The sequence below is a fragment of the Tubulanus polymorphus genome, chromosome 6, assembly GCF_964204645.1.
Source record: "Tubulanus polymorphus chromosome 6, tnTubPoly1.2, whole genome shotgun sequence".
Taxonomy (NCBI): domain Eukaryota; kingdom Metazoa; phylum Nemertea; class Palaeonemertea; order Tubulaniformes; family Tubulanidae; genus Tubulanus; species Tubulanus polymorphus.
This window is the reverse complement of record NC_134030.1, coordinates 3562415-3618521: the sequence shown is the minus strand read 5'-3', so window position 1 is coordinate 3618521 and position 56107 is coordinate 3562415. Positions and strand designations below refer to the sequence as shown.

General features: G+C 37.4%; 6 protein-coding genes across 12 annotated transcripts; 4 read left to right on the top strand and 2 right to left on the bottom strand.

Annotated features, from left to right (window-relative positions):
• Window positions 1–4960: 4960 nt before the first annotated feature.
• Window positions 4961–9065, bottom strand: LOC141906999 (metaxin-2-like). Of its 3 annotated transcripts, none has more exons than XM_074796524.1 (9): window positions 8927–9065; window positions 8742–8789; window positions 7945–8064; window positions 7722–7798; window positions 7182–7274; window positions 6717–6881; window positions 6465–6541; window positions 5811–5945; window positions 4961–5679 (listed from the first exon to the last, which is right to left on the bottom strand). In XM_074796524.1, the coding sequence occupies exons 1-9, from the start codon at window positions 8973–8975 to the stop codon at window positions 5613–5615; spliced, it is 831 nt and encodes a 276-aa protein (XP_074652625.1). In that variant the 5' UTR covers window positions 8976–9065; the 3' UTR covers window positions 4961–5612. The 3 variants fall into 3 exon arrangements, with proteins under 3 accessions (XP_074652625.1, XP_074652626.1, XP_074652627.1); XM_074796525.1 differs by having other exon boundaries at window positions 8931–9025; XM_074796526.1 differs by lacking the exons at window positions 8742–8789; window positions 8927–9065 and adding an exon at window positions 8176–8308.
• Window positions 9066–10526: 1461 nt separating this feature from the next.
• Window positions 10527–32767, bottom strand: LOC141906706 (cilia- and flagella-associated protein 44-like). Of its 4 annotated transcripts, XM_074796009.1 has the most exons (32): window positions 32709–32765; window positions 31713–31769; window positions 27328–27453; window positions 27148–27255; window positions 26700–27058; window positions 26495–26619; window positions 26138–26300; window positions 25752–25891; window positions 24374–24553; window positions 23766–24045; window positions 23438–23599; window positions 22706–22948; window positions 21937–22140; window positions 21205–21327; window positions 20743–20895; window positions 20259–20379; window positions 19681–19808; window positions 19478–19590; window positions 18720–18999; window positions 18258–18473; window positions 17864–17994; window positions 17143–17491; window positions 16674–16862; window positions 16262–16446; window positions 15584–15853; window positions 14586–14829; window positions 14194–14380; window positions 13418–13719; window positions 12929–13125; window positions 12397–12622; window positions 12137–12271; window positions 10528–11833 (listed from the first exon to the last, which is right to left on the bottom strand). In XM_074796009.1, exons 1-32 carry the CDS (start codon window positions 32740–32742, stop codon window positions 11636–11638), a joined length of 5928 nt encoding a protein of 1975 aa, XP_074652110.1. In that variant the 5' UTR covers window positions 32743–32765; the 3' UTR covers window positions 10528–11635. The 4 variants fall into 4 exon arrangements, with proteins under 4 accessions (XP_074652109.1, XP_074652110.1, XP_074652111.1 ...); XM_074796008.1 differs by lacking the exons at window positions 31713–31769; window positions 32709–32765 and adding an exon at window positions 28488–29360 and having other exon boundaries at window positions 10527–11833; XM_074796010.1 differs by lacking the exon at window positions 31713–31769 and having other exon boundaries at window positions 32709–32767.
• A 1028-nt stretch (window positions 32768–33795) lies between these two features.
• LOC141907194 (putative methyltransferase-like protein 24) lies at window positions 33796–38951 on the top strand. The gene is made up of 6 exons (XM_074796771.1): window positions 33796–34047; window positions 36407–36462; window positions 36671–36802; window positions 37056–37130; window positions 38110–38248; window positions 38619–38951. The coding sequence occupies exons 1-6, from the start codon at window positions 33928–33930 to the stop codon at window positions 38949–38951; spliced, it is 855 nt and encodes a 284-aa protein (XP_074652872.1). The 5' UTR covers window positions 33796–33927.
• Window positions 38952–39597: 646 nt separating this feature from the next.
• LOC141907037 (putative methyltransferase-like protein 24) lies at window positions 39598–45298 on the top strand. Its single transcript, XM_074796583.1, has 7 exons — window positions 39598–39731; window positions 41430–41596; window positions 41967–42046; window positions 42436–42567; window positions 42939–43013; window positions 43142–43280; window positions 43352–45298. Exons 1-7 carry the CDS (start codon window positions 39623–39625, stop codon window positions 43685–43687), a joined length of 1038 nt encoding a protein of 345 aa, XP_074652684.1. The 5' UTR covers window positions 39598–39622; the 3' UTR covers window positions 43688–45298.
• Window positions 45299–45388: 90 nt separating this feature from the next.
• LOC141907038 (putative methyltransferase-like protein 24) lies at window positions 45389–49569 on the top strand. Of its 2 annotated transcripts, none has more exons than XM_074796585.1 (7): window positions 45389–45504; window positions 47695–47769; window positions 47895–47950; window positions 48064–48195; window positions 48519–48593; window positions 48690–48828; window positions 48905–49569. In XM_074796585.1, exons 2-7 carry the CDS (start codon window positions 47695–47697, stop codon window positions 49235–49237), a joined length of 810 nt encoding a protein of 269 aa, XP_074652686.1. In that variant the 5' UTR covers window positions 45389–45504; the 3' UTR covers window positions 49238–49569. The 2 variants fall into 2 exon arrangements, with proteins under 2 accessions (XP_074652686.1, XP_074652685.1); XM_074796584.1 differs by lacking the exon at window positions 45389–45504 and adding an exon at window positions 46655–46872.
• Window positions 49570–52116: 2547 nt separating this feature from the next.
• On the top strand, window positions 52117–55876 carry LOC141907192 (putative methyltransferase-like protein 24). The gene is made up of 7 exons (XM_074796769.1): window positions 52117–52164; window positions 53985–54167; window positions 54257–54312; window positions 54428–54559; window positions 54774–54848; window positions 54946–55084; window positions 55164–55876. Exons 1-7 carry the CDS (start codon window positions 52117–52119, stop codon window positions 55494–55496), a joined length of 966 nt encoding a protein of 321 aa, XP_074652870.1. The 3' UTR covers window positions 55497–55876.
• The last annotated feature ends 231 nt before the right edge of the window (window positions 55877–56107 follow it).

Sequence of the window (56107 nt, the reverse complement as noted above, 5' to 3'; positions counted from 1 at the left end):
TTCACCATTATCAACGCTCAATATGTATTGTCTAATATTATATCGTGATAATTTTGTTGGTTCGATTCATTGACAATGAAATCCAGTCGTGATTATGTCATAAATACCCAGAACCGGCCCAAGGTCTTAATTGATGTATTCAATACATAAATGCGTATCATATAAAAAGGACCTCATCCTAAACCCTCATACATATTAACTCTCTTGCGGTGAATATTAAGTCAAATTCAATTCCAAGTGTCCCGGAACTAACCGACACTCGAGCCTACAACAGCTTACTATTATCATCAGGAACGCCTGTTAAACACGATTTCCACCGATAACGATATAAAATATGACGCAAGAAAAAACTACTCAAACAAATGAATGTTAGTTTTAAGTGTCGCGTGTCAGGTGTTTCATATATTCTTTTTAATACCCCTGTAAAGCAACGAACACGCATTAATCAGGTTTTAGCGGGCGTCTACTCGCGCGTCATTTTTTCCATTGCTTATTCCTCCTAAACTTCTCTTGAAGTTTACGTTAGCACCCCGCTTTAAGATTGTCGAGAAATCTATCTCGCTGAACTGCGTAGTATCCCGGCTAGACCAGAAACAACCGGATAGACAGTAACCATGGAAACAGAATTTACTTCACCTAGACACCGTTTAGAAAGTACTAATAATAATCACGGCATTGTTTTATCCCGTCAAAGAATATATGGAAAGAATTCAAACAATGCATCAAAACCAATGTCTTTCCACGACCCTCTTTTCGTAAGTTTGCATGCCATGTCCTGACACTAAACTACAAAATTATGCGACTTTGCAGATTACTAGTGAATTTCAACTCGCGCAAAATGATTGTCAGCGCTGATAAAAATGTATTAGGCCTATATGAGATTATTGGAAGGAGGTCGTTTCATAATTTGGCTCTACTGAATTTGGGATGGAGCGTCTCCATATGTCTCGGCTTTCAAATCCAGATTGAGATGAATTTCTTTTTATAAACGACTACGTTGATTTATTTCAAATTGTAGTTTTAGAATGAAAAAAAAAAAACACAATGGTTTAGTTTTTATAACCGCGCTACGAAAATTTATTCGTCAAAACGATAAAACATGACTCGAGCGCTAAAGACCTGAAAATTCCCTGACTTTCAAAGACCTGGAAAAGTAAACTAGTTTTTTGATTTCCATGACTTTCCAGAATTTTCACTGACCACGGGCAGTATGACGGTGAAGCTGCTAGGCCTACATTTAAACATCTAACTAAAAATCATTCAAACAATTGACTTCTACCTCTGAAGTTCAACGAATTGAGCGAACTTTCAATTGTATTTTTTGTACCGAGTTTCACCAGAATGTATCATCATCCATTGAAGCGAAATCACATAGCGAATCAATAAAATGTCAATCAACTTTCAGTTAGAAGGCGTTTCGATTCAGAGCGGTTCGAAATGGTACGTGCAAAAATTGTTCCACTGTCATTATGATTCCCAGTCGTTCTGTTGCGAAGAGCCACACGTGGCATCGTAAATATAAGGTTTACATCGACTAATATGATTTATAAATTTCTAAAAAAAATTCAACAAAACTGCATAAATTCACGTTTCCAGGCCAGTATACAATCCTTGATGGGAAAATTATTGATAATTTAAGAGAAAATAGCACAATTTCTACTTAAATCCATAGAAGCAAAAACCAGTAATAAATAAATTCATTGATGCAGATGGTTTTCGGGAGATACACTTAATTTATCGACTCAGTTCCACCACCAGTTTTAGGTTAGAAATTGACTTAGGTTTTGAGTTAAATTATCATATTAAAAATTCAAATAAAAATGGAAGTCAGAACCGTTGAACCAGGTCACAGTTTAATGTATAATAACAAGAGCTGTATGAAATACTGAACGACTGAGATTTTTACAACATCGAAAAAACCCAAGCATCAACCCATGAAATAAATCATCTAGACGCCAATAGATGGAAAACATAATAATAATATTGCAGTGGAAAATAAAAATATGTTATCTCTGCATTCAATCAAATCATGAATGATCCGTAACAATAATTCTAAACGGGAGAGACCTCCGAGCAGCTGGCGATATTCGTTACATATTTACAGCCAGTGTCAGTGTGAAATCAATTGGCTAAGTCGTCTAGCCTTCGTCTAGTGGCAGCCATTTTGTTGATAAACGGGGCTCGTACTAAACTCTCGATATCAAGTCTGAACAAACTGCTTAATATACGATGTCCCTGTTTGAGTGGGTGTGTACAAGCGGACTGGGTGACTTGTAGCCCAGGATCTCGACCCTCCCTGTTTGAGCAACGCTATTCAATCAATTTTGAGTCGTTGCAATTGCGAGCTGAAGAACAAATGCAATATTGTGTATTGATTTTTTAAAAACTCCCAAACGAAACCAATAATCAATAATAGGTACAGGAAAGTAAGTCCTATCAAACGATTACAAACAAATGAATATGATATCTATAGCTCTCTCTCTCCATCTCTCATTAATCAAATCAAGTATTAATCTAGTCAGAATGTGCATAGTTCATACAGAAGCCTACCAGTCTAAAATAGGCCTAACCTCTTCAATTTTGACATTATAGAGAACTTTGCTACCTAGAGGGATACGTTATCAAATAGGGGTTTTACATTGGCCTAAAAGTTCAATAGTCAAAATATCTAAGTGATACAAGGTCTGATAAGATTTGATACAAAACTATTGTCCTGAATGTTGTCCACAAAGCTGGAATTTAAGATATATATCCAAGTGTCCAACATCGTGGCCACTGAGTGCAAAGTGTAAACTAACACTAATGCAAAAAAAGAATTCAACAATTTGTTCAAGCGAATCTAATGTATTCATATAAGCTAGAAATTTTGCAATTAACATTTTGATGCTGAACTAAAAGATTTTCATCCAAACTGTTCGGGGTCGTGACCAGAACGTATTTAACTGTGCTCATCCGAACGGAACTATTGACGCACTAACCGCAATCACAGACAGCAAACAAATTATAATTCCAGGAAAAATATCTTAACTGGGCTAAGTAGCCTCAAAAAGAGTCATCAGAACATTGAGTTCATTTTGAAGCAAAAAGGTATAAAATTTGAATCGAATAGGGCCTAGTTAAGTCAGCTCTGACCTATAGACTATAATGGAAGGATAATGAGTAGGTTAAGGATCTAGCCGAATCAGTGAAGTTAGGTTGAAAACCCTCATTGAAAATTCTAATTTTACAAAAAGAGTGAATATTTAAGGGTAAGGACACAGAATGACTGGAAATGCCTAAAAAATTCAAATTCGCTTTAAATTATAGGTGCCTCTAGTGTACAGAGCCATGTGCAGCACTGGAGTTTATAAACACAAATCAGCTGCTTTCAAAGCATACCACGCTTCCCGATTCTACCACCACTGCACCAGCTCATAACAAGAATTTACAACACCAACTAAATACTGATTAAATGAACACGTAAATTGATTGATATTAGTGGGGGTAAATTCGAGGACCACCAAACTCAGAACCCTCACATGACGACAATCCAATACAATAGATCGATTCTTCACAACGCGCATATCACTCACACGATAAACAAAACCTTTTGAATATTGATCTTTCGAAAACTCTTACCGTCAATTTCTCGTTCTCGTGCGATGAAGCGAATGGTGGCGTTAATACTGCGTAAATCCGTTCAGCATAATTTTACGAGGAAGGAAGGTAATCCTAATCCGCGTTAATCAATGTTGTTGTGATGGTGTAGAGTAGAAACCAAAATGGCGCGAGAACACGATTCAGTTTGAAAATCTCGACGGTTTTAGTTTGTCGACGCTTTGCGACCGATCTGTGAATGTAAACAGACTGATGCGGGATAATCCGTTAATCCGGTGATATTTCGGCTATGTTCAGTTGTCGTGTCACTGACCGACGATGCGTTAAAATCGTTAATTTCCTCCGAAAGTATTAGTGAAGTTGTATATGCGGTGGAGAGGGGAATCCACGACCTCAAAATGGCGGAAAGTCGTTTCCTCTGTGTGTGATCGCGGTGGCGCGGGGGGCGTGAGAGGGAGATTGGGGCGCGTGGGGCGGTAAACTATGTTTCCATGGAAATGTCAATCATTCCGCGTGGTCACGTGATCGATGACGTAGCGTTCGGCGGCCATGTTGAATCTGCATGAGTTACATGTGCTTTTGTTTACTAACAAAGAGATTTCGGTTATGACGCGCGACACCGCTGCATTAATGTAGTAATATAACGGTTTATATTTAAATTACAAAGTAATAAAGCATTATTTATAATTAATTCATGTTTTAACTTCATTTCAATTTTAAATGTCGTACGTGTCGTATCGACTTTGATTTTGTCCACGTCCAGTAAGTATCTAGAAATTTGTAGGGAGGGATCCATGTGAAACCCTAATTTTAATACGAAAATGGAGCGCACAACTTCTTAAGATATTTAGGTTTGTGGTGGTGGTCGTTGATGGATCTCATCGATTCCTCACGGGGATTCGAACCCTGTACCAATGGAAGCCTCGATGTTCGATGTCATCAGGTTCGATTTTCATTTAATTCATATTGGCCAATATTACCATGTACCATACTATCGTCAACTTCTCATCAAAGCGCTGATTTAAACTCCAGTGTCACAACGAAAAGGGGTGATGATTTATATATTAATCCCAATAACCTACTCATGAATAATTTATAGACACCACCTGACTGACAAAATGTACTTTATCCATACAATTCCGAGTCCATATTTCAATATATATGCAGACTAAGACCAGAATTGATGTCACTCCCTTATGCTGTTTAAACGTTTTATATTTCCAAGAATGATTCACTGGCTAAAAAAGTAATCCTTTTTAATCCATGATACGCCCACCCACAAAACGTTAGTCCTCGATGACAAATATTAAAAGGAAACTATATTTTCATAAAATCTAAAATACTGAACGTATTTATTAGCAACTTCACACGTATGTACAACAGAATATCTCTCCTTTTTCATTTCTTAATTCTCTTTATTTACTTGCACAGTTTCTATACAACAACTTTGGCACAAAAACTAAATATCTAAAAAAAAAAAAACAATACACACATGCACACACTAGGCTAAATCCGCCGAATGGAAGACTATGTGTATCCTAACTACTGCATAAATGCACTTAGAATTTCGTTTTTGGAAACATCATTGATTTCGTTTTAACTGCTGGCCACATAAAAGCCTTTATATTTGACTAAGCGAAGACCATTCGATTCCTTGACCGATCAAACAACTTAATTTGAAAGCTTTAAGACTGTTGTGTAGACTTAAAAGAGCTTATTTCTCAGTTGGCTTTGGTGTAAGTTAGATTTTGAGTACAAATAAGTTAATTTTGTGTGATTGATTTATCATTCCATAACTCTGCTCTCAAGTTTGATTCAATGCAGATACATGTATCTAAATTCAATATGTCTGTAACATTTACAGTATTTAATACTATTATGTTAGTAACAGTTAAAGTACATCCCCTGATTAATGACAAACATGACTTCATTTTAAATACGCCGTTTACAGTCAACGAAATATAAACTCCTCCACAATAATGTCATTTGAATAATAGATCAGCTGGAACTTTGAGCTACGCAAAATGGCTTTGTTTCATCGGCAAGAGATCTGACAACACGCCTGGATTGGCTGCAAAATACCTGAAATTACGACCAAAAAGATTGATTTCATTTACGCAGAAAAACTCACACAAGATATTTCAAATTTGTTTGGTTTAAATGTCCAGAAATAGGAATTTGAATATCTATGAAGAATTCATCAGGCTGCAGACCTTTCTTCCACTCTTTGACAGAATGCATTCAGCGTTACGAACTGTGATATGATTTCAGCCATTCTCGGCGAAGGTAATTCGGCGGTCAGCAGAGTGAAAATGTGTCCAAACATCACAGCATCCAGTTCGGTGGGGCTGAAATAAAAGAACTACATACATGTATTACACTTACAGGGAGATGCTGGTAGAATTTAGTATATTAGTTATAGTCGTAGCTGGAAGATGGCAGCACCAATCATACAAATGGCCCAGACCTTGAAAAACATTCACAGTTCACAATCAGGTCAACATGTCTGGACTGCCGATTATCTCATTTGAATAATCTTCTACTAGGCAACAACTGCGCAATAAACAAATTGTATTCAAGCAAAACCGGAACAATCAAATCCACTAAAACCGAAGAAATCTAAACGTCATTGAAATACGCATGCCCTTTCCCAAGAGCAAATAGAACAGTGACAACTGAATAGTCATGAATATATACCACATTTTTAAAAAGAGTAAATTCATCCATATTCATTGCCACCACTGGCTTGGATTTATATGATTAAATTAGAGTATGAATTTTTGCTTCCAGCTGGTGTAAAACAAGAAAAGAATTCACTTTCTAATTCAGTATAGTGCTCTTGCACTGAACATCCATGACACACGTACTTGTTTCCAAAGAAAAAATCTTGTTCTCCTAATTTTTCGGCTAAAGCACTACAACAAGTTTTCACTTCATTGCAAACCTGACAAAAAAGTGAAAGAAGAACAAATTGAAAAGAATCATCATAAGGTATATTTTGCTGGTCCCAAACTTAGTATTTGTATCGCATTGTGACTATAATGAAAAAAATATTAGGTGACAAACATATCATCAAAACATATCTTGTTTTAATATCTCCAACACTGAATGTAACGAACCTGTTCATATGATTTTTCTAGCCATCCTAAAGCCTTTAATCGTTGTTTTTCTGCGAGTTGTTTTCTCCAGGGTAAAATCATATTCAGCGGCCACGGGAAAACTGAACCATACCTCGGTTTAGACACATCATTAGCATTAGACGCTTCAGCCCAGGATAAAAATTGCTGCAATACACAGAAAACTACATTAACTTTTGAATTACCTTTACTATGAAGTTGATATTTTACCAATATCGCATTAACACAAGTTAACAGTAAACGCTATTTTGCTGACATAGGTATATAACTAAAAAGATTGAATCTTGACACATGGTTAGATATAGGGTCTCAGTCAGTTTTTAGGGTTAAGAAAGATTTAAGACTATCCCCAATTTTTGGCAAAATAGTGTCTACGAGAATAATGCCATGTTGGCAAAATATCCACTTGCTAATTTACAAACAATTAAAGGTAAGGGACTTACTTACCTCAGCATTGCCGAGTACATTTTCTATCAGAGCGATGTAAGCCTTCATTTCTGCACGCTGGACATCATTTAAATCAGAGCTCAGATTGTGACCCTAGAACAAAATCAGCGATACCAATACGGTACATAACCCATCCAGCAGATTGGCCGGTTTCATAAAATCCAGCATTATTTTACTAAGATCACCATATGATCGTCATATCTGGGGCGCTGGCATGGCAATGGTACTGTAGCACATAAAATTCCACTATTATCCCCCAGCTCCAATAGGCCACTGTAATGCTTGATTTCATCAATTAAAATGTAATTCTATGTATGACATAGGAAACTCGCACCGCATATGAATAATAATCAGAGCTTATCTAGATTTGTCCAATTTCGTATTGAAGTACTGCAAATTGTGAACAAAGTTGATTGAAAATGAATTCATTTCATTCAAGAACGTCTGATATCTGAGTAGCACTCCGTTATAATCATTCAAAGTCGATCAATGATTAAAATTACTCGGGTGTTGCAAAAAAGCAAGCTAAATGATACGTACTTTAGTATTGACGAAAGTTACAATAGGATCAAATTCTGATACGCTGAACGGTCCAACTTGAACAAACGGTACAATTCCTACAGCATAAAATGACTCCAACTAGTAAAAACAGTCAACGCATTCAACCTATGATCGAATAGCTACAGCCACATGAAATTAAATCTAATCCAGAATTTCTAATGAACTAGATTTAACGGTCTCAAAATAAATCAGCGCGTTTTACCTGAGGGTGACATATGTTCAGCATTCGATCGGTATTCAGTTGTGAAGTTCAAACTGCACATACGAAGAAATGTCTTCACGCTGAGACATCTGGCGTAATCGGGCAACAAAATTTGATTATCTTAAATTGAATAAATGGCATTTCATTTATCACTTGAAGAGCCAAGAGTGCAACTAGTCTCTGTCAAAGGGACCTGATGCAAAAGGTTTTTGAACCCGGTATCATAGGTACCATGTAAAAAAAGGAGAGCTGACTCCTCGTCAGATCGTCGATAGGTATAATGTCACTTCAACAGTTCGTAACTTGATTAGTAGCAGTTTCATCTGCTTCAAGTTGGATAATTCTTAACGATATTGAATTTCTGCACTAGACCAAATGGTTTACACGAGGTTTGAGTCCCTTAAAGGTCGTATAATTGTGTGATCATCCAGACAATTGGCAAAATCCATCTGTACTGCACCAACCTTGAAGTAAAAATAACCGAGCTTTTTGAAAACTAATGGTGCTCGGGCTTTTTGGAAATATTAGACTCTTATCTTGCCATTGCATATCGCTATTTCCATTTCAATTAATTGATAATCCTGTCCAGACTGTTGAAGTGACATAGGCCTAGTGACCTGTTGGACTAAGAGTTGGCTCACTTGTTTTTCGAATAATATATTAGTAACTAGGATACTGGGGCCAAAAACTTTTTGCGTCAGGCCCCTGTGTTGCCTGTTGAGTCCTATTTGCCAATACTATTTCAATTTATCCATCCCTAGGATGCACTAGGAATGTATGTTTAAGTTAGTACTGACCTGCAAATGGTTGATACAATACTACATCATCTGGCCATGGTTGTTGACCTGAAATGAAAGAAACAGATAAATTGATATTTTTCCCTAATCAATAATGCGTCATCTCGGTAATTAATAAGGATGACCGTAATAAATGAATGATCCCAAGGGCCATGTGACACGGTGAGAGTAGGGAACAGGCCTACCTGCCATTTCTACTTGCACAGCATCAGCCAATAACGATGATACAGCCATTTATTCCTAGGTTTGATTAGGAAATTAGGCGAGCTAATGTTTAAAATATTAAACAGGATTTTCGAGCGAAGCATCACCTAGCGCCAACCAGGCCACCAAAACTCACGTGCCGACTCAATTCAAATACAAAACCCGTATTATACGGGGAGCGCCGCGAACCGCTACTTCAGCATGGGGTGAATTATTAGTCTGAATACCACTCGTTGTTACGGTTGTTTGGGGAACAACGGCTAGGTTTTAGACTAAAATTTTGGTGAATTATACGTTTGACAAATTCGTCCAGATCCCAATCCGACAGATCAGATTGGATTTTGGGAATGTCGATGTGTCAACTCCGTATGCCCGGAGTTCGGGCCCAGTCACCACAGTTTCAGTTTGACTTTTTGGGTGAAATTCGGTTTATTCCATGATTAATTCGTCGACTACCCCCTCGAGGTATTTTACACTTAGCCGCGTTTCACATTTCCACGCGTAAACTGGACTCAATATATAACCAATTTTGCATCCATTCCATGATGGGTTGATCCTAGTTAGTTACCTAATCGTTGGTGGTAAGCTTTTTATAATCGGATGGGCTTATACCAACGGCAACTGTGGTTTGTGAAAATATCCGATCGTGAAACTAAACCACAGTCAGGTTACTGACTAGGTTGATCCAGTAGTTCTTCAGTTCTGGGCTGCTTTTCAGATCTAAAGCAATGTCAAAATTGACGGATTTGGCACGGGTCATCCTCTTGAAGTGCGCTCCCTCTGCACTAGTGGATACATTGTTGCGCCATTTCATAAGTGTATTTTGATGTCAATACTAAAATGACTTGGCATATATGTAATTTCTATGGAATTACGTAAGAGATTTATTAATGATAACGAAGAAACGGTTAATAATGAGTAAATGGTTTATTTTTTTTCATTTCTATTGTTTATTTTCTGCACAGTTTTATGCAACTCTAACTGTTACTAACTTAACTCTAACTAATTTATATTCATTAAAAAAAATTCATGCAAATGAAGATTTTTTTTTTAGTGCCGAGAGCCCACTACCATACCTTATGTCGTCACCCTGATATACATTAAATCATTAAGTGTCATACATTTAATATTGAAATATTCATAATACTTTATATATTTTACTAGATGTGATGGTAATAATATAGTTTAAATATGTGCTTTAATGTCGTAATCAACATGTCAGACTATTCAATATCTATTCGTAGCAACTAGCTACAGTCAGTGCTCATCAATAATCAATTTCTCTCCCGCATGTCACTGCTAGGTGTTAGTTTGCAAGTCGTCATGCGTATAACCTGTCTGACACTAGCTAGTTCTCACTTTATACTCATGATTCTGTATATAGATATAATGTAAAACTAAGATAATCATTCTCATAATGGGATACAATAAAGATTGTACATATAAGGTTTAACTGGCTTGTTGTTCCCGATGGATGGAATCCTGTTACGCTGGCGTAGATGCTAGTTCCCCAGCCAGCCTATCATCGTAAGAACACCCAGCCCAATAGAGCCATTTGTCCTGATAGAATAGAAAGGAATACAATGTATCTTATGCTGTATAGATTTCCTTTTTTATTTTGCTCCTTTCATACATAATACACAGTGTATATAGATTTATAATATATATATATAAATGGATAGACGTTGAAAAATCGGTTTAACAAAAACTTACATCAATCGACTGGCAAAAAAATTAACATTAATATATCATTGGACGGAATGATTTTTGCTTACCGCGCATAGAAAATAGTGATTTTTCTACGAAGGAAATTTCTGGACGGAAAAAAGTAATGAAACAAAGATACAATGATTATCACAGTGTATTACACTTTTTTACAGCAGTTCATTTTTCGTATAACAGCATTCATTGCGATACATTCAGACATACACCCACTAGTTTCATAGGTGAATGGAAAAATTGGCCACAGAAAAAAATGCCAAGGAAGATTAAATAGGAAACTATCATTTCATTAACTAACACACAAATCAAATGCATTGATGTTTTGACTTGTCACTTTTTGAGATTATTACACCGACTTCTGAATTAGTTTAGGTAAATTACCTTTGATGATCTAAGACAGTCGGTACCCTAATAGCTTACTTTGATGTTTTGAAATATTAATTTAGTTGATTAGAAATGTAAGTTCATCATATTTCTGAATGCATTATACCGATTTTAATTGTTTTAAGCCCCATAAAAAAATAAATGGTGTCATTAAATTGAAAGCTTGATGTTTTATTAACATTGTCAGTATTTCTGATGAATTTTCCTTGGCCTTTTTTTCCGTGGCCCTTTTTTCCTTGGCCATTTTTTCCTACAATCAGTTTCATAGACAGGTATTGTACTTTATATGGTATTGTACTTTCTATTGAAAGCGGGTATGATGACACAATCATAATATCTTATATTATCAGCAAACATAGATAAACTCAACAGTGAGATTATGAATATAATTGAAATATCATTCTGTATCTCTGGTACGATTTAATTTGAATTAATATCTCGGTAGCTCAAAAGTAGGTTGAAATGAAGCAGTGGATAGCTCGCGTAGTTACAACTATTGAAAATCCATCGTTACTGCGTTATTTATTCAACGGTTATCTTCTAATAAATTTCGAGCAACCTGACCCCGCCCCGGTAAATTATGTTCAGGTATTAATGTTACTGATAGTACGGGATTGCGGCATCGGTGGTTGAGCAGGTGGTAGAATATGTCCGCCTTTACGCGACAATAACGTAATTTCATCTTTCAACGCTTCGATCTCTTGAGCTTGTAATTGTACAAGTTGTATGAGACGCTGGCGTTCGTGGATATCGGCTTTACGACTACCACTGTATTCTCCTCCCTGAAACACATAGAAAAATACGAATGAAGCAAACAAGATTTTAGTCAGTAGTCAATCGCCTCTATTTCACAGGTAGATTGACAGGTAAACAGGATCCCCCTCAAATTTGAAGTCTCGACACATCCACAGCTACATCTGGAGGTGGTAAGTTTTCCACATTTTCTGGAGGAGTCTCTGTCATGCTGTGATACTGGAGTGAGTAGGACTCAGAAACCGATGCTGGATCTGCCTCTGTCCAACCAAATAATTTCCAGAATATGTACAAAAATACAAAGCTTATTTTTAATGAAACGCATAATTTACCAGATTCTTTTGCCGAGAGTCCAATTCCCCTTCATAATCTTTCTTCTCGCCCAGTAACATGTTTAACTGTTCTAATCGGTTCGTATTTTCACGTATCAAATCCGTTATGCGGTCTTTCTTTACACCTATTTTGTCCTGAAATTCAAAAAATTTCGATTTATTTGTCCAATTTCATTTTATTTTAGCTTTAGAGCCTTTTTATGTATATCTATAACAAAAATAACAGAAATCATACTCAAAATCAACCTGCACAAACATACCTCCCACTTGGCTATTTCATTAGCGCAATCGGCCTCCTTCTGTCGCAGCCTCTCTTTCAGTTCCTCGAGGTTGCGATTTACGGTGACCTGTTCGAGCTTTTCAAGGTCAACAATTCGACCGAACTTCTGCTGCATCATGTGATTACACTGCTCGTCCATCTCGGAAATACGTTGTTCAAAAAGTCGACGATCTTTAATCAATTCTACGTGTTTTCGTTTCGCCTCCCTAGAATGAAATTCAGAAAATTCAATCATGACTTGATCTGCTAAGAATCAAAACAGTCACACGGAAACTGTTTGATTTACCCGCGATCTAACAATCTTAATATTTCCCTGACTTTTTCCAAATTCCCTGACTATTCCTTAACTTTTTTTAAGAAAAGAAAATTCCCTGACTTTGCCCTAATTTCCTGGTAAGTGGCCATCCTGCAATATGCTTTTTCCGATCTTTAAATTGTTATTGTACCACTCTGAAAAGGCTTGTAGACAAAAAGAGACTGCTTTCTTTCAGTCATTTTTTCCTTCCCCTTACTTCATTTGTTTTTTCTGCAATTGTTTTTCGTGCTCTAATTCTTTGATTCGATGTTGCAGGCGAACGAGTCCCGTTGATTCGAAGACGAGACAATTCGTCAGATCCTGTGGCATCGCGTTGTTGACTATGTGCTGAATTTGATGCAGTTTCAACGTAACGACCATGTCGAGTTCATTCAGTTTCTGTTGTTTCTCCAGCTAAGAATGGAACAAAACAAGTTCGATGAATAATCAGTTAATATCAGTTTAGTATCCAGTATTCCTAACGATGATTATTAGGATATAGTTGAATAAACTCAGTTAATACATTTGAAAAACCGAATTATGACTTTTCAAGACACAATTGGTTTCCCATTTTTGGTTTCAATTTCGTAAGACTTTCCCTGACAAGACTGTCATAGGAATCTGGCATTCAGACTAATTTCAAACCCTTACATGAACTGAACATCCCGTCAGCTTTTAAACCACAAACTCAGTTCATATTCATTACCTGGAATGCTTCCAGATCACCCTCAGCAGTCTTCAGCGCACCGTCAATAACCTTTGCTTTACGTTGCAAGCTCTCAAGATCTCGTTTGAACTGTTCATTCAGTTTTTTCTCTTCAGTCAACGCTTCTTCGATATCCAGACGTTTTTCACGCAGTTGACACGTGCTGTCGTAAATACTCTGATCACAACCAGGCGGGCAGACGTCGAGATCGAGTCCTCCGCCGGCCTCTTCATCCGATTCTTCATCTTCATCCGACCAATCGGATTCATCGTCACTTTCCTCATCGCTTTCCTCTTCTGAATCTAGAAACGAAAATCAAAGAGGTGAAAATATTTTTCGTGAATTGACAAATCTCTCAATATAAACATTAATTTGACTACTATTGAACAAGTGTAGCTCAGGGGGATAAGGCGCGATAAAATTCACTATCAGTGCTGAGTGACAAGTGGGTTCTGCTGGTTGCTTACAGTGTGTGGGCAACAAACACTTCAAAGGCCATCCAATTGTGAGGTTAAATGAATGATCCAATAATGATCCAAGAGTTTATCTTGGGAAAGCAAAAAATACTGTTAGTCTCTGAAAACCAAGATCTGGACGGTACGAAGCAAGCATGAAATTAACACAATTTTGGAAGAGGAGTTTCTATCTTTTTTCCAATCATTTACTATAAGAAATGAGATTAAGAAACACTGAAGATGATAACCATAGGCTCTATATAACCAGTCTATCATAGATCCTTTATAACTGATGAAACCAAACGAAACGTTGACACTTGCCTTCTCCTTCTGTCGCCTTCTTTTTCGTGCGTTTGATTTTCTTTTTGAAAACTTTCGTCAAGTATTCGGCGAATTTATTATTGTCGCCGAGTGACGCCAAGAACATCGCGTGCAAAGCTCGTTCCTTTTCCTGATAACGTTCGATGTCTTTACGTTTGTTGTCGAGTTTCTGTTGACACTCGAGGACCTAAATGAGAAGTTACCAAGTTCGTATTTTGTTAGTCTGATTGGATCACGAAAGAACATTAAAGTGCAGCAAGAACTTTCCATTCTGCTCAACAGCATCAACTCGAGGAACCCTCAAATTAGAATACTTTTGGACTAAGCTGGGTGGGTGGCAGATTATCAGATGGCGGATAATTGAGTGAATTATTAAACGACAATGAACAAACCTTGGCTTGCATGTCTAACTTTTCTTGTTGTTTCGCTTCCATTTTATCGGCGAGTACGTTTTCACTTTTCTCGAATTCTTTCAACAATACGAGCTCCTCGAACAAAGTCACCTGCCGCAGGTCAGCGTTCTTCATGTTGATTTCCGATTTGAATTTCTTATGGCGTAAAACGCGTAACTCGGCGTCGAACGTTTTCAACAAATTGTCGATTCTCGTGAGCAGACGATCGCGTTCATACATTAATCTGTTAGAAAATTTGAATTATTCATTTACATCTATAGAAACAAGGTACGGTACTAACTTCATCACAAGAATTTCTCACATGGGTATATTTTATATCATTATCATTATACAGGGTTCGATCTAAGGAATGAAAGTCACTTGCCCGGGGGGCAAGTATATCTGAAATTTTGCTTGCCCCCTCCAAAAGCTACTTGCCCTACACAGGCAGTCCGATTAGTGGCACTATCATCCGTTGTATCGAGTTGGAAGAAAGTTTTGTGACATAAGATTGCACTAGCTCGGGGGACAAGTGATAATGATAACCTACTTGCCCTGATGAGAATATACTTGACCCAGGCAATCGGACAAGTGCTTAGATCGGACCCTGATTATATGTTGTCACCAAAATTCAGCCAGCATGAAAAATTGTGTACTCATGTTTTTCATTCTTCAACTCACTGAACTCCACTCAAGTAATTATTAACAGGTTCGAGGTATGATTAGAAATACAAGCTTTTGCTACTAGAAGCTTCACCAGTGACTCATTCACCTGATGAAGCTACTACTAAGCTAGTATCGTAAGCTTGTATTTCTAATCAAAATCAAGTGAATCTACACAGTACTACCAGTCTTCACATGTACCAATTTGACACCAGTTCAACTCGGCTCCTTTACAACTTTGATTTAAAACATTGAAGCCGGAGAAGTACCTTCGATCGAGGAACTCCAACAGTATTCGATGAACCTAGGATTCGTGCCACTCCATACAAACTTACTTAATTTCCTCAACTTTCTGCAACTGAATCTCGAGCGAAGAAGGACCGATGTCGGCATCCTCGTCATCGTCATCATCATTCTCTTCAGCAGGAGCTGATGCACTCGTCTGTTGTCTGAATAATGGAAGTGGAGAAGCAGGCGTTGTTGCTTCTCTCTTCGGCGCCGCGAACTGATTCGCGCCGAAGCCGCCAGTTTTCAATTCTTGTAACGCTTTCTCTTCCATTTCTTTCTTGAATTTCAGCAGCATATCTTTAGTATATTCAAGTTTCCTACAAATAGGAACGGTGATATTTACAAAACATTAACGGGGTGGCCACTTATATTTGACTTGCTTTTTCCCCAATTTTTCCCTGACAGGTACGTTATTTTCTCTGACTGATCTGCTAAGAATCCAATCAATTATCACAGTCAAAAATGGAAACTGTTTGATTTTATGCACAATCTAACAATCTCAACGACTTTTCCCTGATTTCTAGGGTTTTAAAGAAAAGAAAATTCCCAATTTTCCCAGTTTTCTTGAATTCCCTGAGTTCCAGGTACCGGTAAGTGGCAACCCTGATTAAGTCTGGAAAACCGAAACAACTGATTGCTGGGGTGGGTTGACCTAAATGTCTCTGAATGGAATACTAGAAAGCTAGATTACCAGGGTGAGTCGATGAAGAGTAGAATTGACTTACTTCTCAGGCAGTTCATCAGGATGCATTTTCGGTATACTAGGAACAGGTCTACGTTCAGTTTCTGGTAATTTTGATTGTACAACTTGTAGTTTATCGACGAGTTGTTTTATTTCATCGATTATCCGTATTTTCTTATCTCTTAACGACAACAGTTGCTGGTTGAATTCGTATTTATGATGGTGGATCTACAAAGCAATGGATTTTAACGTAACGATATTATCAAATTTTAGTAGACTGCGCTTGCCTCATATCTTACGAGACCAACATATTCTATCTGAGGTATGTGAATTCTTGGGCAGTCGGAGCAGGGATGAATTTGGAGTGAGAAAATATGTGATACATTGTCTGGGGCACGTGATTATCCGAGGCAATCGACTGCTGGATAAAACACAGTCTCCTCTATCAAACTTACAAGATCTTTCAGAATAAGCAGTCGATTTCGCGCTTTTTCTGCGTTCATGCGTAAATGATCAGGAACGACGTAATCAGGAGCAGTTTTCAATTTATAATCTCCCATATTCTCCTGAGCTTCTTTGATAGCCGCGACATCTGCAGGATCTTCATAATCATCATCAGGTTTTCCTTCGTACAAATCATTCCACTGTAACAGAAAAAACCGGAGAAATTAATGACATTTTATCAGCACGCTTTTTAAAAACTGGTCGTCCACACTTCATTTCATAGGTGTTCAGGGTTTCACCTGAGACATTTTCGATTGGAAATTAACGACTAACACCAGACATAAGACATTTTACTTACAAAAAGTGATTGTCTAGACTCGACAATATGAAGGGTATTGTGTGATCGGGGGTGGTTCAGGGTTACAGATTGATACATGCATTCGGTTTAACTCACATGAAATGAATTTATGTGTTATTTACCTGTGAACGTCGAAGCGCTCTTTTTCTTTTCTTTTCTTCCACTTTAGCGAGCGCCTTATTAATACGTTCGCCCATACTGCCTTTAAGGGTAGTTTTAATCTGACCGTCGCTCTGAGTTCCCGATCGTTCCCGTTCGGCGCCATCCGTCACGTCCCTACGACCTTTCAACATCGAAGTCGGATCTCTGCTCATGTCGTCTCTCGTAGTCATCGTCGTCTTACGTCGCTCCATTTCAGCTTTTAACTGGTAGAAATCATCGGATAGTTTCGCCGCGCGGTAGCTACATATCTCATGCGGAGTCAGGAACGCTTTCAACACAATACGATCGCATTCAACTATATCTTTAAACCTGTAAACCATTGATAATGTACATGAACATTAAGGTTATTGTCACCTCACTTGAGAGGTATAAGCAGGGATTAATAATGTGTACTGAAACTGTCCTGTGAATATATTGTAATATTTATGTACTGGTGTATTTGCATGCTTGAATTGTATCATATTTGTATGGTTTAATCGTGTGGACACAGTTGCCAGTGTGGCAAGGTTTTTAGATTACCTAATCTACTTTTTGTTTGTGGTTCTTTTCAGTACTGTTTGTGGTGTGGTCAGGTTGTTATAGTCGACAAGTTAAGACTTCAGACTTGGATCTTAGGGAGAAAAAAATTGTGGGCTAGATACGTGCATCATGGAGCAGAGATGAGTCAACATAATTACTTACTTCTGTTTGAGTTTTTCCAGCGCGATGCGATGTTTTTCCGCCTCCCAGGCCAGTTCTTTTCTAACAATATCAATTTTTTCGGACGTTTGACGTTCGAGATCTTTCTTGATTTCAGGATCCATTTCGAATTCCTGAAAAATTTAAATTCATCAAATATCTAGACATTAATTACCAGCAATCTGATTTAAAAAAAACAGTGATAATTAATGATTAAAACTGATAAGCATTAACGATGCTTATATGCTTATCAATGGACAGGGCCAGTTGCTCAAAAGTTGATGAGTTAACCAGTGGATAGTTGACTGGTTCTTTTAAAAGATTCCAAGCTTCGCTTCTAGTGTAATGAAACTTCATCATTTGCCCAGTGTTCACACTATTGGCTGATTCCAATTACCTGTCTAGTCAGTTGTAGATGAGCTGGTAAATCGTCATTCATATGAAGCAGTTTTTTGAATTTATGACGCAATTGAGCGATTGTTTGACGAACATCTTGTTTCTTCAAATCAGCGAGTTTCATCATTCGATCGTGTTCAGCTTTCTGTTTTGCGTCCTCGATACTGTACGCACTCGGGTCGTCGATATCATCCGTCATTTTCATTTCATCCGGTTTCTATAGCAATAGATAACAACAATAAAAACAAGTTGTCTACCTTTTCCCAATTTTTCTCTAGACTAGATTTTTCTGATATCCAGCACTGCAGTTCAACGGTCGTGAGTTCAGATTTAACTCTTAACTCAGAACTGCACCCCGAGTTTTTCAAGTTTTCGGATCAGTGACAGCCCCAATAATGGTTAGAAAATATGCATAGAACCGATATTAAAATACAATTTAATTTCACTTTACATCGACACTCACCCGTGCAGACGGAATCTTGGCTTTCGCGGCTGCGATTTTTTCTTCTAATTCTTGCTGACTCATCATCGAATACGTGAAGAAGTTGCCGTCATGGCCGACGGTGAATAGAAACTGATTATCGTAGCTGAGCGCCAGTTGATCGATCGTACCGTAGTGATTATCGTGCATAGCTAACGTCCAATACGTATCGAAATCAACGATATCATCAGATTCAGCGGATAGAGACTGAACTCGAATAGAACCATCCTTTAAACCCATCAACAACTGTCTCTTGTCGTTCCTGCGCGCGAATATCAAATTTATTCAATAAATTATGTTTCATTCATTCAAATCACAGTCAACCATGCGTAAGTCAGATATTTTCGGACTGGAAGACTTTCTCTGGTCAAACATGAATTGACTCTGACTTTGAAAGAGTTGAATTTTCAAACTTTTGAATCAAAATTACGGCTAACGAAACAAATAGAGCTCAATCTTAGAACTATGTATCGAGTCATCTTACATAATGACTGCAAAAGTGAGTCCTAGTCATTTAAGCTATCGACTTAGAGCTAGTGGTTTTGATATGTCTTTAATTACTATTTGGACCATAAAAATAGTACAACTTCAACGAGTTCACAACTTAGAATATTCGACATTTGGCAGAATTTGAAAAAGAGAAGAATGACATGAGACTGAATATTTTCCCTCCGAAAGCATTTATCTGACTTACACTAGGTTCATGGTTTTTAGATATTCATTCGGTTTTCTCTACTTACGTAAATTTCATATTTTGAATCGCGACGTCGTTAGAATTAGTCACCGGTAAGGCGCGAAGCGGTTTATCAGCACCGAATTCACATTCGTACAAATAACCGGCATCGAAACCATCCTAAAACAAGAACAAATCAACTGTTTATCGATACAACAACCTCAGCAGTTCATTGTCAGAGATTTTTTTTGTAATTATTAATGATCTTACCATCGAAATCCAGAACTTGTTACTGTCTGTACTGTAGAACCCATGAAGTATAGCGCATGGCTCTTCGGGAATAAACGGACTCCAATCCTCTTCTTTCTCTTTTCTTTTCCTCTTCCTTTCTTCGGCCACTATAAAGAATTTCATTTAACAAAATCTTAGACTCATGAACTGAACCAGTCACAAGCGATTACGTAAAAACAATAGGCTGCACCTACAAGTCAGTAGAAAGGTCCACACATCTAAGGAGTAGGGGTGGAAAGACCAAAGGCTGTGACGACGAAATGGACAAAGGAAGGATGGAAGCAAGCGGCCTTATGCAAACGTACAGATAGTTTACCTTCCGAGGTATTTGTAATTAGAGAATGAATGGAAGATTCAGTCTGATAAATCGACGAGTCTGGATTGATAGAGCAGCACAAACAGAAAGGATTTATAAACATACCGTACTACCGCAGTCAATACGAGGAATAGGAAGAGATTCCATCGGGCATTTCATGATATAAAAACTAAGGTATTCTCCTCGTTGCTATATGACTGTTTTATGAGTTAATCAATCGAAAGAACACGAGAACACGAACCTTCATTCTCTTCGTCATCAGAATCTATTTGGCCGCGTTCTTTACGTTTTCTTCTTTCTTCCTCTTCGATACGCAATCGTTGCTCTTCTTCTTTCTTCTTACGAGCCATTTCTTCATCGTGCTACAAAACACATCGTCAACTATAGAACGTCGAACACAGCACTCGCTGGACTAGTTTAGAGATACTCAGCTGGGTTGAAACGCCGGTTTAATCGAAAAATGAACTCGAAGTTATTCTGATTTTGAGAGTTTATCAATATTTTTGGGAGTAGCTGAGCTCATAAATAATTGAAACACATGCAACACATTGAAATTGCAAATAAATAGAAAGGTAAAAAGTAAAAGATGGAAGAAAACTGAGTAGAAATGACTCTCAAATACAAGTCTGAAAGAGCAGAAACGTTGTGGTCTCGATTCCCTTTTTAACTTCAGTCTTCCATGGAATCTTGCTTTTATAATGGTGATATATTGAGAATAAACTTACTCTAAGTTGAGACTTGCAGCTGTTAAACTGAAAGAGGCGACTCGCTAATCCAGTAATTTGATACGTTTTACTTGTATCAAAGTTTCCCGGCTCGGGTGCATCAATTTCCATCACTTGTCCATCATTCATGAATATCAGTAGCGTATTCTTATCCTGTAACCAAAATACATGAAGAAAATACAGTATTTTTAGAAAAATGTCATGATTCGATATTCGGGCTGTTCGGCTCAATTCTGAAAAGATCTCATTCTCCTAGGATTTCAATTAATCGCACAAGATTCCTGTTTTTCAATTGTAAAAACTCTACCTTACACGGAGCTGGCAACGTTGTTTAGAATGAAGACTCTATCAGATGTCAGGCAAGAGTGAAATAACCACAATATATATACGTCCAAAACCCTAAAAGAATGGCCGCTGTGGACGCCCAAAACCTTCAAGGGGTTAATTGATTTGAATACTTACAAAGTTACCCGGTGACCAGTGAAGATGAGTTACAGGTGCAGGAGTCGTAACGAAACCGATCGGATCGTAAAATTCTTCCATTTGTCGCCCGACCGTCAGGAAGAATACTGTGCAATCATCAGACTAGAACAGATGAAAACATGAATAAATTACATACATTGCCGATCACTATGCTCAAAACAACAGACAAGCAATATTTGATAAGACCATCTAATGGAGCTCTTAAACAATAACATAATTTCTTCTAATTTCATCAAAGATTTCATCATTCAATTAACAACAGGGTTCCCCGAACAAATTTCCTGAATTTTTCCTGATTTTCAAGAAAGGAGTCAGAATTCCCTGAATCTTCCTGCAAGGATAAATAAATCCGGAATATATGATTTCCTCATTCAGTAAGCAATGTTCTCCATATGCTGGAATTTTGAAGGGGTTGCATTCATTGTCAAGTGTAAAACATTTTGGCTGCTGAATTAGCAACGTTTTCGATCCCCCAAAAATACAGAAAATTAACTTTAATTTTGGTGTAATCTATTCTTCCAATACATTTCAAAGCAATTATCAGCATTGATAGAATATTGACATCCACTCTGGTAGGGGCAGAAGATACTTCATAAGGGGTGGCTGATTTTCAGAAGGGTGGATGTGAAAATGAAATAACAACTCTAAAACCTGTTATGGAAAACACAGGTAAGAACAGCATGGTCGATAGATAGTTATAGCTATTCTTACCCCGGTAGCTAGAAGATCGCCGCTGTTATCGATAGCGAATGCAGTGACGGATTTGATATGCGGTTTAAACGCTTGGAACAGAACCAGTTCGCTCGTGTCTTTAGAACGTTTACCGAGATCGATGTCTAACTTCTTCTGGAATCGTAAAACTCGAACGACGCCATCTTCAAAACCGGCAATCACTGAACTTCCTTTCGGATCCACCTGAAGCGAACAGAGAAATTCTATAATTAAATCACTCCATTCAAATACAAAATTCCTTTATCTTCTCTATCCAATCAAACATTTCTGGGATCTAATGCAGGTATCAATCTACAATGAGCCACCACTTCAGACATTCATCATTTTAAAGTAAATGAAGTGTAGATGATCAGTATTTGAAAGTATGCTATAGTATTTCATTTACAATCGAAAATGTCTCAGTCCTGAACATAATTGAAGTGCGGGTGATCACTTTATGAAAGTGTGCTCATAAAATGTCTAATGTCTGACTTTGTAATTCATTTTTCATTAAAAATCATAATTTTCCGGAGTAAAATTTGTATTTCTGAGGGATACTTACGCGGGGCACATATTAGAAGTTACCAGCTAAGGTAACTTCTAATATGTGCCCCACGTAATGTATCCTGAAGGAAATATCATATGTTTGGGATGTGCAGAAACTCGTATGAAGTGTTAACAATCAAAAATTTGAAGAGTGGAATTTTTGACGGGGTGAAGGGTCAAGATGTGAAACCAAAGTTTTTACGCAAATTTGTGAAATGCTTACAGTTTCTGGAGGCCAGAGTAAAGTCGTTCCACCCGATGTATATTTCGATTCGCACAGTTGTGTGTGCGTCGTATAATCATAGACTCGAACCGTGCAATCAGCACCGGCTGTAGCGACGAGATGAGAAACTGGCGACGTGTCACAACCTCTGATCGCACCCGCGTGATACGACAAAATCTTCTCCGGCGCTAACGACGTGTGCGAAAACGATAGATCCAGCTTCCAAATACCTCCATTTGCATCCTAGAAAAAATCAACTCCTTATTAAGACACATATTACACAGAACTCTTACCACGCCTCACACCGTATAAACTTGAATCAGCAAAACCTACAGTTCATGATTCATTCATTTGTGTTTATGTATGTATATTTATCTTATTATTGTGACATGTAGTAATAAGTTTCTTTACAAACACATATATATATATAAATCATACCCCAGCCTTCAACAGGCTTATAAGTCACCAATATTATTAATTAGATTTACTCATACGTAGATAGATTCAAGTAGCACGGAAAGTACTTGAACTCCGGAATAAAAGTTGCTACAGTTATTTGATAGTTAGCCATTAATATTTGAAACTGTTGAACTGGAAATCATGCACCTCCTGTGACATATCTACAAGTGTTTAATCAAAGCTGTTATATCGTCAACTGTGGGTTTTGCTCATTAACTCTGAAATACTAATATCAACAACAGTCTCTACCGGTCATAGAAGTTCGTGGCTTACCTGCGCGTACCACATGGTCGGTTCATCGGGATCAACCGATTTAACTATTGATTTCAAATGTACGTCGCCGTTCCCTATTTGTAATTCATTCATCGGTTCCATCTCGAAAATTCCGGTCTCGTCGATGACATCTGCCGTATCGATCGTTTCAAAATCCCACACCTTAAAAAGAAACAGCGGAAAATATCTAAATATGAATCGCAATTTCACAGGGTTCGTACTATTTTGTCGGTCCAGAATTTGAGCACTTAATTAGTAGTATCTAAGGAATCGAGGAGTATGAAGAATCCTCGTTGTTTTCCCCGATTCTATTTGCTGCGAAACTTACTCGAATACAACCATCGATACCAACAGTCATCAGTTCACCTTCGTCCATTACGATCTGCTGTATTGCTCCGTGATGACACGGTTTGTGATTCTTACGCGATATTTCAACTTTTATCAAACCGCCGTCCCACAGTAGCATGTTACCCCACTCGGAGCCGGATAACACTTTACCGTCGGGTAGCTCCACGTAACCTTCAATATCTGAGATCTCCGTTCGTCCGAATTTTCCCAGTTGACCTTGCAGTTTCAAACCGGTAAAGGTGCGTGCCATCTTCCAAAATCTGTAACAAAAGTGGGAAATTGCATTTCTTGTTATAAGAAATATTAACCCTTACAGTGCTGAGATAACTTGTGTATTTTGGAAACAATCCACCCCAGCGCATTCTATAACAGGCATACCAACTATAATGGGGTGTATCGTTAGTTACTGATATTCACAATGATTGACAGGTACTGCTTCTTTCAATAAAGATCTTCGCAAATTAACGATGAAATGAATACATCGCACTGCAGGGTTGGTGTAAATAAGGTAGATTATACGCCGTGTAACTCAATTCGATGTTAAATCGACGAATCATTTTCCACAGGATGATAATGATAACACCGTACCTGATATGACCAGTTCCGGAAGAGGTAAGCTGACCTTCCAGTTCAGTAGAGAATGTGACTCGGAATACATCTTGAGAGAACGCCTTTGATCGCAGTACAATACGCTCCTGTTTCCAGTTCCAGATCGTCAACATATAATCGGGATCTCCTCCGACTGACGCGAGCAGTTTACCATCGGGACTACAAAATATACGTACAAATCATTACCAGTACATTTTATATGGATATAATCTGATTTATATCAACTTCAAAAGTCGACCATATTCATCTTTTTTAAGGAAGACGCCATCTTTTCTTTTACCCATGCAGTTTTGGCATGCACACCACAAGTGGCAAATTGTGAGACAAAGACAAAATGTTGCATACAACACAAAATGTATATGAACCAGTATTCAACCGATTCCATCTATTACCAGGTACATTATAAAACCATTGCATTGCGCACATCGAAACATATTATGTGTACATAGCCTTTTGATATCGAGAAACATGCTTCTTTACTATCAAAAACAACCTTAATGTATCTTAAATAAACTGAAGGTTTTATGTGAACACATGCTAGTGACTTAATTGTGCCTATCTGTATCATATATATACCGGTATATAACCTCCGCAACCTTTCATACTTCATACATTCATTCTAACAATAACACATTATGAGAGCCACTTTTTAGAAGGGTCCACTATCTTGTATGTTTTCAAGGCAACAATGTAACTTCCAAGTCCACAGAAGGTTTACACGCCAATTTTTTGTTTAAGTGACAGGAAACTTCAAGGTCTAGGAGTACATCTTCATAAGTAACTGACACCAAACATCGATATACCTTTTTTCCATAGTTTAACTGGGGGACAATCAAACAGGTATTAAACAGTGAATTCTACAGCCATCAGGAATTTAAGGTAGATATAAATATATATGAAAGTATATATACACAAAAGCCATTGATCGTGTTAGTAGTTGGTAGGAAAATTCATGCCTCGTGATTAGTAATGATAATATGCAACAATCTCGTTAGACAGAGTTAAAACCTTGGGCTCGATAGTCGACAGAACCACGGGTCTTTGTAGTATTCCATTTTAACATCGCCGACCGAAACAAGTAGATCTCCAGTACAACTGAATCGTTGTGTTGTATAGCATCAAAGAGATGATATTAGTACAGTTAATAGAAAATAGATCATTGTTAGATCACGTTGCTTTAGAGAACTCCGTCCTGTAAGAACCCACAACCTGAGAGAAATCTATATAGTTTAAACTATGATTAATATACTGTATTAAGATAATCGCTCAGAAGAGAAACTTATCATTTAATTAAGAGTTGTAATAAGTATCAAGATGAATAGATTGCAAAACTGCTAAGAGATGATGGGGTACGTACCTGAAATCTACATACGCATAAGCTGCTTCAGTGCCACCACGTAATATTCGATACAGTTTCAGCGATGGAAATTCATATATGTTAATATTCGGCGCCGTGCCTTTTTCAGCGACGGCCAAAAACTGTCTACTTGGGTGTACCTGAATTTTAAAAATCATTCTCATTCTATAACACAGAAGATTCATTAATCCTCACCGAACTCACACATGGCCTATCTTGACTTTTGATTAACTCAAATTTGCTAACGTACTTTCTGATCTTCGACATTTTGTTTAACTCAGACCATATTTTGCGGGTCCCAGTTTTTCCAAGTTAGTTGAGGTTTACCATACATGATTATTTGGAAACAGTACAAATACAAACAGATTACGTATACTTATACATACAGCTATAGCTCCAATACCTCCCCCTGAGGTACTCCTTATATAACTCTGCTCTTTAGTCAGCAGGTCAATCAGCTCAACGTAATTACCAGCGACAAATACAATTGTTTTCTCATCTAACAGATGCAAGTTTGATCTCTTCGTACAATCGTAACCAAACGAATGACTATTTTAAAAAGTGGGTTAAAGAAATATGTGAACGACAAACATCTATCCATTGTATATGTCAAACTAAAAAGTTTTGAAACTTTTTCAGTTGTTCCAGGTTAAATTAGACTTTTTTGGGTATGGAATTCTTAAGGGACCTCATAATTCTAGGGGGTTATCCAAACCCTTAACTGGGAAATAGTGAAAGGATACAGCAATGAGATCATATCATCCGGAAGACCCGACTCATCAGCGATCAATGCTTTAGAAATATGATCTTTTTTATCGTAATAGAAATCTTCGGGTATAGTGTTTTCTTCCTCGTCTATTTCATGAGCCTAGATAAAAACACAATAACAACAAAAATCAGAAATCAAATGTTTAGTTCTATATTTATACAGATCACATAAATACATACCAGTTCTTCTTGTTCAGCATCTGCCGCTTCGTCATCTTGCTTCTCTTTCTCAGCATCCTGTTTCTCATCCATTTCAGGTTTAACTGTCTCATCAACATCTTCATCATCAGCAGCAGTTTTATCAGAGGTTTCATCGTCTCTTTGTTTCTGTATCGCTTCAGCAGCTTCATCTTCTTCTTTCTCTTCACCATCTTTTGTTTCCTTTTCATCAGCAGCCTCAGCAGCCTGTTTTACTTCAGTCTCTTGTTGATCAACCTCTTCTGCAGGCAGTTGTTCGACTTCTGCTACATTTTGTTGTTCAGGTTCTTCAGTCTGATGTTGCCCGATTTCTGTATCTGGCTCATCAGGCACGACGTCATCTGTTTCAATGAAATTATTGATTGAATTGACAGCTTGAAACCTTCTTTGAATGAAACTATAAGATATGCACGCTGAAAATACAACTCACCAGCAGCTGGTGGTTCATTGTCTGCATTGTTATTTAGATTGTCACCAGCAGATTCTGATTCTACTTGCACATTTACAGCATCTACCTCTTGAGCTTCAATATCTGAAGCTGAAATATGAAAGAAACCAATATACCTAATAAATCTACTTTCTATTCACTCTTAAATATGAGCTGGATTACCTTTCTCATGAATTTTATCTTCGTCATTTTGTACTTCACTTCGATCCCCGGCAGCTGCAGCAACAGTTGCAGTGTCGGATTGTTCCACACTTTCTTCCATTGGTTCTGTAGTATCGGTCACTTCAACTGGAAATGGAAACATCCACAAACTGATACCATTTGAAAAACCTTAACATTATACAAGCTTTTTGAATCTGAAAGTGATTCAAAGAGACTCATGTTAATATTACTCGATCCAGCCATACCATACCTTTAGAAACAAAGTATGGTAATGTAATTTTTTATCGCTAGCTAACGGTATATCTAATCTGAATTCCTAATAATAGATGTAGTCCAAAATCTGCAGCGAAGAACTTCTTAAAAAGCAGGATTGAACTGCTAACTGGACTGAGTTTGCCTCATAAATAACTCATCTTGCACTACACAAAGGCAATTTGCCATGATTGAAAATCCAGTTCAGTTGTTTTTAGCCATTTCCAACCAAGCATGCAACATTTGCCAAAATAATACAATAGATTTCGGATACATTTCCAAGCTACACTGTACCGGTTTTCAAATGGCGCATGCTTTTTAGTGGTTGTTTGATGTATTGGTTCACAAATGAAAATGTAGTTAATTTCTATTCAATTGCTAGTAACCAATGGCAACTGGACAACAAGGAATTCTTGATTGATGATCATAATTATTCTAAATCATTCTCATCCAGAGATTAATCGCTTTCTCCTGTACAGGATACTGAGTTCAGGGTTACTCAATTCGAAGAGAATTCTTTTTGCATGTTTTAACAATGGATGAGAGTGACAAACATACACGAGAATATAGAATAAATAAACAACATGAAGTACGCAGGGAAGGAGAGAGTTGTGAATATAAAACATGAAGGGTGCATAGAGGTAAAACCAAATCAAGGTATATATACGTAGGATGATAAGACAAGAGTGCAAAACATGCAAGACCAAAGCCGTACTGAAATAAAAATTAACCCGTATATAATATCTAGAAATCTAAAAACAGATTCATTCAATAAAATCACGCTGAAACCATAAAAATAGAGCCATGATCAGAAAAACACGGAGTATTTTAAAATCTAAAGCTACTGATCTCGAAGAAAGGCGTAGAGGTGGTGCAGGAGGATCGCCACAGGAGACCGAAAGTTATACCTTCATCAGCTGATTCATCAGGGCTTCCTTTATTTGCATCGCTTGGAACCGAACTTGCAGAAGAACTTCCAATACCTTTAATTGATTTTTGTTCGTCGTCTCTGTCATCGTGATCTTGATCACTAGTTGTTTTTGGTCGAGTTGATTCAATAGGTTTTTCCTCATTCACTGAACCTATCGCTTTCTCTTCACTCCCTTCTCTATCAAACCAACCATCCCAATTTCCATCCTTCGACGATAACAATTTTTCCGAATTTCTGGGTGAAGATTTTAAACCGTTTCCTTGCCTTTCACCTGAAGGTAACCTAGCAACCGCGCTATCGTCTATTTCTTGATCATCTACTAGTTTTCCGATAGTAAACGATGGAGTCGATCCCGCCGCACTCCTCTCAGATTCTCTATGCAATTGCCCATTCTGTTGGACTTTATCATTTTCTTCATAAGACTTTCGTCTTGTTACCTCATCCGAATCATCTTTAATTTGTTGCTGTTTTGGCGTTTCTGGTGACTGACTTCTCTTCTCAAAACCACCTATATCGGTTGGTGAACTTGTCAAAGCTCTAGGCTTATCCTGTGTCGCTGAATATCCAGGTTGTCCATCAAAATCTGGAGAAATTTCATCCACTTTACCTGATTGTGATGACTTGTGAAATTGCTCCATAGGAGACCTTTCTCTTGAATCTTTTTCTGACCTGGTCTCAGCGGATGGCGGCCTACTATGCTCCATTTGATCAGTATTTTTGCTCAGTGAGTGAATAGTCTCCTTTGTTTCTTTACCCTGTTGAAACTCATCTTGGTCTGCAACATCGGGACTGTTCGACTTTGCTGTAGATACTGAAGGACTCTGCTGGTGCCTGCTGCTTTTTCGCTCACTGAAACTCATTGAATTCTGAAGCTCATTGTCTGATGCTGCTATTTCATCAATACGCTTCCCATCATCAGAAGATTGTGTCGAACCAGATTTGACGCGTTTTTCCATCCTTCCAGGTTTTAGTGCCTCATCCAAAAAATCTGATAATGGTCGTTCGGGTGATCTTTTATCCTTGTTTACATCCTCAATCAAATTTTCACTACTATGAGCATTGTTTGAATTATCAAACTCTTCTACAATGTCTTTATCTTGTTTCACCGTTCCAGGTTGTTCGAGAGGTTTCGAATCAGCACTCTCAGATGATGGTTTTGGTGAGTCTTGCCTTGATAATGGTCGGCCTATTACACTAGTTGGTAGTGATTGTGGGGATAAAGACCTCTCTTTTCCTTTGACATCATCAGTTCTGACAGTCATGTCTTCAATGCCATGGCTTGCATCTTCAACACCCGAGGACGGTTTATCCTCCACTTCGTTTTCTACTTCTGAATCCTTTGTTTTTCCAGATTTTTTCCGTGTTTCAATTTTGCTTTTTGTCTTCCTCTTTGAAGCCGACTGCGGTGGTGAATAATCTTTCCATGTCGCTTGATGTTTTAAGCGATAACGCCTCAGAGCTTCTTCGCGAAGATGATGCGTGGCTTGGCGGAAATTTTTTGACTTACGTGAACCCGAACTACTGTCGCTGGCATCACTGGCATCTAAATACAGAAATTACACTTAATTCAACATCAAAACATGTTTTAGTAAAAATCCTTAAGTGCCTCTTTATGACTGATGTTGTCTTAGATGAACAAGAATCTCACAATTTGATGAAATATCTGTATTGTAAATGCTTAAATTTTATTCGTCACTCTGATTAGGAAATTTAGACAGAATCTGTTTTAGCAAATAAACAAGATTTTTCATCAATTATAAGATTTGTATTTTATCTAACAAATGACATAAAGACAGAATTAGCTGTAGGCTGAAATACCACTTTTTAAATTTAACATTAAATAATCTGAAAGCATCGTATGACATTGATATGACAGACCGATTATACTAAATTGCTGTAAAAGATATTCATTAAATAATCTATATATATCATCAGTAATAATTGCAAAAAGCTTTGAATCAGCACAAGACACCAAAGCCATCTACAATATCAAAAGATTTGGTTAATTCATCGAAATCAACACTGTTGTATATCATGATATATGTGTATTTTTGCAGTTTGATAAAGTTATCGTGATTCGAAAAGGGTAATTAACTTTCGAATTTGTGAATGAAATTGAAATGTGCTCACATTACAAACGATCGCATTGAATCAATAGAGTGATTACTTTATGCAGGTATCAATCTGCAGCCTGAAACATTACAGACATCGATCCATTTACATCGTCGTCATTTTTTCAACTTTTGATCGTCTACGCTTTACCAATGTTCAGAACTTCACCGGAGATATCTTCAATTGATTGTCATGAACAACAAACACCAGACATTTTACATTTAACACAAAAAAACTGGTGAGTGAATGTCTGCAAAGGGTGGTTCACAGGGATACTACAAATTGATACTTGCACAATGGACTGATTTGTGATACTGTGATCCCCCAGTACACATGGTCATAGATGTGAAGCGAGTATTATGCTATTAACTGAATATATGTTCCAATAGCGACAGCAGCAGGCACCGATTCTTTAACCGCTTTGTCTACAGTGCTGGTACCTGTACTCTGATTGTGGTTTCTACAATGTAGGTACAAAACTCTAAGTAATAAAACTATGAAAATTGGGGTTCAAACGAACAACTGCGCGAGTACTAGCGCAGTATTGTAGCCATTGGGGCAACTGATGGAACCACAAAGTTTTTACTACTTTAAGGCCCGGACACACTGGGCGATTTGGTCACCCGATTTCATCGCCCGACGAAATCGCCGGTAAGATCGCCCAGTGTGTCCGGGCAATCGCCTTCGGCGATTTAGTCGGACAGTGTGTCCGCGGCTTTAGCCATACCCTTAAATAGCCCTACCCTATATAAAGCCTGGACCCTCTTCCCACCCTCTAGACACTAAACCCTAATTTTCCATTTTGTTTACTGGCACTTTGAATAGGATTGAACAGAATACCGGTACTGGTACTGTAGACACATTTTGGTTCTTGTAGCCTTATGTATACTGGGTAGGATCACAATACATTGTAAATTTCAGCCCACAAAGATCTGGTTGCCTTAAAAGCTGATCATCAGAAAAAAAGTATAGAATCAATTAGGCCATAGGCCTATGAATGTGATTTCTGAAAATTCATGAATATAAATTCAACATGAGAATTGAAAGTCGATCCTCAGTGAGTGATGAATGCTGTTGGTAGAAAACTTACTCTTGCTGCTGTTAACGACTGGTTTATCAGATTGTTTAGTAGGTTTTTTAGATTTCACTGTGAACAAAAATTCAATATCAATGATTCTCAATAAAAAAATCTCACTAAACCCTACATAGGCCTACGCCTTATGACGGAATAATAAATCGGCCCTTTTGTCACCAGGCATGGCAGGGCACAGGCCGATATGATTGGCCCAATTTTAGAATCGTTAGGTTCAGCTGTACCACAACATTGTTGTAGGTATCTCATTCAGATACATCCCCCGAAAACAATTACAGCCATTTACTATTACTAGTGTCGACAAAAGGACAGCACTAGAGCAAGCAGAATTACGGGTAGTCCCCTGGGGTCATCCTTATTACCGAGATGACGTATTTTACCGAGATGAACCGAGACGAACCGAGATGAAATGAAATATAGCATATTTATTTATTTCTTATTGATTTTAACACTTAAAATCATGTTATATCAGTAATAAATACCTACTAGAGTCATATTTTTCATATTTTTTTTATTTAAAAAAATTTTGACTTCAAATATGTAAACTCGGTTAGCAATAAAATTTCATTGAATTTGATTGATCGACGATCTTATCTCAGTAAAGTTAAGTTATTTTTCTACAAAAATATCCGACAAAATATGTAAAATATGACTCTAGCAGGCATTTATTACTGATATAATATGATTTCAATGGTAAAAATCGATAAGGAATAAATGAATATGTCATATTTAATTTCATCTCGGTTCATCTCGGTAAAATACGTCATCCCAGCCAGTCTGCTGATGAGTCTTGACTTGATTGAGCTCAAAAAGTCCAACATTAACAAGCCCAAAGCCAAAGGCAAAAAGGGCAAAACTGCCAAAAAAAAAGGCAAAAAAGGACAGCACCGCCTGGGAGCCCTGGGCCACCAGACAGAAGAATCATGGAACCGGCCGAATTCAACCTTAAAAGTCATAAACTGAAACATTTTTACGCCTCTGTTGGCTACATACCAGAATCTTCTTCTTGTTTAGGAGAATCCTCCATCGATTCCTCTTGTCCTTTTCTATCCTCGTCCTCCATCTTTATTTAGGAGCGTTGTCAATGACGATTTTAGCAATTTGTTGTGGTGCAGATGTAATACTTACGCTTTAACACTTTTGTTACGGTGTTGATGTAATAGATATTCAATAAAATGGGATTCGAACTATCTCGACAGCGATATTGAGCGGCATGCTGGAGCTCGTAAAACACATCCTCGCTTGCCAGGTTCCGCTCCAAAATCCGCTCGTCGGCTTTTTCTCCATGTCACTTTGGAATATAGCACTGACTCTCCCCGTCGGTTTGGCACCCTATTTCAATTTAAAACTAAGACTGCATTTAACCTCTTCACTGTAACGTAAGCCTACTCTTTCGATCAAACCGGCCCGTAGTCGTAAAGAAAGGATCCGGGTGTTAAGCTTCCGAGTCACGTAGGCCTCATACTTTATCATTTTTATATGTATAACTAAGGGGATTTCAATCGGTCGGGATTCGCCGGAGTACACAGCACATCTTTTAATAAAGCGTAAAACCGCTCGTCGCACCGGTATGCAAATAAACTTCAGTCTTCCTAGGAGATAAGACGATTTATTTCATTTTACGAGAACCCCAGTTTAAAGAACCGATCATATGGTTACCAAAATTTAAATTCCGCGTTAAACTACAAGCTAGCCAAGACTGCAAGGTTTTTGACTAATAGCTAACGTCCTAAATACTAGAAGAACGTTACACACATATTTACACAATATTTTCCATTGTAAATGCAGTTGAATTTAAAACTCTGAAGTAGTATTTTTGTGGACACCGCAGCTGACCGCGAACCAGCAAGCCTATTAGCAGATATTTTCTTTTCTTCAAAAGTGTATTAACCTTATATCATATGATAGTAGTCGTCATCTGCACCAATATTTTACTTTGGCAGTTCAACCACATATGTATAATGTCCTCGGACGATTTATCATGTTATTTTGTGTACACAGAAAAAATCTATGGTTAAAAATATGTGGCACCTGGGTTGTAACATCGATATTCAACAGAAATATCACTCGAGCATAAGATACCAACGACAGTGATACAGAGAATCACGCTGATAGTCGACACAGATGGGACGATGCGCTCGATGCGACACCAGCTGAGCGAACACCCTTTCACATTAGCTGCTACAAACTCGTTCCACACGAAGTATCAGCGATGAAACAACCGTGGATTTTCATTTTCATCGCATTGGCGGTTTTGATTCTCGGAAAAGGATTTATCCAAAGATTTTTTCAAAAGGAAGAGCGGCAGAAAATATCAGCCCCAATTATAATGGTAATTATCATCCCGTATCATAATTTCAGTTGAACTTTGTACCAGTTAACCTCACCCAACTGGACTTTTCACTGATTCATTCTGACCTCCTAGCGTTTTTTCCGATCCTTAGGCTAGAAAAAATTGATACCTTCTTTCTCATTCCAACAGAGCTTTAAAGCAGACCTGGCCGGCCGCCTATGTACATAACATTTTTTTAAATCACGATCAAACTAACAACAACAAACCCGGCTGCTATAGAAATGAACTGATTACAGATCTTTATTGCAGTTTACAAAATAGCCTAGCCAATTTGGAGAAACAAGGAATCATTTTATTTTAGCCTAAATTCTGACGGCATTGTGCTTTAAATTGGAGTAATTTCGCCGGTCTCAGTTTGTCCCAGTTAGGCAAGTACTATATTTAATGGCACGCATGGCGACTAGGACATTGTATAAAATACCCGAGAATGTGGCCAATGTGATAATTTACTAATTTCTCTGCTTTTATCGAAATAACGCGTCATGTTTTTCAGATCAATCATAAGTTCTATGGTCAGTATGGGTTCTATGATAGGTATGGGTTTTAATTGTACTTATGATGACACCTGAAATGATATCCTGAGAGAGTTCGAAACGTCGTTTCCTCCGTTTTTGATTTTTGATTTTTCTCCACGTCTGAGTATTGCTACTCTGCTGAAAGAAGTACCATAGCTTTTCCTTTACACCAACTTTTCAGTTGATTTTTTTTGAAAGTCGAAATCATCGAAAAACTCTTCAATGTTGAAGGACTTTTTATCGGACCAGTGAATCTGAAAACGATATACGTAATACTGAATATTTCATGGACGAGAACTAATACAATATTGCATGTATTTCATATCACACATAGACTACTGTCGTTAGCTGTGATGATGAAATATCATCAGTTTCTATTATGGGCTGTGTATCGAAAATGTTAAACAACGACCGTTAAGCCCAATGCACGCATGCAGGGAACCACGGAAATAACACATACATGTATATCTAATTTCGGAAAAATTGGTTTCCGAAACCATGTTTCTCGTGAACGCACACAACGCAAGGAAACGCTCGGAAACATATTTCTGTCTCTTGTTTCCGTGTTTCCCTGCGCCGTGTCCATGTAAAGAAATTAAATCATGCAATGTGTATCGAGTATTTTACATAGGTATAAATAATGAGAAATCCAAATAAGAATGGCTTATTTGATTTTGTTGCATCGACTATTGACAGATCTGTCTACGACAAGAACGATGAAATCCCCCAAAAGAAGCCATTGTACATATCAACATATGTTCATCCATGAACAGATGTTCGTTTGCAATTATTTCCACACAAAGCTGCGAATCAATCAATCAATCGAATACCATCTACAAAGAGTAGAAAAATCGGCTCAAGTCCATTATAGCATTAAATAGTTCCAGCAGAGACTTTATCACATTGGACTGGTATTTGGAATTAATCCGCCAATATTGGACTGATTGAATCTTACGACATTACGCCATAGGGACGTGCGAACATACCGACATACCGATTTCATTTAATGTAGCAAGTGAACCTCTTCAAAAAATACTTGATTTTAGAATGAAATGACCTGGTATACAACGATTTTCATAGGCAACTACCAAAACCGATTTTGATCTTCTAAACTCCAACTCGGGAGGAGTATTTGTCTTGGTCCCAAAAGATCCGAATTAAGCAAAGTGTGCTGTATCTTGTAAATATATTTGTATCAGGACGCCTGAGGATGGCTATTAGTTTATATAGCAAAAACGATGCACAAAATATATACTCTTTTGCTCAAAACCGTTACATCTTTGGCTGAATTATTGTGGGATTTTTCTCGTACATGTTATGTTGTTATAGTTGAAACAATATGCCCCCACTCGATTAAACGCCGGTTTCATATCTGCCCATCTGTTGTCAGATCTAAAACATCATACAGTCATAGTCGCAGTAAGGTTAAAAATTTGTTTGATTTTTCTTACGATCGTCATATTTGTTTGCTACAGTTTTGCTACCAAACTGGCACGAGGCATCTTCAGTAGGTCGATCGGTATTCGAACACCCGTGAAGGACCCGGTCTCCACGGGCGCACGTTATCTGTCCCGCATCAATATCTATACAACCATATAAATGAAAATTTTTCCAAGTATATACTCGGATTTAAACAAACATGTAAATTCGACCGACCATCCAAATCAAGTCAAATCAAATCTCCCGATCAAATAAATGAGACGATCCCTAGTTTAGACCGGGGTTTCCACACGAGAAGCAGATTAATCAACTCAAATTCAATCATAAAACCTTCGTTGCACGGCGGGCTATTTGCTAATCATCTTTATGTCATTCATTCACAGAAACAGGAGCCGGTTTACCCGACTGATTATCTCGAGTTGTTCAAACTTTATCATAGGTACGTAAGTTGGAAACAGTGTAGTATATACACGTTTATTCATCGTTCATTCACACGTTTAAGTCATCTGATTACAACTGGCCTTTCGAGGCGGTCCCGACGTCATCCATGATCCATAGATTTATTCAAACAAAACCTATAGAATCATATGAAATAGATTGGAATCAAATGATGCACCTCGACATTCCACTTTCATATTCTATTACAGCAAAATACTGCATAAAGATTTCACTTGTCAACAGATGCGTCGTTTTGGAAATGCCGGTGACGGTGGTTGGGATATGTGTCTCGACGTACCATACAATTTAAGAAAAGGGAATTGTCTGGTTTATTCATTCGGGTATTACTAATCTACTCATATTCGTATTAGCTTTATAAGACAGAATTTGTTTATTTTCATTCACATCACTTATTTGGACTTAACAAATAAACAAGTTAAAGATAATCAAAAACAATTTATCACCACCGCATTCTATTCTTAGTAACTTGCAACGAACTGAGATTTCTGTTTTAATGTTTGTGAGTAGTTGAAAACGCTTGATGATTAAATGGCTATACTAGCAAATATCTAATTCTTTAACACTTATTTTTAGAATTGACAATGACTTCACATTTGACGACAGTGTAGCGACAGAATTTAATTGCGAAATACATTCGTTCGATCCCAGGTACGCAGCCATCGACTCTCAGAGGGACGCTTTCCGCTCATCTACTCGATTTTTGTTCGATAAATACTCGACATCCACTCGATATCGAAGTATCGACGATGAAATGATTCATAAAATCGTTTATTTATTATGTCAAATGGACAGAACCACAAAAAGTACATGTGATAAGGTTCCCAACGAACGGAAATTAGACGAAAATGTGTATAACACGTGCAGTGTTCTGAACGGAGCAGGGCAGGTCGGCTTGTTAGGCCACACTGCCAGGCTAAAATTTTATCACCCTGCCAAAAATTGCGTCCTTTGCCGTATACGTAATCTTTGAGAATCATTAAAGCGTTAAATCTATCATCGACATGTAGTATAACGTTGAGAAATCAGATGCTTTTACGACAGTCGCTAAAATGCGTACGTAAGTCTGAAACAGTGCAATATTATATACACGTTTATTCAGTCATCTAATTACAACTGGCCTTTCGTGGCGGCCCCGAAACCATTAGAACCATATGAAATAGATTGAAATCAAACGATGGCGTATGTCTCCTGGGGCCGGTTCCATTCTAAATCCATGAAAACAATGTAACAAAATAAATAACATTTTCTAATGAGTATAAACTGCGATCATATTCAATCATTTCCTTGTCAGGGGATATATGCGTGAATCAAATTAATATAACCACAGATGTCGCTAAGGGGTTTTGAATTACATTAAATCTACCCTTTTATGCAGCATCACCTTAGTCTTACGTTTTACAAAAATCTATTTGGAAAGCCGTCTCCATTCCCCTTATTCTCGATAATACATGTGCAGTACCGAGTTCAGGCGGAATCTGCAGTACACACGTTGGTAGCATTTTTAGAACACTGCGACCAATGGGACACCAAGATGATCAGTTATAGGCTATGCTCATATCAACAAAATCCCAACTGATAAATAATCTATTTTGCTGCCCATGATATTTCATCTTGTCTATCATTTAAGCATGCACCAGCAGGATCATAAACGAGGTAATTATATCCAGTTTCACAATCTGGGAGTGTCTGGGACTGATTTCACGAATAATAACGGTTGGAAGTTGATGACGGTTGACAGCATTATGAAATCGTTGGGACACGAAAATGTACGTATGCCTGCATGTCAGTCAGACATATAAATCATTGTTATTTTTGTATCATCAGTATGTATAAATCATGGGGGCTGATTCGGGCCAAGTTAAAAAAAATTCCGTGCAATGCGCCATGCAAGAAGTGAAATACTCTGTTCTTCGTTTATATCAGTACGCATTTGGGTTTTCATTGTGTGAGTCGGTGTGTACTAGGTCATCAATATTGGCGTTTCAAAATAACAATTTCAGTTTCGAATATTGGCGTTCACTTTGTAATTGAATATATTTCACGGCTCTCTGTTTCATTTCCGATAGATTTTGATAATCATTTTCATTTCAAGCGGCATCGATAAACTTTCAAGTTTGTTTTCTTGTTCTATTTTAGAGGATTATAGACTTCTTCAAAATAGATGTAGAATACTCCGAATGGGACACGTTTGAACAAATGATAAAAGCAGGAACTTTCAATCGCGTTAAACAAATAGGAGTCGAATATCACATACATAATGCTAATCAAGGCAACAAGGAATACGAAGCAAAACATAAGAATGAAATACGACGACATTTAACTATATTTGATAATCTTGAAGCCTACGGATTTAAGATATATCATTTTCACACAAATATCGTCGCTAATCCATACGTCTCTTCGCTTACTGGTAAAAATGAACGCTGCTGTCAGGAAATATATTATGTGAATACTAAGATATCTGAATAAATAAAGTCATAAAGTAAATTGACGATACATTGTTGTTTGGTTTTATTTGTTAACAGTAGAGACAAACATTCCTGAACCGTGGTTCAACGTCATATCAAACTACTGATACAGAGGAAAATCCCATTAATGATAATCAGTGTATTACTATACCGACATTTCTAACTATAAATGGTCAGCTGTTATTCCAACGGCTAGCTGGCTAAGAAGATATTTTTATGTATGATGACTAAGGGAGCTGAACTCTTTCTCTCCCAAAAAACAATCTCAAGAATATATAATCATTCATGCTTTGTCACAAATGATGAATAAGAAAAGAAAACCGTCACTAGATAATTAGATGATATACAATATGCAATTGCTTAATTGATGTAACAAAGATATGCAGTTTGAAAATCTTCAACATAAATTGGTGTCAGAGATGTCAAAACGCCAAAGATACTGCAAAAACCTTAGCCGGTGAACGTTAACAAATATTATGCGTAATGATTAGGACCACGTGTGAACCATACCAATTCGGAGAAGAATATGAGAGACTGTAGAAATCAAGGTCTTTACTCATTCCACTGGTGGATCTCAGCTCCGGGTTTGGGTCCGTAAAATCTCACTGACGGCTGGGATATTCTCAACACGGACGGATCCTCACGACTCGATGTTCATTTTACGAGTTACCGATGGATGGAGCCTCAATCCATGTACGAATACGAATGAACGATCGTCAGCGCCCCAACATTATTGACGGCCGCTCGCCACATGAGGAATACAGGAAAAACGGTAAGGAAGGTAGGTGTCTCCTCAAGGCTTCTTAGTGGAAGAGAGAATTGACTAATTTTCACGGCTTCTTTCCGAATCATACATCTCATACTAATATATGTGAAATAACAATAACAGTTCACACGCGAGTGAGATTTAGCTCATCATTCTGCAGCATCATTCTTATGTTTCTTCGTTGTTTACGGGTAACCATAGGTAACGGCTAGGTACCGTACTAGACTACATTGGAATACTCCAAGATCGTACGTAGACTGTGTACGTAGTTAGGTTCATGGTCTTATCAGTCTTATCACTGACATATAAATGTAGACTTTGAGATCATTCACACCGATCATTCACATTTGTGATAGGTCGCAGGGCAATTTCAATTATACGATTTCATATATTTGATTTCTCTCTATTTTTGACAATAAGAATTAAGCGTACACTATGGTGTCAAAAATACATTGAGCGTCCTCTTGATATTTCTTTAGTACAGTTTATGTGATGTAGTGAATTAAACGAAAAAATAATTCACTCAGCTATCTGTTCGTAAAATAGCGATTGACCCTGTTATTTATTTGATAGGTAGCTCGTTTGGTTTTTTGTGCTGTGTGTCTTACAAACCCACCCCACCTGCCGGGAGCGAAACAGGGGGTTCGCTAAACCAGCTAACCCAGGTGACCGCTATATCTATTTATCTCAACAGCTGCCGGTGCACATTCATTAAATCTAATCATAATTCTATACAGTATAAAGTGCGTGGCAACCATCATCGGTAAACGTAAAGTACGCGTATAAACGCGTAAAAAATAGTTGTTGCACCATGCAGTTGTGCATGAGTACATTTAGTTTTCACATCATCTCATCGTAGGTATTGTGGAAGCTTTGATGGAAGCCGTGTTCGTCGGGCATAACTCTGGTCAAAATCACTTATGTTTCCGTTGCCGTGGAGATTTCAGCAAAATTTATGAAATATCAATTAATCGCTCTATTGACTTTAACTCACACAATATGAAACTACAGTGAACAGCTGTAAACTCCTGCTACAGAAAAGAGGAAGTTGGAACGGGTTGAAACGGGTATCATATGCACAGACGCCGAACTGTACTTTTAGTGACACTACTGAAATGCAATGGTCGCGCAACAATAACCTCATGTATTTTATACTTGAAGTGTTACTTGCATTTAAAACGATCATATTTAATCTAGAATCGAAGTGCAGTAATTATCTATAATCAAATGTTTGAAAAACACATATGTTTTTGGTCGTCACGGTTTCGCTCCCGGCAGGTGTGGTGGGTTGGTAAGAGACAACTATTCAAAAAGCCAAACGAAATCTATACCAATCAAATAAATAACAGGGTCAATAAATCCCTATAAGATAAAAAAGATTCTATGACTTGATTATTATTTGCCTTGAATTATGTGGGTTGTTATTGAAATATATGGTCATATGTTATTATTATGATGATGATGATGATGATGATGATGATAATTATATTTTATTTACGAATAATTTACCATGTAAATATATGGAGTTGTATAGGTAAATATGCTATGCTCATACTGTCGGTTGTGTCAGAAATTCATGAATTTTGGTTGTGTACATACGATTTTGTAGATATCGAAATCACTTCTGACCTACAAAATATGTTTTCCTGTACAAAGATAGGGTCTTTGTACTAGTCTCAAACTCGTTTTAGAACAAGATTTACTATTCTTCAGCAGTGGCTAAGGGTCTTACGAGCGAAATGAAGCTGAATAAAATTGGACCTTTACTCTTATTGGTCGTGGTTGTGTTGATTTGCGGCCGAGGATTTTTCCGCTATTTTGGGAACAGGCACGACACGTTATCATCATCAACCGTCATGAAAGCTGATATAGCAGTACCGGTATGTAGGCTGTTGTTATATCTAAAAGTATTGAAAAATGTACATGTATATAGGAATTTTGGCATATATAAAATGCAGATGGAATTGTATTCATGAAATGCATTACCGCGTGGAGCTGGTCATTTTTTATATTACGTAGATTTCTAAATCACTAGCATAAAGCAAATCCTTACGAAGCACCCAAAACACCGTATAGCAACTTATTTGGAACAAGACCTGTTATTTATCCAATTCATACAACGCTACATAAAAAATGGTGCTATGTGATTGCTGATGAAAATAACGCCTTAAACTATCTTAATTATGATAAATCATAGGAATTTGCTGCATATTTTATAACAAGATTGAGTTTCCTGTTTTTATTATATAGAAAGTGTTAGAGAAGCCCGTGGTGGCAGACAAGCTCCAATATCCGAAAGGTCATCTCGAGTTGTTCAATCTTTATCATAGGTAAGGCAACAGCCACAAACAATAGAAATTAAAGAAATTAACCATTTAGACATTAGAATCCAAATAGAATAAACAATCATTTCATTCTGACGATCATTGAGGCAAAGATTCAACGCTGAATTACAAACCCCACCTCAATCATTACAGTCATGTACGAAAGGGTCACGAGGACATTATTAGTTTTCACATTTTAATCTGACTAAGCAGGGCCGATTTAACCGGGGGACGGCCGGGCCAATAATTTCCCTATTGTTGAATATAAAACATAATGATATGATATGATTAAGTGATTAATCAAAATCATCTTAGCCTTGAGTTATTGACTCGAGTAAAATGTAGTCATGTATGAGAGTATCATAGTCATGTATGAGAGTATCTTTGAATTGTAGCAAAATACTGCGCAAGAGTTTCAATTGCAAACAGATGCGTCGTTTTGGAAATGCCGGTGACGGTGGTTGGGAAATGTGCGTCGATGAACCATATACTTTGAAAAAAGGAAATTGTCTGGTTTATTCATTCGGGTAAGATATAAGAATATTACTGGTCATAATCGTATTGAGTGGTCGCTCGGTCACGTGTCTAAGTTCACTCGAATTGTCTTTGCATTAAGACCAAGAGTTTGTCAAATAAAGTAAAGTACCGTAATGTTAAGTCAAGTAAAGTAAAATAAAGTAAAGTAAAGTAATGTTAAATTAGATGTATGTACAGCTTGTCGCTGCCAAATCTTTTTAATGATCACCAATATCGTCAATACCAGTACCTTGTCCTTTAATGGGAATTCATATCTGAAATACTGTAACCGTAACTAACATTGTGAGTTTGATACGAATGATTATCTGTTATTGAAATGCACTCAAATCGATTTCCCCTGAAACTTTCTTCTATATCTCAGAATTGCTAACGATTACTCATTCGATGATCACGTGGCAAAAGATCTGAATTGTGAAATACACGCGTTTGATCCAAGGTAGGTCTTAATACCGTAACGGTAGATTCGAAATTCTCTTTTTGATCTGTAAATCTTTGAATTAAAGCGTCCTTCAAATTACGGCTAATCACTTGCCTAAACAGAATACATTTTAATTGCCGTTTAAGCATTGGTCAGAAAGATTATAAACGAGGAAATTATATCCAGTTTCACAATCTGGGAGTGTCTGGGACTGATTTCACGAATAAGAACGGTTGGAAGTTGATGACGGTTGACAGCATTATGAAATCATTGGGACACGAAAATGTACGCATTGTAGGATACGCATTTTACGATTATCAATGACAGAATAAGAAAATGTTTCCTGTTGTTTTCAGAGAATTATAGACTATTTCAAAATAGACGTCGAATCATCCGAATGGGACACATTGGCACAAATGATGAAAGCGGGAACAGTTGATCGCGTCAAACAAATTGGAATTGAATATCACATAAATAACGCTTACAAAGGCAACGCAAAAGAAGAGGAAAAACACATGATTGAAATACGACGGAATCTAGCGATATTCGACAATCTCGAAGCCTACGGATTTAAAATATATCACTTTCATACTAATATGGCGGCACCGACATACGTCTCTTCACTTACTGGCAAAACTGAACGCTGCTGCCAGGAAATATACTATGTAAATACTAGGTTTATAGAAAATTGAAAGCGTTGGTTCCTGCCGTATGTTAGTATGTTATAGTGTTTGTTGCGTTTTCTTTTCGTCCATCGTAGAATTATTCTCGAAAGTTTTGAAAACGCTTTGAATGATTGTCTCGAAAATTTTTACATATCTTCTAGACACATCTGTCTCTACCTTAGTCGCTCGACACATCTACATCTTTTTGACGATCTTTTTGAAATTTTGAAGACGTCATTGAATGGATGTCGTAATTGTCAGATGTTTGAGCGTTTCAGTACCACGTCCCAGACTCCCAGTTTGGAAGTGTATTGATCAAAATTGAAATGTGCTTTTTCTACGAAAGTTCTTGTTTCCACTCAAAACTATTATTTATCAAATTTAATTTTAATATTATTGTGATTATTGGTGTTTTTAAGACGTTCTGTAGTTTTTATGTATATAATTTAAACCTTAAGATGATGATTTTGAAAAGTAAAATAGAATGCTACAAAGATTTAAATGAAGGTAAAAAAACGAAATATCATTTCAATAATCGTTAAGTCTTAAGATTTAAATTAATTTTATAATCCAAAATATTTAAAGATTTTTAATATGATTTTATAAATGTCTATGTGTGATGTTTTATGACGTATTCCAACATAATGGGTGGGTGAAAATTTGACACAACTTATCGGTCTGTCCTTGTTGCGGTGAGAAACATGGATCAGAGACAGTGGCTATGATTAGTTGGTGGTAACTTATAGAACCAAGGCGTTAATTTTTTTTAGCCCACTTGGGACTTTAGTCCCAGCGGGCTATTGCGTTCACTTTTCGTCCGTCGTCCGTCCGTCCGTCCGTAGACGGAATCCAGTTATTTTGGGAAGTTTTGATATTTGGGTTACACATGTATCTACCCTAGACCCATCTTCAGCCCAAAAACTGGCCCTGTCAGAATCAAGATGGCCGACTGGCAGCCATTGTTGTTCGCCAAAATCAGCACGTTTTACACATTTTTGAACGTTGCGGGGCGTTGAATATTGAAATTGTTAGATTGTTGAGCATTTGGAACCACTTCCCAAGTGGGCATGGTGTCCCTGGACCCCTAGTTTACTAACTCCTCGCATTCCATGGTACTTTTGTACGAATTGTAAATCTTATAGAAAATCCTTATTTCATTATTTGATTATCAGCTATACGTATGTAAAGGTAATATCAAACATTCTACAAATCGTGATCTCAAGAAATACGTCTAAATTTGACGCTAATGTGTTTCTATCATCATAGTTTATGTGTACTCGCCTTTTATTGGAACTTTAATTGAGTGGAGAAATTCATTGCCAAAATACTGAACATCCATCCTTGTCCATTGTGACTAAACATCTGATCTTGATAAAAAACTACATTTTTTTTATAATTATGAAAAGGAATATGAATTTCTGATAAAATATGGATTCTTTTTAGTGCCATTTTGTAAAAGGGAACTTTTTCCTGTTGTGTCCCGAGTTGGCATTTTTGTGTCTTCTCTTTTATTTGTAACACGTGTAATAACCGTGAAGATTTCGTTATAATTTTCAAGAATGATTTTCCAATTCTCAAACATTTCAAGAATGCACACATTAAATCACTCCCCTTTTCAAATAAAATTCATCTTAATATAGCAATATATTATATCTTGGCGAGTTGTCATCCAATTCCGTTGCAGTGCTTCTGAAACCAGTCAAGAGGTTCATGGCCGTTTTTCTTATGCGTGCATTTGACTAGTCTACCGAACAAAACTATCCGAACAAAATGGTGGCTAACAACTGTAAAATGTTTGAGACCACTGTCACACGGCAGTATATGGTTTATGCAGTCTCTGTGTAGTAAGTATGCTCTGAAAAATAAATTCATTTTGATTGTTTTCATTCGATACATAAAAAAAACGGTTACAAAAGACGACCCGGATGCACATCTGTCATTAATTTATAGCAAAAAATCCAATAACTATTGAAGCAGCATAGTTGATCGTGCAGTTGACGTGTAAGGAAAAGAACTTATTATCTATGCATGTATTGAAGTGAACGCATGTATAAATGTGCAGCGATATGTTTAATAAAAACTCCAAACATTACGTACGCATTAAATCTACCGTCAAATGATTCGACAAATTTACATAGCATTTCTAAGAGTACGAATAACAGTTAATCGAGGAGCACACATTAAGAAGACTCATCTGACAACAACCCGGCTGTTTACAAAAATGATCATGCACGTATTTACCTTATGTAGTACAATTAGTATAATTGGAGTGGGGGAATATAGGTTAAATGGAACTCATTAAGAATACTTCAGGCCACGCAATTAATCTCGGTCCATCGAAATATGGAGCGCACGCTGTTACGAGTGTCGTAGACTCATATCTTTATGAGTGTCGCACGTGTGAAGCTTTTTCCGGAAATCTTTGTGAAAATTTTGACAATTTGAAGGAACTCTGGATCTTGGCACCCAAAGCGCCCAAATGACAAAAATGGCACTCATGTATATGGCTCATGTCTGTAATTACATAAACAAATTCTCCTTTCACATGTAGGTAACAAACATCCAATGAAATGAATAGGCTGCGTGCTACATCAAATTTAGGGTCAAATATATATGACCCATAATTTTGACTTTTTCATGCTTAGAATTTTTTTTGAACGGTCACCTCTGTCCGATATTCTTTGCGACACTTGTTTGATAAATAATAGAAATACCTGTAGATTAGAATGAAGCTTTAGAAGTATTATTTGTAATATAAACAGCGGAAAGCAATAGCTTAAGAAGGCGACAACGGTCTCTGAAAAAAAAAAACTTCAAATGTCATATTATTATACGCCTCGTCGTAACCAGGCCAACCACATCGTGTTGTACCTAGACGTTTTTTTTCTCTGTAGAAGTGACTTGATTTCCCATTCATTCTTACAAAAAAACCTGGTGAAACCGGTTATTAAAAAAACCAGCCCAGGCGCATTTACAGCCCAGTGGAACATCTAAATATAGGCCTATACATGTGCACTAGTATATTCACAGACGCAGCTGAGAGTATAGTATAAATGATCGAGAGATTGATCCTCGGTCGAACGCGAACGATGCGTCAATTCCGCTTATCATACTTGCTTATAGCAGTCGTGCTTGTGTTTGGAGGATATTTCATTCTATTTCGGCGTGGTGAAGATAACAAGATACACCGGATGCCTATTGCAATCCGGGAGGTATGTAGCTGCACCGCTGACGTTACCGCCGGGCAAGCCTGCCGATAACTCCGCAGGTTCTGCCGAATCGTAGTCGTTGCAGTGACCAGCAAAATCCGGAATGTGTCCTTTATACTCTTTCACGGTTTTTACGTTAAATTCATAGTCAGTTTTATAGACTGGGTGTCATCTTTAACCCGGGGGCTAACTCAATTGAAAATGAATTGATTTAGCCCCCGGGTTAAAGTTAATACCAGTCTGTAAAGCGCCGGCCCCTGGTGTTTAAAGACGGCATTATACCGAACAAACCACTATATCACACGTAGTAAAAGTGTAACATGTTCACATTTTTTTAAGAAATCAGATTTGAAGATCAATACAACATGTTATAAGTTTTCTACCGATAAATCACCTTTTTCAGCATGGACATAAAAACAACGCTTATTACAGTAGAATAACCACGCTCAAACGTGGAGGACAGATAATAAGATAAATGCCCGATATAATAATTATTGTGGGTTTTTATCTTAAAGTGGGTCTTTATCATATTAACGGTCATATCCTTCGGATCACATCCATCACCGTGGTATTATGCTTCTGTATCAAAACAACATCTCCACTGTTGATCTCTATTGAAACACATCGTTGAAATTATGTTTTACTTTATTAAATTTGTATGGTAAAAAATTCATTATGAAACATTATTGAAATAAATGAAAATACTAGAATGAAACAGGACATGGATAGCGGTTGTATATTCCATCGTCCAATACGCCTATCTTTATGCGCAACTGACATTTAGGGCCTAATCATATTAACATGTTTCAATATTATATACCACAGATGGAAAGTGTAGAAATAAAAGTAGACAACTCACTATGGCTTAAGACATACCCGATGCCCATTGCTCTCAGAGAGGTACGTAGACTGACGATAGTCTTGGTCGAGCCCGCCATAAGTATCGATAATACCCAATTTATGAGTGGATCCGGAAATAAGCTTATTCGACCGATGATACAATGATATTTTTTAATGTATTACAGATGAAGAAATTCGAATACCCGAATTCTTATTCCGAGTTGTTTCATCTCTATCACAGGTAACTAAAAGCCGGCGATCAGGATTCACCGTAACAAAAGCAAGAACACAATCATATAAACGATATATTATAAACAACAGCCTAATTATGTCTCTTTTCATCTTAAATTGTAGCAAAATACTGCGCAAGAGTTTCAATTGTAAACAGATGCGTCGTTTTGGAAATGTCGGTGACGGTGGTTGGGAAATATGTTTCGATGAACCATTTACTTTACACAGAAGAAAATGCCTGGTTTATTCATTCGGGTAAGACATCTTATAAATCGTAATAGCTTTCGAAGTGTTTTGAACATGGGCCCTCTTTAATACGTATTGAATGGTTGCACCCATATAATAATTAGTTTTTGGTATCTAATACTTCATCTATTTATTCGTATTAAATTGATTAATCTACGATGATAATTGGAACTCCTACCTCCCTTGAGTAATTAACCTGATGTCTATGTTTCTTGGCCCCTAGGCCATTTATGTAAATAGTAACAATAGTGTTATTTTTGCTTTTTGACTATTTTTCTATTTTTCTACTTGTAACATTGTCACGAATAAAGATATATAAATATATTTTTCAGAATTGCCAATGATTATTCATTTGACGATAGTGTAGCCGAAGAATTAAATTGTGAAATACATTCGTTTGATCCAAGGTAAAACAAACGGATATCCTATTTTTCTATTTTCACATAGTCTCTTTTATGTGATTCCGAAATATGTTTTCGTATATGTATGTTTTTACATTAAAGCATTAATCAGGTCGATTATAAACGTGGAAAATACATCAGCTTTCACAATTTGGGTGTTGGTGGTACGAATGGTATGAATACAATGGGATGGAAAATCCTAACAGTTGCTAGCATTATGAAAGCTCTGGGCCATGAAAATGTACGTATTTCTACTCTAAATTTATATGCTTATTTATCAGAGATGCGGAATTTTGCTATTTTTTCTGTCTTTTCAGATGATCATAGACTATTTGAAAATAGACGTCGAATCTAATGAATGGGACACTTTTGAACAGATGATTAAAGCGGGAACTTTCAGTCACGTTAGACAATTAGGAGTTGAATATCATTTGAATAAAGCCAACATTAGTAACGCAGAATATGTAAAAAAACACATGAATGAATTACGACGACATTTAACTATATTCGATAATCTTGAGTTAGATGGTTTTAAGATATATCATTTCCACACGAATATGCAGGCACCGACATACGTGTCTTCACTTACTGGTAAAGCTGAACGCTGTTGCCAGGAGATTTACTATGTAAATACTAGGATGATCAGATAAAATCATTCACTCCCAAAAATTGCGTAGTCCCTTCATATCAAATCTAGAAGAATTACATATACATGCTCAATCGCCATTTTGAATTACGCATCCCCCTCTCGACAGGGCACGGTCTCACGAACGGGGATTAACTTTTAAATCGAATTAGGTGATACGTGTAATTCGAATTAGCAAACTAACCCGAATTAGTGGCTTAATCCCCGTTCGTGAAACCGGGCCCAGGGATTCGTCTCATCGGCGGATCCAGGGGGTTGCCGTTGAACCCCCTTAAAGCCTGCAGAAAAGATTGCGAGCTACCTTTCCAGGATAAGAGGGTATCAAACATGTACTTACTGTCTTCATCAATATACAGTCATACATCGATTTAACGCCCCCCCCCGAATCACTGCCAAGCTCGCCTACCGCCTGGATTTCATGGGAAACTGAACATTCGTGTCTAAAATGTACAGGAAAAACCCCGATTTACCGCCCCTCGCATACCGCCACCGCAAACGTAATCTCCTGGTACAATCCTATACAAATGATTTCCCGATTTACCGCCATCATAAAAGTTTAGTAACTTGATCTTTAATAATATTGCGATGCGCCCCCGTAAAACTATTCCGATGACCTCGTTCATCGATCATGACCACCTTACTTTGTTGCAAGTCTAGTCCACCAGTAAGGTACGGTAATTAAAACTATTTCATTAGATGGCACCGACACCGAAACGAATTGAATTAACGGTAAAAGAAAAACGGGAGGATTAAAGATCCATTCGCGATAGAAAATAGCTGACCATTATTTTCCATACGATTGAATAAGACAATGATTTACGAATCATCTGCGGCGATTGGTATCGTAGTATGAACAATCAATGTTGCATGTGATATGATTCCTATTCTAGCCTACGATGTTTTCCTGATGATGTGCCCCGATATTTATTATGTAAAAAGTTTTTAATTGTAAAAGGATGTTTTTTTCAGATTTTTTTCTTTATTCATCACATCAATATACATCGTAGCCTACTGAGCAGATGATAGGTTAGTTATTTTAGTGACTCGACATTAAACCCTGATTTACCGCCACACTCTATTTACCGCCAAAATCAGGAATGCCCAAGGGTGGCGTTAAATCGAGGTATGACTTTACCTCAAAATGCAACTCATAAAGCCAAATTGTACAAACTGTTCGTCCATTTGAATACGTATGAACCCCTAGCAAAGTTCCCGGATCCGCCCCGGCCTCGTCGCAGATTCTGCGAGAGGGATTATTGTGCTCAGTTTATCAAATGTAACCTCAATGATTTGGTTCATGCTTTCTTTCAGTTTTTTTTAGTAATTTGATCCATATGTCTATCTTATCTAGCGATATTGTAATGAATGTCCGCGCACTGTTGTTTATGCAATCATGGCAAAGACCTTTGTATTTTTTCCAAATAAAATCATATAGTTTACACATTTGTCTCTTATTAGCGCTGTCTCGTGAACGAATATCTTTTAATCATTTGAGACATGTATCAATCATAGTAATGATGAAACTAATCACAATTCAAATCTTTATGGCGATTGCTGTTTTGGCGTCTGTCAGAAATTACTGGTACTGGTACGTATAATGCACAATTTTTATGAATGAAATTCTTTTCTCAGAAAAATGTATTTTTCATTGAAATATAAAAACAATCTTGGAAAACACTGCGCTTGAGTATTCTCAGTTAAAATTTCTGGATCATCCCTGAGTTAACTATTGAGCTGCCGCTCTATGTCTGGAGGTCTGGTGAGGCCCATCCACGCTTGCCAGGGGTCCGGTATCACTCCCGAACTCGCTTCCACTAGCCCCCCTGGCCTCACGAAGCGTGATTTCATTACTGGCGCTGTTGCGCATGACGTCATATACCGATTTGCGAAATACTTCCTTGTTAGGTAAAACGTTCGCTGATTGGTCCATTTAACGGGAAAACCAATAGAAGCCTAAAGTCGTTTGTTACAAGCGCTGTGATTGGTACGACCGGATTCTGGTCAAGTAGTAACGACTCCAACGACTCCTGAGGTCAAGGGGTTCGGGGAACAGCTTTAGCGTAGTGGATTCGAATTCCTTAAAGGGTGAAGATGTGCTGGGGAGGATGCCAAAAGACATTTTGCGACAGCTGAGACTGGTTGCCGGCTATCACCTGGTGGCAGCACTTTACGGCCCAATTTTGATTGTCGGTTCGATTCCTGGGCCCGGGTTTCAACATCAGACCGACTCGAGGTATCACAGTTATCCCTACTGGGTAAATCCTCAAACCGGGTGACAACCAGTAGTCACAATGAGAAACCATGGTACAGAAACACATTTCAAAATGTTCCCAGGGACTAATTATATTTTTCTTCCACGTTGATTTCATAATCTTTCTACATTGCAAATCCTTCTAAAATCAATTTTATTTCATAATGTTATTTCATATTTATCAGTGTAGCCTGCAATTCACCTTAGAGTCGTGATGACACCCGGGCACCAGTCTTTACTTTCCGTTAGCTGCTTCGAGCGTCATCGAGGTTAAATTTGTGTTGGTAATGAATTTTATGTTTTTAGTAATATAGCGCTTGAAGTGACTCAGGTTTTATCGAATCCAACACATTGTCAGGATATCATACTTAAAGGATTACGCGTGACGATGTATAGTTAGTAAAACAACGCTTACTAAAATGACTTGAAGCGCGATTCTTATTGCTTTCTTCTTATATGACATCACCACAGCGCCGCTTTTATTTTTAATGCACATGAACTAGAACATGGCGGATTTAGGTTCCCATTTCCGGTTCTTTCTGACTATCGCCATCAAACGAGAAATTCCAGAACCTGAATTTGTCGATATCCCGTATTACTGGTATGTAGGCTAATGCACAATTTTTATGGAGATGTCTGCCTCTGGTGAGGCCATTACAGACAAGGAAGCCTCTGCCACGGTAGGGTAGGATGTACAACCATATATATTGTATATATGTATCGAATGTACATATGTATTGCTGCTTTGCATCCGCAAGCATCCTCTGGGTAGCCATGCGACGTGACGTGTCGTGACGTCTTCTCAATATACATGTATATTGATCCACGATAGATTCAGTCGCTCGTGGAGAGTAGGAATAAATATGGGAAAATACCTCATGGGAGTTTCCACCGAATGGATACAGTCTCCAGAGACAAAAAGTTAGAGATCCTTACTGAGGTAAAGGATGCGCGCATGTGTTAGATGTAAGTCTTGACAAAACGTCGAATCCATAGCTTCACCCAAGCTCCGGCGCATCTTTCTCCACGGCCATTGAGCCGTACACTCACATAAACATGGCGGGTAAGCAGTTAACATCAGTTACCGGCACCTAATTGTAAGCTTTTATAATCGGATGGGCCGTACAATAAGTATAGCTTTTATAATCGGATGATACCGTACCATATGTGGTTTGTGAAAAAAAAGATATCCGATCGTGAAAGTAAACCACAGGCAGGTGTCAATTGATACATTCGAACCTGTCGAATAAGGTAAATACACGAATGAAAAGTTTCTAGCCATAGGCGATAAAAGTCTGTCACCGGTCCATGGGAATTGGTGCGTAAATTTAAGATTCTGAGCTATTTATCGACGATAACAAAATACGTACATGAACATTTTCGAAAACATGTATGTCTACATACGTAAGCATTACTGATATAACTGGAGTGGATTTAGTTGTGTTGCAGATACAGGTTAGATGGAAATCATTCATGAATGCCTCTCATTTTCCTTTTACGCCTAAGCAAACATCCGATGAAATGAATAGGAATTACCGCTGCCTCTTCAGAACGCATTTATGTTAGTATGTCTTATGTCGTATGACGTTAACCTTCTCTACAACATGTACAATGAAAATGTGTCTGCCACGACGCAGGGCCAGTGCGGTCATGACATCGCCTTATTGGGAATCCCATCAGTTCTATACAATTGCGTGCTATATAAAATCTTGGGTCAAAGATAGGCTATATGTCCCATAATTTTGGATGTCCCCTTATATGGAGTTGGCTTGTACATGTTTAAAATGTGGTCTTTAAAAGCCCGATATTCAGGGACACTTTGTTATTCAGTGATGAATTGAAAAAATGCATGTAGATCAGAAAGAAGCTTTAGGAGTATTAATCTAATATTGTCAGAAAGAAAGCAAAACGATCTTGGGAAAAAAAGATAAAGAAAAGTCACTTAAACTTTCATATGGTACGTACATCGTCACCCGGCCAACCTTGAACTTGAACTTGAATTTGCAAACGTTTTGTCTCTGTACATGTGTAGTAGTAACTCCATTCGACATTCATCCATACGACAAGAAAACCAACTTGAAAATTTATTGACAGCTTGAAAATAACACAGTTTTGATAATAGATAATTTAACATAAGATTTATTGAGGATTAATAGATAATTATATTTGAATTCGAATATATCGATGATTGAATTGGACTGACCGGCAACCAGTCAAAATGTGTCCAATATAAAATGAGAGTTATGAAATAAATCTAATTATAAAAATAAACGCAAAAATTCGCAATTACAGTTGGAAATTTATCTCGCAAAGCTCGTATTGATGACGCAGTGCATAAAGACTCACTTATCAAAATGTTTATATGTAAACCGGTTTTTTACGGCGTCAAAAAAGTGGTGAGGAAACCGGTTTTGAATGAACCAGCCCAGGTGCATAGAAACCAAGTCGATCAACTGCTATACGATTGTGTATCATACGTTTATGTGTATTCATTATGCAGCTGAAAGAAAAAAACGATCAACTGTCGATCCTCGGACTAACGGGAACGATGCGTCGATTCCGCTTACCATACTTGCTTATAGCAGTCGTGCTTGTGTTTGGGGGATGTTTCATTCTATTTCGGCGTGGTGAAGACAATCCACTATGGCTCAAGAAATTCTCAATGCCTAAAGCTATCAGAGAGGTACGTACACCGCCAAGTGAAACCCGTAATAAGCGAGTTCATTGGTTTATTCGACTGATGATACAATGATATTTCGTAATGTATTACAGATGAAGAAATTCGAATACCCGAATTCTTATTCCGAGTTGTTTCATCTCTATCACAGGTAACTAAAAGCCAACGATCAGGATTCACCGTAACAAAAGCAAGAACACAATCATATAAACGATATATTATAAACAAGAGAGCCTAATTATGTCTCTTTTCATCTTAAATTGTAGCAAAATACTGCGCCAGAATTTCTATTGTAAACGGATGCGTCGTTTTGGAAATGTCGGTGACGGTGGTTGGGAAATGTGTCTCGATGAACCACATGCTTTGAAAAGAGGAAATTGTCTGGTTTATTCATTCGGGTAAGACATCTTATAAACCGTATTCAATTCAATTCAAAATTTATTCAGTAAATGATAATATAAATGATCGAGGCTGAACCGAATATAAAATTACAACAAATGTATTGAAGCTTGGAGTAATCATTTGACAAATGATTACTCCAAGATTGAAGGGTCGGGCCCATATAAGAATAAGTTTTTGGTATCTTAAAAACTCCATCTATTTATTTTTCAGAATTGCCTATGATTATTCATTTGACGATAGTGTAGCCGAAGAATTAAATTGTGAAATACATTCGTTTGATCCAAGGTAAAACAAACGGAGATCCTATTTTTTACATTTTCACATAGTCTCTTTTATGTAATTCCGAAATATGTTTTCGTATATGTATGTTTTTACATTAAAGCATTAATCAGGTCGATTATAAACGTGGAAAATACATCAGCTTTCACGATTTGGGTGTTGGTGGTACGAATGGTATGAATACAATGGGATGGAAACTACTAACAGTTGCTAGCATTATGAAAGCTCTGGGCCATGAAAATGTACGTATTTCTACTCTACATTTATATGCTTATTTATCAGAGATGCGGAATTTTGCTATTTTTTCTGTCTTTTTTTTAGATGATCATAGACTATTTGAAAATAGACGTCGAATCTAGTGAATGGGAAACTTTTGAACAGATGATTAAAGCGGGAACTTTCAGTCACGTTAGACAATTAGGAGTTGAATATCATTTGAATAACTCCGATGTTAGTAACGAAGAATATGTAAAAAAACACATGAATGAATTACGGCAGCATTTAACTATATTTGATAATCTTGAGTTAGATGGTTTTAAAATTTTTCATTTCCACACGAATATGCAGGCACCGACATACCTGTCTTCACTGACTGGTAAAGCTGAACGCTGTTGCCAGGAGATTTACTATGTAAATACTAGGATAATAAGTTGAATAATTCATTCCTGAAAATATCTTCATATGGTGGCTGATTCGGGGCATACTAGAAATAATTTCGATACGGTTAGAGGCGCGATAAAAAGATATTTTTCATTTTTTTTTTGTTTTCTTGCACAGAAATTCATCTCTTTTGATATTTTTGGGAACATAAATATAATCGTCATCAGGGTGCTTCAGTTAATATATCACAAACTATGCACATATCACAAAGCGGAATTGATTTTAGACCTGTTTTATTTTCTTCATATAACGACATTCCGTTAAGAATTTCTTTCATTAAAATGGCTGACGCCGATCGGTGGAGTCTCTTCTGCAGTAGAACGATGACCACACTCAAACGTGGTGAACGGATAATAAGATAAAATCCCACTATTTACAGATTAAAAGAATTTAAAAACCAGAATTTATTTATTAAATCTAAAATATTTAAAAGACACGACGTTTCGATCTCACCCTAGACTCACACCTGACGATGATCTCTAGGGTGAGATCGAAACGTCGTGTCTTTTAAATATTTTAGATTTAATAAATAAATTCTGGTTTTTAAATTCTTTTAATCTGTAAATAGTGAGATTTTATCTTACTCTTCTGCAGTCCTTCGGCGC

Coding starts and splice junctions, on each gene's coding strand:
- LOC141906999 (XM_074796524.1), bottom strand. CDS start 8,975: ATGGCTGTATCATCGTTATTGGCTGATGCTGTGCAAGTAGAAATGGCA. Junction 7,275..7,721: donor TAACTTTCGTCAATACTAAA/GTACGTATCATT, acceptor ATTTTGTTCTAG/GGTCACAATCTGAGCTCTGA. Junction 6,882..7,181: donor ATGTACTCGGCAATGCTGAG/GTAAGTAAGTCC, acceptor TGTGTATTGCAG/CAATTTTTATCCTGGGCTGA.
- LOC141906706 (XM_074796008.1), bottom strand. CDS start 29,214: ATGGAGCATAGTAGGCCGCCATCCGCTGAGACCAGGTCAGAAAAAGAT. Junction 27,059..27,147: donor CAATGAACCACCAGCTGCTG/GTGAGTTGTATT, acceptor TCATTGAAACAG/ATGACGTCGTGCCTGATGAG. Junction 11,834..12,136: donor ACTCTCGGCAAAAGAATCTG/GTAAATTATGCG, acceptor TATGTGTTTCAG/GGAGGAGAATACAGTGGTAG.
- LOC141907194 (XM_074796771.1), top strand. CDS start 33,928: ATGAAACAACCGTGGATTTTCATTTTCATCGCATTGGCGGTTTTGATT. Junction 34,048..36,406: donor TATCAGCCCCAATTATAATG/GTAATTATCATC, acceptor ATTCATTCACAG/AAACAGGAGCCGGTTTACCC. Junction 36,463..36,670: donor TTGTTCAAACTTTATCATAG/GTACGTAAGTTG, acceptor ATTCTATTACAG/CAAAATACTGCATAAAGATT.
- LOC141907037 (XM_074796583.1), top strand. CDS start 39,623: ATGGATGGAGCCTCAATCCATGTACGAATACGAATGAACGATCGTCAG. Junction 41,597..41,966: donor AAGCTGATATAGCAGTACCG/GTATGTAGGCTG, acceptor TTTATTATATAG/AAAGTGTTAGAGAAGCCCGT. Junction 42,047..42,435: donor TTGTTCAATCTTTATCATAG/GTAAGGCAACAG, acceptor TTTGAATTGTAG/CAAAATACTGCGCAAGAGTT.
- LOC141907038 (XM_074796584.1), top strand. CDS start 46,714: ATGATCGAGAGATTGATCCTCGGTCGAACGCGAACGATGCGTCAATTC. Junction 48,196..48,518: donor TGCCTGGTTTATTCATTCGG/GTAAGACATCTT, acceptor TATATTTTTCAG/AATTGCCAATGATTATTCAT. Junction 48,829..48,904: donor AAGCTCTGGGCCATGAAAAT/GTACGTATTTCT, acceptor CTGTCTTTTCAG/ATGATCATAGACTATTTGAA.
- LOC141907192 (XM_074796769.1), top strand. CDS start 52,117: ATGTCTGCCTCTGGTGAGGCCATTACAGACAAGGAAGCCTCTGCCACG. Junction 54,168..54,256: donor TGCCTAAAGCTATCAGAGAG/GTACGTACACCG, acceptor AATGTATTACAG/ATGAAGAAATTCGAATACCC. Junction 54,313..54,427: donor TTGTTTCATCTCTATCACAG/GTAACTAAAAGC, acceptor CTTAAATTGTAG/CAAAATACTGCGCCAGAATT.